At 35.6% G+C, this 72,089-nt stretch overlaps 2 protein-coding genes across 2 annotated transcripts in view; both read left to right on the top strand.

The window, feature by feature from the left end:
• Positions 1–7,413, top strand: part of LOC102802158 (bombesin receptor subtype-3-like) — a 7,940-nt gene extending 527 nt beyond the window's left edge. Inside the window, exons 2-4 of the mRNA XM_006820151.1 lie at positions 5,858–6,003; positions 6,242–6,342; positions 6,672–7,413. Coding sequence (XP_006820214.1) covers positions 5,858–6,003; positions 6,242–6,342; positions 6,672–7,413 — 989 coding nt within the window. The remainder of the gene's footprint in view (positions 1–5,857; positions 6,004–6,241; positions 6,343–6,671) is intronic.
• Positions 7,414–47,451: 40,038 nt separating this feature from the next.
• LOC102802282 (gastrin-releasing peptide receptor-like) lies at positions 47,452–58,198 on the top strand. The gene is made up of 4 exons (XM_006820152.2): positions 47,452–47,599; positions 56,643–56,788; positions 57,037–57,137; positions 57,457–58,198. The coding sequence occupies exons 1-4, from the start codon at positions 47,452–47,454 to the stop codon at positions 58,196–58,198; spliced, it is 1,137 nt and encodes a 378-aa protein (XP_006820215.2).
• Positions 58,199–72,089: the final 13,891 nt, after the last annotated feature.

The following is a 72,089-nucleotide window of genomic DNA, read 5'->3' as shown; positions in this document are numbered from 1 at the left end:
GGGTCTGTAGTTGTTATTTGGGATGTTATGTGCCGTTTGCTCATTCACGTTATATCAACGACGTATGTGCGCATATTTTAGGATAGTTACCGAAGACTGTATTACAGTATCATGCCCACACCTGCACCAGTCGTAACAGACAGATCGATGAGAGACAATTTGATACAAATCCCTTAACTGAGTACTATATAAAACAAATATTTGGAGCCCATGTAATTAGAGTTCTCGTGAAATACATAAAATAAAAGTCACATACATTATCCGCTCGCATGTATATATTTCTATTTGAGTTGTTCATAATTTAATGTTTTGTTCATTGTAATGCCCATAGCGATCTCTCTTGAATAGTTGTTTGGACATTTTACAGCTTTGACACTGCTCTGGCCAGGGGGCTGTGAAACTGTGCAACTGTTAATGTGTCTACGGGAGATTCCTTTTATTTATACGCACATTAGAAACTTGTTATTTGCTAGGCATGACACTCGAAGCTTTTGAACTGATATCCGGCACACATTTGGATATTTTATAGACAGTGACACTGCCAGCGTTTTCTCGTAAATTGGAAAAAGCATTTAATGTGAGCTCACAAAAGCAGTTGTTGTTGATATCTGTCACCACCATCTAAGAATGAGAAGTGCGCATGCGTTTTTATCCATATTAATAATGGTTGTCCATCGTTACATTGTATTTCATATAAAAGATCTAATATAGTTCGGTAATGTGATGATTAATAAAGTTAAGGTGATTTTTCAAAAGAAGCAGATGAAAAACTGTTCTGCATAGAGACGTATTCAACCTGTTCCACAGTTTGCCTCTTCCACCTTCCGTAATCCCAGTTTACCACATATTGCGTGTACAATTAAGTAATACTTCACGAGAGTTTATAAATGAGTACTGAAACGGTATTACGGTATTACCGTATATGAATAGTTTCGAGTGAATTGATTACGTCTGTAGGATGCGTGCTATGGCAGAGCTTGGAGGTAGTTTATTGACACAACCATACCTGGAGATTTGCAAACTTACTAGCATTTATGTGCTTCGTGTGTTCAGAGTAATATTTCTCGGTATTTTGCCTTTTTCCAGCATTTATCGAACTATTTCGTCGATAGTGTACTACGTATGGTCATTATGTAGTTTTTGTGGATATTGCGTTTGAAAACTTGACATGTACGCGAAACTAAGCTATTGTAGTCATTTAATGTTTAGTAGATATTTTCATTGAACCTAAATGTTATTTATCTATAATTTCAGAACACATGAACACAATCGACTATTTAATTTCTTTGTTTAGCAATGTAGAAAATAACGTGGAATCGGCGTTAAGGACGATTTCATCACGGTTACTAAAAGACCATGGTCTCATACACAATACAAGTTTTAATCGTCTCGTAATATTTGATTGGCGACAATACTTTTAAATAATTGCACATTAGATGTCGTTATCAATGACGTGCGGAAACTATTTGACCGTTTATATATTCATTGAATGTTACAGTTGACAATCGAAGAATGAATTAAGTCGTTTGAGATAATAATTGAAATTTTGTAACTGATATGCAACATTTTAAGTGTGTTAGTATTAACGCAGTTATCAGTGAAATTGAAAACATACTGCACGTATATTATCATTTCACCAATTTTAATCGACATAATTTTATCGTCGTTGGTGCTGATATTATTTTATTGTATAGACCACCTACGCTAGTAATGTTGAAGTAGATTTATAATTATCTATCTTACATTGCAAATTAAACATGCAAGCAAGAGAGAAATGTTTCCTATTTAGTAACCAGTTTAGGGTCCCTAGCAACAACTTGTTTCAAATTGTATATTATAATCCAGACAATATGCTTTATGCAGGGAAATTGTGTTTTCCGCACATGTAGACGTCTCTCTGGCGTGTGCATGGCTTTTAAAATTATAACGCAATTGTAGATTGCTGTTAATTTTCTGTGACAATAATTACGTGAATTGTGATCCCAATTCAGAATAATTATACAACTTCGCAAGCATGCTTACTAAGGATACAACGACATGCTCCAGTCATGTCTATTGTATTTATTGCTCGGTATTTTTTCAACTTATTCCGCGTATGTATACACACCTGTGTTGTATGCCTACGTATGCCTTCTATTGCTTCCATACTTGGGATTGGTAGTGAAACAATGTCTAATCATAATCCCGTAACAGTTACTCGTGGGTTGATGTCAGCAGAAACGAGAAATTACCTACTTTGGTGGTAAACGCGAGCTTGTGTGGCGATTCTGTCTGTTCGTGATACTTTCTCCATTTACAACCGATTATTCTAAGTGAATGAATAATAACTCTGATAATAAACACATATTCTGGTGGCGTTTGCAATGAAAACAAGTACGACGGAATATGACGTCAAACTACGTGATATGTATTTTTCAATCTGTATGATAGTCATTGCGAAGATACGCACGTTATTCAACTGATAAGATACATAATTGGACATGTGCCTACTTATGCTTTTAAAATAACCGACACGAATGGAGATATTCCCTCATCGTATGTTAATGTTAGACGTAGCCTTACAGGGAAACTGTACGTGACACGTTAAATTATTTGCTCGTATGCCGAACAGAATAAGATTTCCATATTTATGACAATTACACTTTCATGTCATTACTAGCAATGCAGCTATAGCGAGCAAGTTTCTTTATCGCCGTTTTTTTCCTTTTTAGTATATTTCTGTCTCCTCCGTCATGTAAATTGATAATTTCCTGATCTGAGACACGTTTTAAATAAATTTATAACTAGAAGAACATGACTACATCTTACCAGTAATCTAAGAATGACGAATCGACTTCGTTTTTAATAATAAAATAGGTATATTATAAATAATATACGAGACAGAAATGCAGCATTTTGCTGGGGAGTGTAAAACTACATACACATTTTTGTAAACATAGTTTCAGCAGTGGCTTTGCTTATCGCAAGTGAGAGGGCCATCCACAGAACTCACACTGGACAGGGGAGTTCTTTCACTGCTAGTATTGGGTAGACAAGACAATAGTACTGGAAATGAAATACACATACACCAACATATCGAATTACAGCTCCTGGCTTTAATACCTCTCAAAATAATCACAAGAAATAAAGCACAGAAAAATACAATGAATAAAGTCACTAAAATAGAGGATTGCTTAGGGAAGTGTACATTGTTGATAACTCACAGTTCCAGGACGTATTATTAGACGACAGTCAATGGCTTCTGCAACACAACAACGAATACATACAGGAGTATTGCTTGCAGAAAAACGCTGCGATTCTGGAGGGCACTGCTAAAAGCAGGAGATCACAGAACAGTTCACACAAGTCTCACAGAATGATGGTTGTAGCCAGTATCACTTGTCAAACAATATCGTAGCAGAACACACACAGAAAAGCAAGTTGAAATGACTGAAACCAAGTTGAAGAGATCGACCCAAACTGTCCTGAGTCTGTATATAGGCATGATTTAGTGTCACCACCTGGGTTTCCTCATAAGCCAATCAGAATGTGATCTTGCTAGCAGCTGTGTCACGTAGGCAACTCAGTAGATCTTAAACATCCGCACATCTGGTAGATACCAATTCTCTTTCCAGGTTGTAAATACCCTTTGTTATGCAAATTACAAGCACACCTGTTAGAACCCACTGCCCTTCAAGAGTTGAAAACAAGTATGACATGTCATTCACATTTTTATGACAGTTATCACATTGCACACCGTTTCTTCCCATGATTCCATGTACACTTCCATTAATGCAGGGTTTGAGATAATATGACAAAATTATGAAATAAAGGATGTTGACATGCTTACTGTTTGAAACTTATGTGTTGCTAAGCAAATAAACCTTAATTTCCGTGTGATCTCCCAAGCCTTTACAATTGCAGAGACATTTACAGAGACTGTGATATTGATAGATATTATGATGTTATCCCTTTAGACCACATACTTGACATTATGCCTATCTAAGTTGATGGACATGACCAGTGAGGTGTAAAATAGTACAAGTACATATATAAGTCAACCGGTTTTATTATAGATTGATCTACATTTCCAGTTGTCGGTTTCAGTAGAGTGATTTCTTCAATTCTGGAGTTGGTAAATGTAAGAAGAGTGTAACACTAAATTTATCGAATGCTATTAGTCATCTAATACCTAATTAGAATCGCAAGCATATATCACTTGTATGTTTCTAGCGTACTCGTAACTTAACTAAAATGAAGGCAGTTTTTCTATGCTAGAATAATTACTGCGTTTCTTCGTTTTTGAGTGCAACACTTTGTAAACAGTGAAGACTCAAATCAATACAAAAATGAGTATTAACTTAAATTTAATCAAAGACACTACAAAATAGGTCAGATTACTTCGACAAACATGGAAGATGAATGTACCATGCGACGTCGTATTCTACAACCACTATATCACATATCACAGATTATGTAGCCCTTTTAGCTGTATCAAATAAGTGTCCAACAAACTAGTTCTGATACCGCTGTTCATATACTCTGATGTACACTTATTGTTATTTTCGTTGACTTGCATCGAGTTACAAACACAGTGTATAAAATTCGTTTGAAACTTACTAGTGTATGTCCTGCTGCCCGCATTATGTAGCATAGGCAAGTTACTTTCTTCAAAATACATCATCGATAAACGTAATCAATATTTTTCTAGAATTTTGGCAATTTGAGACATTTTGTCTGGGAATAGTCCACCCTTATTATGTACATCGAACGTTCGAAATCTCAACAGACGTCACATCAAAGAAAATGCCGAAGTTGCCTGCTACTGTATTATTTAATGTCTTCGATTTAACAATCAATATTCCACGAGCGTGACATACATATTGTCACTTACATGCTATATAATCGTTTATTTAAACAGTTAAATTAAAAAGTAACGTATAATTTAATGTTTTCAAACTACTGCAGGACAGAAGTCGCCATTGTCCGCAAAATATGCGACCATAAGTTGTATCCGGTGTATATGTATAATGTCGGTATCGATGACAGCGATGACGAAATTGATTTTCAATTCTCTGAGTTAACACATCCATATGTGTATGTTCACACAACTAAATTACCGTATTGAAAATGTAAACTTAATGAGCAGGTCCATCCGTCTCTTATTCGTTATTATGCACATAATATAATATAATATCTGAAGCAGAACCACTCATGAACTCACAGCAATGTATGCAAGCCCAAAAGAACAGTAAAGTGTGGATTTTGAAAAATGATTGTCAATTGTGAAGTTAATGCAAAGATCCTGTTATGAATGTACCTGATTGGTTACCAAACCCTATACCCTAACAGTCTGGCCAATCAGAGAGCAGCTTCTTTGTGTTTTCGACGTACAAAATTCTGCCTTATTTATACACTTCAACTCAACACATTCATAAAACGTCTCATCCTCACGATAGTGAGTTTCCATATGCACCATCAGAGTTGTTAAAAAGGTTCAACAATAAGACGGAGAGTATTTTAACCGACAGCAATATTTAGTGTTTGTCATCAGAGCTTACAGTCCGTAGGGTCTACTTCCACTGTCATTAGTACTATTATTTATTTAGACATTCAATTCACCTCATGTTGAAATAGATAGGAAACGATATTTGAATGTAGAGAGGCAATGGCATCAGTATAGACTCATATATTAACGTTATCAGAGATACAATTTCGCATGAATCGATATGATGAAATACAAGATCAACGTGTAGTGAAACGTGCACTTATGAAATATAGATTGCATTGCAAATTTGAATAAACTATTGCAGCTTTTTTAACCAATGTTCATCGATGTAATGGTGCGAATGTGAACTCTAAGTAATATATGTTACAGGCAATGCATTGGTGACAGCGGTGGTGGCAGTAAATGAACACATGCGAAGTGTAACCAATATGTTCATTGCACAAATTGCTCTTGGTGACATCATAATGCTGCTTCTGGCCATGCCGTTTGACATCATCAGTAAACACGTGTATGAAGTAAGTTATTTAGTGAAACCTATTACAACAATATACGAGATATGAATACTGCGATTTTGAGATGCTGTACACACATTAGAACACTATTTTGTTATACATAGTGTAAGCATCAGTTCCCGCAGTAGATAAACCTCGGCTAGTGGTTTCTGCATCTCCACTGTGTATATCGTACACTGTTGTTGATACCCAGAAAACTATCGTTTAACCCAGACGTTTACCTAAATAATTGTGATTGCAGGATTGGAGTTTTGGTACTGTATTGTGTAGGAGTATGTCGTTTTGTAAGGACTATTCGTTAACTATCACTATAGTAACGCTGACAGTCATGAGTATTGATAGGTAAGTATTTAAAATAATTATGAAAATTTTCGTTGGTTAGATAATTGATATACATTATGCATTAATGCTCATAAGAATTACCACTATGCATCAATGGATCATCAAACAATATATGTAAATGTATGTAACCATGGTAATTGAAACAGTGGACATGATAATGGGAACGAATGAAATACTATTTTAAGGGAAAAACAGGTTTCGTGGCTCCTTCCGCCTCAACGAGATCTCGAGAGGGCAATTTTCGTTTAAGGATATTGAATGTGGAACTTCAAATCACTTTTGTGAATCATTGAAAATTTGTTCTAACTTTTTAAAATCGGTTTTTGCAGGTGTTTTATACTATCCCGTGAACTCAGAACATACAGCATTCGGACCATGAAGACGTTTTTCACTGTAGCAATCATCATTCAATTGCTCTCCGTGTCTGCTGCCATTCCAGCGTCCATTTTCAGTAGTGTGTGGCGTGAATCTACTCATACCCATTCAAATGACAGCGCCGCAAATGCGTCAATTCGTGTTTGTAAACTTAATGACGACCCGTCAAATTTGTTGCGGGTTTCTCTCTCGCGTATTCTCCTATTATATGTTCTACCACTAGTAATTATCAGTGTTTCGTTTAGGAAGCTCAACGCGTTTCTCAGATCAACGGAGGCCCAGGTGTTGCTATCTGCAAATAAAAAGATCGTGGCTGCCTGTAAGAGGGCACTCCACTTACTCATTACTCTGGTAGGATTATATACTGCTTTGCTACTCCCAACTGTCATAGACACAATAGTGTCATTTTTCATTAGAGGTGGTTCGTTATTTGACAATAAGTGGTATTCTCTGTACGAATTCCTCGTGGATACCACATTATATGCGATATGTGTATATAAACCGGTCGTTTATTCCATCATGAGCGCGAACTTTCGACATGGGTTTCGTGAGCTGACTTGCTGTTCATCGCACAACACAGGGAAAAACAGGATTGAGTCCAACGATGACGAGTCAACTTTGGACACCAATGAAATATGGTTCAACAGTGATGGCAGCGAAAGCAGTGTACAACACGATGTAGGGGACAGAGTGTAATCTCAGTTGGATTCTAAAATTGAATTCAAAATGGCGGATAAATAAATGTCATCAGAACGTGTTTTACTGTGTGTTGGGGGACTCACGTACTGAGATGGTATAACGTATAGTTTGGGTGCGATGCAGTAATATAAGTTTTTGGCATCTGATTTCAAACCTTGTTTCAGTAGCATACTTACCTGCAACCTCTTGTACGTACGTGTGCGAGCGAGCAGTTGTTTCATATTACTCAATACTTGAGGACCGGCACTTCACATAACCAAAATACACAGCACTCGGAGAAGATGTGAACTTATATCAGATTTATTGAAAATAAATATGCATGTCAACCATTAGAGACACAATGTATTAGGACTTATCGATGCGTAGTTCCGACCGGAAACATGTATGGTAGCATTGTAGCATCTTGTAGCATTGATTTTTAATATTCCTTAAAGTGCTTGTGAAATGCCCACCCACACGTTTCCGATCTTAGATCTCGCAGAAGTTAAAATGCCCTAGACTGAGTTTGAGACGCATTTTTTCACTTTAAAAAAATATATATATATACCAGATATATACAAAAGCTGACATGCCACGTTCAGCGATTGCATTCTCAGCAAAAGATGTGTACGCACTCCTACCTGTCATAATCTGTTATATGCAATTACAACTCTGGTTCCCCAATAACTCTGGGTAGGGTTCGAATGTGTGTACATCGATAATATCGCGGATAAAGACTCATTAGTAAAATATCCCATTAGTTCACACTAGTGCTTAGTAAGAATGATTGTCTATTTAATATTGTGTTATATATTAAATAAGGCCATCTCAAAGGTCAATAGTAAAAAGAAATATTACGCTCAGTGTAACTTAACGCACCTCTGTCATACATGTTGACTTCTCGGCTTATTAACAAGGCTATGTACACAGGACACTGTTATATATTCTTTGCATCCGTCCCAATAAAAGCTAGCTCACGGTCTTGAGATTTGAAGTACGGGAAGTTGTAAAGCAATGCTTGCCCCTAAACATTAATCAGTGAATTTAATCAATAAATGCAATTAACATGTTTAATGTCCATCGGAATAGACAACTCAACCAAGCAATCATATTTTGATATATCTTCTATCAGAAGTACTGTTTTAATGTCATTTTTTGTATTCCTTAGAAGTATTTCTTGTTCCAATTGCTTCAGCTGTAAGTTAACGAAAGTGTACAGATTATTCCCCAAGACCATTGTGAAAGGTCACGACGTGTAATTTAACTGCATGTACTTAAACGCTGTTAGGTAATTTCATTTTCAAAAACTTCTATGCATTTATTTACATTGAGATACATCAACGCCGATTGAAAAATACTGTTGTAAGTAGAAAGAACCGTCTGGTGTGTCCATTGCGCTCGGTGGCTTGCAAGCTATCTCCACGTAAAAAAAACGGACACAAATCTTCATGGTCATATGATAATTGATAATTTTGCTCTCATGTCGGCAGAACGTTTAGAGCATCGCATGTTCTCATATCATATCGATGTAATGCGCATTTTTGAAATTTTAATCTTCACATGATAAATGACATCGCATATTTGAATATTTACCGTCACTATTATTCCATGCATACATGATTGCTGGCCAGCAAAAAAAAAAAAAAAAAAAAACATTATAGAACTAGTCCATTCTTTGAGGCACACTGTAAATATAGAATACCATTGTTTGTAATCGTATCCAAGTAATAATCATTGAATATAAATGCTATAGAAGTGACAGCGGCGGCATTGCGTTCGGCGGATGGACGGTGGTGGTGATGCTGAACGGTAAGTGGTGAAGTATTTATGTATGTGTTGTTCGGATTTGAATGTGAACGTTATTTCAAACTATTTGATTAAGTTTGCTCCGGTTCTCGCTAGTTGGAAATAATATTATATCTGGTGGATTATGGTACAATGTATTGGTGTGCTATATATATATATATATTTAATATATAAATAATAAATTGACTTAATTTGTCACTTTGTAGAAATATAACGACGATGCTGTCAGTGACGCATGGTTCTACTCATTAACTTTACATTGTCACTACGGGAAATCAGTCAGGTGGAATAAGTCACATAGATTTGATACGCCGAGGACTTTAAATGAAACTCGTTAATTGTGAAGTCATTAAAAGTACTTTCATCGTTACATGTTATTGTATCTCACTGGGTCCTAGATGGCCCAATGATGTCGACTATTGTCGACGATGGATGTGTTCAGTGGGAAAACAATACAAAGCGTTAACCGTAAATCCCGCGATAGCTTGAGCAATTATGTGAATGTATTGACTAAGAGGAACCATGCAGTACTTGTTGAATATGGATTGTTAAATTGCAGATAGGTTTTCGTTCAAACTTAATAAAGATTTTAGAAGCCATATGATGGTGAAGCAAGTAAATGTGATGTATGTGTTTGTGTTGATTTGTAGGTGTATGGATTGCAAGCGAACGGCGTAAATAAGTACGGTACAAAAATACTGCCTTCAGTGTAGTTAAGCCATGAGCACACTAAAGACACACAAGTGATATACGTTTCCTTTTATGATTAGTTATAAAAAGACTGATAGCATTCGATAAAAGTCTCCTATGGCATTTATTTACTCGAGAATTGATGGAAATTACTCTATTGAAAACGGCAACTTGAAATGTAGATCAATCTGTCTTTATAAAATTAATGCCGTTGACTTATATATGGACTTGTGCTATTGTACACCCCTTTATTGTACATGCCTATCAACTTTAGATATGCATAATGTAACACATGTGGACTAAAACGTTAACATCATTGAATCAGTTCTCGAAGTCTTATTACATATACATATAATCCCTTCCAAACATATGACCTGAAATACAAAAAGAAATTACGATACATCAAACCCTTAATATAACAAGAAATATTTTCCACCATGTCGATTTATCTAACCAAACAAACTGTAAATGCAGAATAGAATAATTTTATAATAGAATGTATGGAGCATATTCGTTAATTTGCACTTGGGGAACATATCCAATCAATTAGTGTTGTCGACCATAAGTAGACACGTGTTCAAGAGTCTGTATTAATTGAACCTAAAACGACACGAATAAATTTAAATCATTAAATATGTACTGCACAGTTTAAAAAAGAAAATTGCTGATACCGACAATCTACGAAGATACCTGCTCTATGATTGCACCTAATTGTATATAAAGAATGTGCACGTGAATACACAATTATTACACACGTGATTGCACATCACAAGTATGCACGTGAAATGAGCTGAGCTACATCCCACACACTATGATAAACTGTGAATTAGATTTAATACATCACCACAATTTGCTACAGAGCATGACTGAAAGAAAAAAAACTCCCACTAAATTCGAAGAGACTGTAGTGATTTTATGAAATAAAAAAATGATTACCCCTAAATGGAAACACCAAAGTATAATTTACTTTGCAATATGCCAGTAGAAAAGGTCATGAAATTAAAGTTTATTGTGGGCGTATTGTGGGTGTAACAGGTAAATGATGAACATTCCGGGATAGATTTTTTAACAACAACTATGCATTATTATTTACGCTGTGAATATATGCTTACGTGTAAAATAAGATGACTAATCTCATCAGTGTAACAATGATTCTATCAATTTAAAAGTTACTGTTTCTTGTAGGGCTCATATAATGGTAAATTATCCCACATATTTGATTCATGATAAGTAAATTATGCATATATTTGATGGACACAACTAAACATGCGTCTCAATATATACATACGTATATGATTTAATTGTGACTATATTACATATTTGTTGCATCAACAAAAAATAACAAGACAGGCAACTGCGGTATTTTTCTTGGCATTCGAATTTGATTTTGAACATTAAACACTTTCTTTTTCAAGAAAAGTTACATCATATTAATATACAATCTACGAGGATGATCATTTATAGTTTCAAAAGATGAATTTCAAAACGATGCACACATAAATATGCTCGGCGCTTTGACTGATTTTTGACTAATAAGATTTTGACTAATTTGAATATTACACAAATTGGTTTACAGTTGCGAGTCACCTGAGGCTAAATTTTGCATGTAGATGAATTTCGGCAATATCTTGTTCGACAGAAAAAAAAATGATAATATGTCTATGTTAAATACATGGGATCTGCTAAATATGAACTTGACAGCAACTATTATAACCCAGCATTTATGTCAACGTTCTTGTAAATACTCTGACCACCGACTAGAATATTCATGTTTTAGACTTAGATTTTCTGTCGGGGTCATTTTATGTGCAATATATTATTCTTTTTACACTGGGCAAAATCGTTGGTATACGGCGGGTACATTAACGTATTCGCACGCGTATATTCCCGATATTCGTAGATATACGTTGGTCGGCGCACACGTACATTCAACGTACTAGTATGTACGGGGAATACGCAACGTATATTCACACATTCGGAACATACTGATACATAAATATACACAGCAGTATATTTACGCGGACCGGAAGTATACAGTGCGCACATTAACGTACACCTAATGCAGGACAATGCTGTCTAACGTATTCCTACGTATACGTAGTATATACGGACACGTGATAAACCACTGCACATAGTTAATACTGACGCAGATCGACGTATACGTAGCGTATACGGTCACGCAATAAACCAGTGCAGACAATTAACATCGGCGTAGATCTACGTATATTTTGCGTATACTCGGCATATTTAAAGCGCGTGCTATTGGCTGATTTTTCAGGAACATTTGCATACAGGTCACATATTTTAGGTCATGCTTCATTTCCGGTTAATCATTCACGTAGTAATTTGGTTCTTGGGCGCCGCACGTGCTTGTAATTTTTCTAGGTACTAGTATTTTGTATATAAATACAGAATCGATAGTATTACTTGTGACTGCTACCGCAACACATTTATTTATAAACACAATACAACAACCTAGCAATATCACAAGCTCCTGTTACAGTCATATACATGTAAAGATAAAGAAATTGTTATTGCCACACCCATGGCCATCCCAGTGATCAGACGTTTTTTTATGAACACAGGACCAGCAACGAGGCATTAACCCTTTCTTTATCTGTAAGTTACAAGTGACTGTTCTCCCGTGATTTGCATCAGACTAGATCGCATGCCACAGGAAATTAAACGTGGGAGGTGATTCACAATGACATATTTGGCCACTCGATGTTCAACACAGGTAGGATCAGGGCAACGTGAACAGTTCATAATCGGAAATAGCGTTTACAGTAGATCTACGGTCAACGATAACACATTGCAACTAATGCAATTTTGTGTCAATTAATATTGAGGAGTTGTTTTGGGGTAATTGCAAAGGTGGGAATAAAAGACATACATTTGTGATTCAAGTGATTTAGTATTTATTTGTAATAACAATACACACACTTACAAGTACACAAATCTTCTTCGACATACATAAATAAATCATATGGGGTTTTAATTCCAATTTAATTGAAGGTGCAAAATAAGTTCATTTCAAGTGGTTTAAATTTAGTGGACTTCTTTAACAGAAATAACGAAGTTCAACAATTAATGCATTTAAAGTCAAGTAATTTATAAATTCAATGAAACAAAAGAAATAAAATTCCAGTTATAAGCTAAAAATATTGAAAGGGTTTGGGTTTGGGTAGGAATCAGAAAATCACGCTGGTCATCAAAACTTAGGGCAATCACGTGGGGTTAGACAGGTACATGGTCGTCCTACTTATTTCTGGAGCATGCGGATCGGTTGCCTCCTTGCCACTCGGTTGTCTTAATCCAAAATCAAGTCGTTCAGTGCCATGACCTGAATGTCGGAGACCTCACAATGAACATTCATTTCCGATCTTCGTCGCCGTCTTCCTCATCTGACATCATAAGGTCGACAACTTTCGTCACCATCTCCCACATCTCGTGTTCTTCCTCTTTAACCTCTTTTGCCGACATTCCGTCAGCTGCAATGATACAAATGTTATTTATAACTAACACTATATTTATTATTACTGCTATTTAACAAGCTTGAATAAAACGAATTCAAAATTATAAAAACTATAAATTAACACTTACTCATCTCCTCCTTGGTTCTTTATTTGTTTTTCCAAGCTGTATAAAAACACTCGTCTTTCTCTGTCATTTTCTGGTAACAGTACCTAAATAGAATATGTAACAGTTTGAGATTTGTCAAGCAAATTTGAATAGGAAAAGGTGTTGTATTATAATGTTTGGTGATCTGGACAGTTTTTACTCGATATATTACCGACTCAACAGTGGGCAATGAGATTCAAACCTACCTCCCGCTCGAAATCAAAACGTGCTAATCATTGTAGTAATAACTTATGTATTTTATATTTAAAATTATAGGGGTGAAACATTTGTTAAGAAAACGCAAGCCAATCACCAAGAATAAAAAAGCTGTAGCTGGAACAAACGTTGACACATTCAAGAAAAAATAAAAAAAAATATAACTAAGACAGCGTGAAAAAAAATTAATTGCAATGGTCATATCCCGTGATTTCAAATGTTTGCCTCAAATATTATGCCACATAAAACTGTTGTTAAAATGCAAGTTGGTATGAAGTATTAGTGCTATATGACTACATCCACCCACACGCTTACATGAAGTCAGTAGAAGACAAAAGATTTTTTGGTTAGTGTGGGGAAACGTTGGTCAGCGTGGGGGGGGGGGGACAGAGGTGTTAATCCGAAAATTCATTGTCTGTTCTTGTTTGTGATTGGTTCAGGCAACGTTTCGAGGATCGCGTCGTAGCTCCTTCGTTGGTAGTGGGAGCGTGTAAATGGCGAGAGCCGGGTTACCACGAAAGTTGGGTTACGGCTATCGCCATTTATACACTACCATATTTTATTTAATAGACAAATAAAACAAGAGACTGTATGCAAGTCTAACGCCCACTTTACACTAGCCTGTATCGGTTAATTGCTGAACAGCCTGAGCCCTTTGTCAATTTGAGTAGAGCTCTTTGAAAACAATGAAGGATCAGACAAAAGCATGGAACAACGGACATCATATGGTATAACCAGGCCAACATGAATTGCTAGTAATTTGGGTGAAGAGGTCAATTAATTAGATCGGACATCAATTTTCGACTTTCGCACACTCACGTTTTTTCTGACACATAAAATAAAATTGCGTATATAGCGATTTACAGGCTGTAATCAAAATCGATCCACTGAATACAAGTTATAATAGTTACAATGAAATGGTATGAACTAAGTGTGAAAAATGTAACAGTGACTTTTCTATGCGTGTTTGAAATGACACAGCTAGACACGCTACATCGACTGAAAGTTAAACACAACTTACACAAATACTGCAGGGTCAATCAGGACACGCTGATTTTCAGAACTTCTAAAAGGGTTGATATCATTCTCTTGTGGTGACTTGGTGTCGGTTTTTTAAAATAGCACGCTTTTTTCTGTCTGTTTTGATGTAGCCACGACTTCCTTGCGCAAACGATTTACTGTTGTAACCATGGAGGTAGAAAAGAGAAGGAGTGGACGCTATTTAAGCCCATGTTAATCCTATAAACATCCTTTCTCTTTGCCCTGGTTAAACCACTTATCGTATTTAAAAGTCGTTTCATCTGCATGATGATAGCCGCTTATTTACACAAGAAAACGAGAGTAGAACTGAAAAATAAAAAATCCGTCTAAAAAAATCGAATGCGCAAACCATAAATAAAAGAATTGTGCATGCGCAGTGACCTTTATCGGACCACAAAGGTCATTTCACACTTGTAGGTACCGGAAATTTTGCAGACGGACGCTCCTAGTGCGAGTGATTACATCTTTCCTGGCATTCTCCATCGAAGAAGTCGACCAACTTTGAGCTGTGATATAAAAAAAATCCGCAAATTTCAGCAGTGAAATTTAAACATACATGGTAAGTTTATAACAAGATGTTTTGACATGGAAGTTTTCACGGGTGTGCAGAACTGTGCAGATGTTGAACATCGCGCATTTTGTTGCAATGGCTTGGGGCATTACGAACACTCATCGTACGTGTTTATTTATCTTTCGTTGTATTCTGGGGTAAACTTTCAAAACAGAATAAACCTCTTTAAGCTACAATTTGTATGTACGTGTACTGTGTGATTTTGAACATTCTTCTTATAGTGCATGTTTTGGGTACACATTTTGAACGTGTTTTCGTAGTTAGAGATCACTGAGTCAAGGTAGTTTGCTGTCATTTTTACCATTTATGTTTAACGTCTGATTTCCATGATAGTTTACACTGTAGTTATTTTTACTATGTTTTTTGCGAATCCATAACCAAATATATGGTCACTGTATTTTGCCAAAAAAAACTGGGACTTTTAAAGCCTGTGTAAAACAATATATCATGGGCCTTCTTTTCCTTAAAGACAATAGAGTTAGTCTAAATCTGAAATGAAACTATGCTATGTGGAAATATTCCTTCTTTTGCTTGACAAGGCATTGAAATTTATACTGTTAAATTTATAGATTTTAATTTTTTTCTGGATTTTCAGGTTATGGAGTACCATAAAGAAAGACTGAGGACGCACTACAGAATATGCAATGGTAACAATGCTATTCCATGCGATAAATATAGGTCACCGATAAAGAAAGATAGTGTATCAAAAAGTATTTCTCAATTACTTCACATTGATGTTGCCACAGAAGACCCGTATAGCTATCCGCCATTTATATGCAGAGCATGTCATGCAAAATTAAATCGCTGGAAGGAAACAATTCGTAGAAGAAAGAAGACTGATATGAAAATTGTACCTCATAATTTTATTCCACATTCAATAGAATTCACATTATGCAGTACACATGATGTGGCCAATGCTGATACAAACCACAAAAGTCGCACTATTCTAGCCATTGCATCAAAGCTCGGCAAAGAATATGGTTACAATATCACAACAGAATATGATAGGGTACGGTGCTGGAAAAACTGTAATGAAGACAGACTGATTTCAATACGCTTAGACATTTTAAATACTGGTGATTGGTCGGTAGAAGTACAGGGAAAATTGGTTAAAAATGCTCAAGTATTGAAAGAGATACCACGTTTCCTTAGTGAGGAGTCCTGCCACAGATTTGTGTTGCTCTGATGGGCTCAGTAACTTGTGTAGGAAACAATGGATTTAATGAATTGTGTCGGATGGCATCCTCAGAACAGTTGGCCGTATTTCGAAACAATCACGATGACATTCTGGCTTTCGAACAGGATGTAGGTTCATTCAAGACTATTCGTCATATGAATTGTGAATTACTAATAAAGCCAAACACTACATCGAGATGTCCAGTTTGTACATTGTATCGTGGCACGTTACATGCACTGTATTCTCAAAAAAAAGCAAAGTGGTGGTGAAGATGCCAAGGAAAAACATGTGACTAAAACCAGAAATGATAGAATGGGTAAGAAGCAGCTTGAAGAAAAGGCGAAAAATCTGCAAAAAGAAAAAACCCAAATGAAGAGAAAACTGTATAGGTTAGAGGACAAGCTGAGAAGTCTCATCGTAAAAACTGGGGAGAAATTAGATGAGGACACTGCCAAGTCTTTCTCTTCAATAATGGAAGATAATGATGATGAAGTTCATTCTAACTTTTCTCCAGGTAGTCCGCAATATATTTTCTGGGAGCAACAAAAAGAAGTCACAGCAAAACAAAGAAATCAACGAAGATGGCATCCTCTGGTCATTAAGTGGTGCATTGCACTACATTCCAAATGTGCTTCAGCATATCGTTTGCTGCGAGAGTCCAAGATACTTGTACTGCCACACCAGAACACTTTGCGGGATTACACCCAATTTACAACAACCACTGATGGAGTCAATGTAGATGTGATAGAACCTTTACAAAATGACAAAAAGATTGACATCATGCCAGAATTTAAAAAAAATGTTTCATTGGTGTTTGATGAGGTGAATATTAAAAGTGGTCTTGTTTATAACAAATCGTCCGGGAAACTCGTAGGCTTTTGCAACCTTTGAGGTATCAATGAAGAAATCTCAACGTACGTCGAAAATCTAAAAAAATGATACTGGTGATGATGAAACTGAAGATCCCCCATTGGCAACACATGTATTGGCTGTTATGGTGAGAGGTCTTTTTTCCACATTGCGTGAAGTATTTGCCTGGTTTCCCTGCTGTGGGTTTTCAAGCCAACAACTCTACTATGCTGTGTGGGAAGGAGTCGACATGTTAGAATTTGCAGGTTTTTCTGTCAGAGAATTTGTTGCTGATGGGGCTAGTCCCAACAGAAGATTTTACAAGCTTCATGGGAATGATGAAGATGACACTCTAACGCACTACACCGTCAATCCATTCGACAAAACCAGGAATATTTATTTTATCTGCGATGTACCTCATCTCATAAAAAACCCTCGCAACAACTGGGAGAACTCTGGATGGCACAGTAAAACCAGAAATTTGCATGTAAGTTTCATAATTGCAATTCATAAATATATTTTTTCAAGTGTATCAATTTCTGTGATGCTTGAGATGATTATTATATTTTATTCTTCTGCTCATGATAGACAATGAATAATTGCTAATTAAATAATGAGCCTTTGTGTTTTTAGTGTATCTTATCGTCGATTGGGACTAGACTCCCACATGTGCGTAGGTGACAACCCTCCCGCTTTAAGCTTTTATGTGCACTGTTTTATAATATTTATTGATGTTGCTTAGTAACATAAATGTAACCTTAAAATATATTGTATCTATCTTTTACAGTATCAGAAGCAAGCTATCACATGGCCGCAGTTAATAAGACTTGTTGAAAATGATGTTGGAATTGGCAGAGAAGCAGTACTTCGCAAACTCCCAAAAATTACCCATGAACACCTATACTTGACACCTTCGCTACGCATGCGTGTGAAACCAGCAGCACAGGTATAATGTTATTTAAATTAATTTCTCACTAGCATATCAACTACCAGAACTAAGATGGCTGTCTAATACTTAAATTGCAACATTCTTAAATAGCCTACCAGTATTACAATCAGATCAGGTTACAACATTCTGGCTAGAATGGTCCATGTTAACTGTTTCTACTTTGATACTTAAATGTTTAAATGTAATATTCAACTTTAATATTAATAATCAGTTAATTAGCTATTAAGGTGTTAGGAGTTTTGATTCAGCTATATGAAAATAAAGTATTTTACAATAGATTTAAATATGATACTGTTGAGCCATGCTTTTGTTGTAAAATTTAGGGGTAACAATTAACAATATTTTTTTCCATTTCTCAGTGGTTGGAGAAAGAGTTTTTGGCATTTCTTGATCAATGGGAAGCAGAGTGCCTTGCCACCCCTAACTTGACATTAAATAAGAAAAGAAAGGTGTGCCTAAACATTCAAACATCAGAAGGATACAGAATAACTGGTATGTATTATGTGTCTTGTCTCTGAGTATTCCCCTATCCTAATGAATAAACATTGCAATGCAACTATGTATCATATCATTTCATCGGGTCTTACTAATTTTCCTTCTTATTTTTCAGTGAACTCCTTTCTCAAACTTGGCAAAGAGTTATTAAACATTGATGGTGTGAAGTACTTCTTGACAGAGAAACTTTGTCAAGACCCTCTGGAAGAATACTTCAGTCGACAAAGGGGATGTGTTGGGAGGAATGATAACCCAACGTTTGATGAATTTGCGAAGAATGCTCTTTCCTTACAAGTTACTGGTGCATGCAGAGTTCTGGCTAGTGCACGAGGAAACTGTCAGAATCCAAATCAAGGCAATATTGCTGAACCATCTGATACTCCTCTTTCTCGGCGTCAAAAGTCAAAAAAAATAGATTTCTTTGCTGTATTGTAATATATACCAAATTTAACTCAATCAGCCTTGCAATTTTTTTTTGCCATACGTTATTGGTGTATTTTGTTATGATTGTTATAATTACAATAATTATATTAACACAATGTAGGAAGTTTCTCTTTTTAATTGTACTATGTAGTACTAAAAAAAAGCTAACTACATTTAATAGTTCTGTGTAGCACTTAACAAGCCACCTTATCACTACCCTAAGTCAAAAATATTAAGTGTCATAACATTTTAGTCTTATACACCAGGAGATGGTTATTTGTAAACATGAGGGACGTTGTAAAGACGTCCTCTGGGGGGGGGGGGTGAAATCGTCCATGTTTATGTTCAGTAATGTTATGGCACTTATTTTTTTACGTTGTGTAGTGATGCAGTTGGAACCCTTTTTTTTCTCTTCTATTAGTTTATATTGTATAATATCATTTTATACTACTTTTGTCAATATGTTTTATTTATATTTTCTCAGGGGTCTGTTATAAGAATAAAATATAAAATTAACTCTATTTTGGGGTGTGGGAGTGTATTTTCTGCCAGTTTTCCTGAAAGGAAAAAAAATTGTTCTAGTTATGCCAGAATGTTACATTGGTTATTGAAATTGTCACATGAATATAATACATGATGTATGTATGTGAACAATTTTTTTTCAACATTCTTGGTGCATAATGCATTTTTTGGACTAATTATAATCACCATACCATGTATATTGTACCCTAACTAGGGACAATTTAATATACAGGCTATAATACTGTAAATAAAGTTGACATTACACAGCAAGTACAAATGTATTATGTCTCGAATTTCAGTTTATTTCAATGAAACGTATTTACAAAGTACTTGAAAAAGGTACAGTATATTTTCCAACTGTATCCTACACAACTACAGGTTTATTTTTTTAGCTGTTTTCGTAAACCCTTTTCTCCTTTTTTTGAAACCTTCATATCTCGCTTTTTGCGTAGAAACATGTATACACTGACATACGAGCGACAACGAATATCCACGTAACATTCCAAAACACGCAAAAACAATGAATTTGACAATGTGTGGTCAAGATTCTGTACTAGTATTTGCCACCCACTAATAACAGACGGGGACTTTTGAACAGCTGTCAAAATTTCTGCTCTCAGAGAATCATTTCGATATTTTGGTGCTTTCTCAATATCAAGGTATTTCTTTGCAACCTGTTCAACTCTTCTAAAAAATAAATACACATTTTCATTGACATTAAACAAGCCACCTCTGTTAACCAAATCTATCCATTTTTTGGTGTACTCCAGAAATGCCATACTGCCATTGTTTTCACCACCACAAACCTTCCATGTTAGTAGAAATGACAGACATGCTTGTGCAGATTTATTTTTTGGAAATCTTTTGTAAAAGGACACCAGTTTGTGTGGTACAAACCCAGCAACATATCGTAACACTTGCTCCTCCTCTTGGCTCAGAGTACTTTCTGTGTTCCTTCCTAAATCGGTACAGTTTACTCTATTACATTTTGCTTCCATCAAAAGCTTTACAAGCTCCATAGCTATAAATTGGGCAACGAAAGTCTTGCATTTATTTGATACAACTAGGCTAGACCTTAGGAAGAACTTCTCAAATGTACTGTCAGATGAACACATGCTTTCAAGAGATTTAGTGGTTATCTCTTTCGGTGACAGTTCTCCAAAGTTGTTTGATAGTAGAAATAGAAAGTTCATGGGTACTAGGTGTTGCAGGTGTTGACATAATTATTTGAAGCACTGGTTGAATTTCTTCAGCAATCCGCTTGTTAAGCTTCATCTTTCTGCTCTTGCTGATGTTGTTGGCTGCAGTTTGTAGAAAAAATACACTTTTATTGATAGCTTCTGTTTCAGTAAAAGATGAAGTGCAGGTAACTGTTGGAAAAAAATGCATTATTAATTTAAGCACCTAGATTGTATTTGAAGACCACCCACTAATGTACATTTACAATAGTGTAAATATTCAGTAATTATATTTTGAAAGATGTGATGTCAAAAACAAAAAAATAACCATTTCCCTTTAAAATTAAACTTGAAACACAAGTTTACACATGTTGATCCTTTATGCCCCCAAAAACTGTATGAATCATGGCAGTAATTAATAGACCTCCATGACTGTATAAATAAATCTAATGCCCTCAGTGTTTAATGCTGTAACTCCCCATACCTGGCTTTTTCACTGAATGTTAATCTGCAGAAAATTAATAAAAGTAAAAACATAGCACACCTCTGAGTTTATGTACTTTTCTTTTGTGTTGCTGGACATTTCCAATGCTACTACTAGTACTACCAAGATTATCCCCGTTACTGACATTCTCGTTTAGACAATCAGTCTGGGCCACGCTTCCTGCATAGAGAAAATAATGTAAAATTAATAAGGAAGCACATCAAATACAAGTTTTGAACGAACACATGAAGATTGGCGATCAGATTTTTAAACAAAGAAATTAAATCCAGAACCGCAGTGAAAACAACGTCCCATGAAAATGCAGCCAAATGAGTACAACGACATTTTGAAATAAAACGTACCAGAAGTTGAGCACTGTGGGCATTTCCACAGGCCATCAGGAATAGTCTCGGCCGACAACCCTACACACTCGTAGTGGTACCATTCGATTTTACACTCGGTGCTATCACATGCAATCATCGAATCTGTTTCTGCACCATTGCATATGCAGAAAAACTCACAAGAAGTCATAAATTCTTCTTCCATCAGCGCTATATCGGATAAATATGGGGTTAAATCATCAAAGTCGTCAACTTCTGGGTAAACGGAACTCGTATTACACGCCATTGTTGTTGTCTGTTTGGGCATTCACAGTGCGTCGGGAACCTTCCGAATACAGCCGAAACCCGTAAGCCGATTAACGGTGACACTTGAGGGCGTGTTTGCCAACTAATTACAATGTGTACCGAGTAAACAAATCCAAAGCATCATGAAACCAACGAGAACAATAGCGTCCACTCTCCTTCTCTTTTCTACCCCCATGTTGTAACTAAAGATCGCATAATGTTGGTGATCCGAGATGATTGAAGACTGTGGGCGAGATCTATCAAAACTTCCGAATAAACTTTGACTTGGTGATGATGAGATAGGGATTGAGATCAGCCTGAACGCTGAACGTCAGACAATCGACAACTACGATGGAAATGGGACATCTTGTTCCTGGATTAATGCAACAATTACGTAACTGATTTCAAAAGGGCTCATCACTTCAGTCACGTTAGCGTATAGCATTTTGTTAGTAGGGGTGTGCGATTGCGAAATTCGACATTTCCAATTTCATCATGTTCGATTATTATTTTATTTCCACCAGTAATATAGATATTTGTTATTTTACTATTCTGTACGTACTAAAAACGTAGTGTTTGATTTGTTAGTGACGACGGTTCCAACTCAGCCCATAATGATAACGTCCAACCAGTATATTGCGCCCTCATTATTTTGGACAGTGTTTTATGGACTCCTGTTCGCGTAAAGAGTTGTGGGACACTCTACCACAAAGATGAAATGAATATATATATACCCGAACGAGAGACTGCACCATTGGAGTATATCTCACGTATACCATAGACTATGGAAAACGGAAAATTTCTAGTAAAATGTATTTAGGAATTCAAATGATAGTAAGAGACAAACATTTATTTAAATTTATAAATGAAACCTGATAACAAAATACAAGTTTACAGACAGATTCGGAAAAGGATCGTCGTGAAGTATAAATAGGCTTCTAAACAATATGAATTATTTCCTTGCAATTCTCGCTGCAGTAAACAGTAGATGTATGTGGCTATGAATATCACTGCAGTTATTCAATGTTGTATTTATGACAATAATTAAAGTTAAAATTAAGATTTTGTTGAATAAAGCATAGACCTTAGAAAACTTAGTAATAATTAACTGATGTCAATCGATGTCACGTGATGTGAATCCACTAAAACATGAATCGTCAGTCTAGTTTTCACAAACATTTACACAGTTCCTAATATGTTGCCAAGTACCACATAACAGGTTCAACCATAGATTGTCTATGGTTCAACGAAGACAATGAGAATTGTGTTCGCAAATCTGAAACGTCACTGCAAAGAGTACTAGCCAGAAATATCCATAGTTGTTTGAAATGAAAATTCGATGTTTAGCGTTGTTCACTGTATGTGTTCCGAGTCTATGTGGTGATATCACAGTCACTCTACTAGTAGAGTGACTGTGGTGATATAGATCGTATTCTGAAAATAACGCAACGTACGATGGTAAATGGAATAGAAATGAAACTCCGTAATCAAACGATCCCTAGAAATGACGATGACGGCAAATTCGACCAATTTTGTTACATGTGTCTCAGTGAGAATTCATTTCACTTTCTTGGTATGGACTTTGTGGCTATTCTTACCAAAATGCCGATCGGCCAACATTCACGTGTATGAGACAACAAGCCGGCCCCGAGAAACACGCACACGACCCGAATGGAAAGTATTTTAACACTCGCCAAAATATTCACACCTGTATTGTTCGCATTCATTCAGGCTTGCGAATGATATTACAATTAATCAACGTATACTCTATTGTGCAATTTCCTGTCTTGTGTTCGAATTCACCAGTATATAGTGAGACCAATGAAGACGTCACGTTAATATCAAAGCGATGGTACACTTCAGTCAGGAATTTTTTTTTAGAAATTAGTAACAACCGTTTCTAAATTGTACCTGTACATAGCCATTTCTCAATTATATGTACTCGGCAAAACAGGAGACGTTTTTAGATCGATTCAAGACGCCATGCAAGTCGACAGTTCCGGTAATTATTTATTATAAGTACTGGCGGCCGCGATCCCAAATAAAACCGGACAATTCCACGCGCACAGTATTCTCCACGTATGCGTAAATATACAGACTTCGTAAAACAACGTTAATTCTACTACGAGGATGCATGTAAAATACGTACGTATACGCTGCGTGCCACCCAAGGCGGGCATGTGTGAAAGAAACCATAAAAATACGTAGCGCATATGTACGTATATTCCACGATTTATATACGTAATCATATCTTCGTATACTAAACGTATACCGTGAATATACACAAAATGTATATCTGCGTATACAATCGTATATCAACGATTTTGCCCAGTGTTATTTCTCATTATGTTATACCTCTTTAGTGTGATCGTTAATAGACATGCGTTATACACGTGCAACAAGGTCAAACGGAGTCAAACTAATCCAGTGTGTCAAACCGCGTGAAGGGTTGCAGTCGCTACTTTATAAATGACTTTATAAAAAAAATGATTCTACCTGCTTTATTTTGCATTTCAAGTACAAAGTACAGCGAACGGCATCTTAACCTTATTAACTATTAATGTCCTAACATTACCGGAATATATTGAGTCTTTTTTGTGAAGAAGTTATATTAAAATACGTTATTAATACTTTTAATTGGCGTTCATATACATCAAAATGTCGTAAAATCCGTTTTTCCAATTAAGGGAAAACATTTTTAGTAGTTTCACGTGACGTAAACCCTTTTTTAATTACGAGAAAATGTTTGCAGTATCACAGCCTACCAAATGGCAAATGGTACGGCGGATATCAGTTTAAGTATCGAGCTTAGCAACTTATATGTTTCTAATGTGCGTATTAATTTAAATGATTTCTATAAATCGCCGAGAGATCCATTAGCAGCTGTACTGTCTGACAGCCTTCCGGGTAGAGCAGTGCGACACAAGTGAAATGTCTGCATACTCACGTTTTCTGTTAGGGACTTTACGTTGGTTATTGGTCGGGAGAGTCGGAGCATTGTGGAGGGTCACTCTTTTTCTAGTTCGGGGGTTTTATATATAATACAGTTGGTATCAGGAGCATTATAGGTGATCCATCTTTATTTAACTTGCATAGTCAGCCCACATGCTGAACATGTATTTTAATCTATTGAACTTGTTTTTCCCAGTGCGATTGTCGTTTAATGAGTTACGGTTGTACATTTTTATAGCGTTAGAAGTATATCTATTATTCAATTTTTTACCAGAAACTATATCGAATTCTTCTCAATGTGATTCATTGTAAAGGACCGAACACGGATGTAGCAAGTCTGCAATTATACAATTATTTCACACTCATTAAAATTAATATTAAATTCATCAATATATCTTATTGTAAGTAGACAAAATAAATTATTGAAATATTTCCTCAATTTTACCGTTCATTGAATGCACTATTGGATTCAGCAACGCTCAGCAATGGTCTGGAAAAAAAACAAAATGTCATCTTTTTTGACAACACCCCATAACTGATAAAAGGCCTTGTCTTGTCTTTAATGAAATTCAAGATTTCTTATGGGTTGCATTAATGTAAATGAAAGCAGTTGTCATTTTGTTCTATTGTTATTTTATTATTTGAGTTTCAATGCAACCCCTTGACTTGACAAAGCATAGCAATATATTAAGATAGAGATGCAGTTTACCTGACAGGTATTTTAATTAGTTAATAAGGAAACCAAGATGACCTCTCTTGTCCACAAAACTATATATTTTCGGAAAACTTATTGTATGAATTTTAATGTTTTGTTAGTATTTTATTTTTATGGACACTGTAGTTTGAAATATGCATAAAAATGTGATTTTTTTGGTCAAAAATGATTTAAAAAAAATAGATTCTAAACCATGCTTCTGTTTCCTGTCAAAATTGGTTTATGGGTACATCTGTTTACTATGAAGAAAGCGCCGTCTTGAAAACTGTCTACCAGTTGTCAATTTTGTAGGGCAGCAGCTCAAATTTCACAACTTCAAGTTTATGCATAAATTAACACCCAGGCCAGGTGTCTGTACGATTGCTGTAACACTATTCAACTAAAAACAATGCCCCGATGGCGTTTTGATGATAAACACATTGTCAATCATTTGTGAAAATTTCAAAACAAAAGGTCAAACCGTCTAGGAGCTATTTTTTTAAAGTTCTAGAATGTGCACTAAAAAGAAGCTGAGATAATTGCTAATTTGCATAACAATTCACTCAGTAAGAAGTTTGCTAATGCTCATAATTAAAATGGCTATTACAGTTTCAAATTTAAATGTATTATCGTTTTGTAAAAAGTTAAATACAGTGCATAATATGGAGATCCCGTCATTACTTTTTTTCACCATGTTTCTTTTTGATTATTTATGTAAAGCCTTGCTAAATCTTGCTAAGCATTCAAAAGAGAGAATGTTTGCACCGCAGGCTGTTATCTATATTTTAAATCGTTTTTTCAGTATGTTCCACTTTTCACAACAGTCTATAGCCAAGACCTTTTGGATAATAAAAAGCAAAAAAAAAAAACATTTCACTCTCAAGTGCCCACAAACCTGCATCTCTACCATAATCACGTTTTGGTATTACTGCATTTATATATATATCTTCATTTTTGGAAGCGCTGCTTTATTGCTTTTATTTCAATATCTGACCATATATCGTTGTCGTTGGTTGCCATATGACAGTTTAGAAGTTATCATCATCATCATTCTTAATGATTCAATCGATTGCTTAGTCACACTAGATGTTCCCTCATTTCCCTAAAATTAACCAGCATTGATTTGTTAAGCATGATTGACAAAAATATTTATTTATGGATGCAGGTGCAAATATTAGTGAAGGTGCGTCATAATTTTCAAACTTAACATTGGGAAGGATCGGAGATTTTTCGCTTCTGTAGTACGCGAAGAGCCACATAATTTTGATCACCTGCTTTCTCAATTATGTAATAATTGTAATAAAATTGATTTAGAATGAAACATGCGCTGGCTTTTTACATACATTATATTACAATATCGTGATAGAAAGTAAGTTGACTAAAGGTTCTATGGTCGCCTTCTAATGCATTTCATATTGACTGGCCTAGTTATTTAAATCATGCCAAATCTTTTATTTAGTTGAGATTTCTTCATGTGCGACAGCTTATAATGAAAGCTTATTTGAGAAATTCGAAGAACTACCTGATACGATACCCTGACTTATTTTCAGTCAGCCAAACAATTGTGAGTCTGTGAGATAATCACATTTAGGGTATTGACTCCAAAATTGATTCCGCGTCATAGAAAGTGAATGAAATATGGTATACATAAGATTTATTATTTCTGTGGAAATCATTTCCAGAATCAGTGTGAATTAGTGAATGAGTTTAGAACTAATATTTAGTTATTGACGAAAATATATAAATCATATTCATGAAATACGTAATAAGTCTCAGAAGTGTTGTGTTCTCTATTTATCAGTGTGACGTTCTAAACTATATAGAATATCTTGGACACATTAAACAACTTGTGACGAAGAGTATATATATATATATCCATTGTACTGTAACAATAACCTACTGTCGACATCCACATCAACAACAGATATAAACTGCTTGTCTCAGAAAACAATCATTCGATATGCACTAAACGTAATCTCTGTATTAAAGGTGACGTTTTACCTTTAACTCCCGACACTTATACGATATTAAACACGTTGTGTAACCCGCGACTAAGATATGAATCAGCTGTTGCTTTTTTATTTGGTTTATTTATATATCAAAGGTCAATGTTTCATCATTTATTTTGTATGATATTTTCTTTACTCCTGCGAAACTGGGCAATACACTCACTAATATTGTGTATGGCAATGTAATGAACATTGAAGGAGTAAATATTTTCAAAATATATTGGGTCGATGGTTTGACAGATAATTTATTAATTTAACAAATCCAGAAATTATTGTTAGTTATTGTGCTTTGCCTTAACTAATCTAGTATATGTAGCATTGTCGTGTATAACACATCACAGTGTCCTTACATCTACAATCTAAATCGTCGAAGCAAACACGTGTATTTTGTTATAAAACATTTGTATTTTCTATTAAAACATTTGTGTGCTAGTATTTTGGGGAAAGTGTTTTTGGAGTGGTTAAACAACATTTTAATGGGAATTAAATTGTAAATACACACAAATACAAATTAAAACACTGAGTGTTTTACGGGGACATGAATTTGTAATTAAAGTGTTTATTGATAGGATTGTTATGGAACAGTGCAACCAACGTTATGACAGCAGTACTATCAACAAGGGAACACCAGAAGATATCCTAAATAAGATTGAAAGTATAGTGGTATCAGAAAACTATAATGGAAAAGGGGAATAGTAGAGCCAACATCGGCATCTATGTACTACATAATCCTTTGCAATGGCAACGAATCATATAATTATGTGTGGGTTGGCACGGTAATTGTGTCAACTCAAATTCATGCATTTACATGACCAGAGATTTGCATGATGCATACATTTTTTGCCGACATCCCTCGGATTTATGATCTGAGTTACCAAACAAAACTATATAGCCTGGATCAATAGGAAATGCAGTTATATTCATTTATATTCGTTATTAAATTATGAACCAAAATCATGGATTAACAAATTATCTTACGTTTGTTTCTTTATAAAGTCAGGCAAATGATTTTCTGCGCACATTCAATCAATCTTGCTGTTTTCTCATGCCTTAAAATCGATTTCACTGGTCACATTCACATACTCATATCACAATATCTATTTACGAAATCCTCACAAAACTTCTAAATTACACGAATTCAAAAAATATCAGTGAACTGAAATAGAAGCTCTGAACATACACAATGTCTGTGTTATTATTCCGGTTGCGTGGATGTATATAGGATATTAGTTTACAGCATACATGGCACGATACTGTACGTATATCTATTGTCGAAGGTATATCATCTTTTATTGTAAAATAATACTGTATTGTCACAGCTCCAATACACGTTTTCCGTCGCATATACATATAGAAATAATATGCATGTTTCCATGCAAACATATCAGTTTCTTCAATCCTCGTGATGTTATCATGTAAAATGATATTCACAATACTATCAGACTCTGCAAAACAAATAGGTTCAGCCTAATTTAATCAGGAATATGACTTATAGCACATTATCAGGACAATCTCGCTTCGAAAGTTTAATTAACTCGATATTGGAATATCCGATGTTGCTAATATAATATCGTTATCAGCACATACCGAGTCATCAGAAAAGTACTTAACCTTGAATCTGAGAACAATAAACATATTGCGTTATCATACTTGATTCTAACTCAATGAGTAGTCACCATACCACATAGCATTAAAATTATTTGCAGTGATTGTATACTAATATGCAGTCACGTGAAAATATACATTTCTAGTAAATGTTTTTCCCATTGATGCAGTAAATGCATAGTGTTTTTTTTATTCAAAGATAAACGAACATCACATTGCTACCTGTAACTAATATATTTCACCTCGTTGCATATTAAAATATAATTAAATCTTGAATATGGATATTTATTATCGTTACATAAAGCCATGTTGTACTTTATAGAGTGTTATATGAAAATCGAACAAAACGACCACTAATGTATTTATCTCTAATTCATATATTTTATTCAATTCGTTGCACATAAAGTTTAGTTTATTAAAACATGGTTACAATGTCTTACGCAGAAATACAACAAGCCACTCTGGTATACTCACTGTACCCTATATTTTACAACGTTGAAAATAATGTCATGCTCCATTTGTTACCTCGAATGTTTTCGCACGTTGTCATCATTTCAACTAAGCCAAGCCCCATTAATCGTTACGGGGATTAAATACGAGACCAAATGACTCAATTATATATGTGTGTGAAGAATTTAGATGCACAGTTTTTTTGTAAACTGCGACACTAATGTGGGAACAATATAGTACACTAGCAAACAAAGATGGATAAACTACAGAAATCACATTGAAATAAAATGTAACACATGAAGCGTTAAATAATTGATGAATGTTTATGAGGTATATACTCATCAATTACAAATAACCAAGCATTATACAAGTGTTTGACATTAACGATACTGCAGCATTGTTAATCATCGATTAGGTAAATGCATATATCATATCTATTTTCTAATTACTGTATTGAGCTTACCATAGTGCATTTACCCACGTAACCAGACATTTAAATTGTCAGTTGCAATGTAAGTATTCTTTTCTTCCCAATAGTTAAACAAGATCAGAGTAACGCGTTATGAGATTACACACAGTCCCCCGCCCATGTGGTGCAATACTGTCTGCAGTATTGGCAGCTCACTTGAGAAGCATACATTATTCAGTATCGATCTTGGTTTTTATAATTCACATTGTGTACTTGTAGCATGCCAATGTCACAGTAACTATGTAGTTTGGAAAGTGTCCTTTAACATCTCAATATATTGCGATTGCCCTTGTGACGGTTATAGACATGTCCTTGGTTTGATTTCCATTTCCGGATTGTGGCCCGGATCAATGCAAGCAAACTGTATATACGTCAGTTAAAAGTTATGTGTCATGCGCCGGGTGATTGATACTGCAAAAAATGCTGTCGCTTACGACAAACGTTATTTCGGTCTGATTACTGCGAGCAACCTACTGGGCAATGTTTTTCAGAATCTGGAGTTAGGCTTGCCAAGCAAATAAGCACTGATTTTAATATTGGCTGAACAGATATTCAAAATGCCAATCATCTGACTCAAACATCATAGCCATACTAGCTCTAAGTATTTGTTGTTGACAGTTATAAAACCTTCTTGTCATTGGAAATGTAAAATTATGTTGACATTTTAAAAAAATATTGTTATAAAACTTCGCAATAAGCCAGAAGTATGTCCAATTTGATCAATTTGTTTCGGCAATAAAATCAGATGCGCGATAAATTAGTAGACGTGACGCTGGAAACATGTGATCGAAGAAACTTATATGCACATACCTAACAGTGTATTAAATACCGAACAACCAAACATCGTTAACGTATTTTATGTTTTACTGTATTGATGGAATTGTGTGAACACTACTGATGTGATTAATATTAAAATGAAAAAAAAATGTTCGGGTTTCCGTCATCTGGAAATTTTCGTATGGGTCGCCTATAACTAGCCAAATCTGGAAAGTGATATTTTAAAAACAGACAGCTGGGGGTAGTTTTACATTACACATATTTGGGAATTGCATTATCATGTCGGTTACAGTGGACATCTGCAATGAAGTTTTCAGCACAACAAGCTAAACAAGCATTTATGGCTATTATGTAAAATACTAGTAGAATTGGCCCTTTAAATTATTATTCATTCTTTAACACTTGTGATTCTATAATTTTACCTATTTTAACCCATGGTTTGGAGGTCGGGGGGGATTTAAAATATACGAGTGTCTGGAACGTATTCAATATCTTGCTTGCAGATATTTCCTCGGTTTTTGCAACGCGAGCATCTAACAATTGTGTACTGGGCGAATGTGGAAGATATACTATTTCTTTTACGCCGCAAAACGTCAAATATTGGGCTAAAATCATCAATATGCCAAGTAACAGATACCCACGTAAATGCTACAACATGTTATATAACATAGACAAATCGGGGGTGAGGATGAAACCTACCCGGGTGGCAGACATAAGGAAACTATTGTTACTTGTAAATTAGAACATGTTTGGTATTCGCAGAAAGTTGGCAATATTCAGGAATTTGTAAGCGTATTCTCATGACGTTTTAAGGAAATACCTACATTTTGAGTGGCTTACTGATATTTGTTTCTTAGACAAACTGGTTACATATCGGGAATTTAAGGTTACATTGCAAACGCAAAAATACTTAAAATCTGTTGGAATTTGTTCCCTTAGAGTAGCTCTTGCACAGTTTAGATGTTCTCCTCACTGTCTTCGCATTAAAAGAGTTCGTGGTGTAATTGAGAAAGACGAACGTATTTGCCCTCTTTGTGACTTAGATAAAATTGAAAATGAGTTTCACGTTCTCCTTTTTTGCCCATATTACCATGAATTGCAAACCTCATACTTACCCAATACTTTTTTATAATACCCCGTCTTTTGATAAATTTATAGAACTTGTTACTTCTCAAAATTCTGACATTTTTAAACCACTGGCTACATACATCTTTCATGCATTGAAACTAAAGAACGAGATGTGTATGTGTGCTTTGATTTTAATATTATTCTTGTACATGTAAAGTATTTTTATTTTTCGAATATTTTTCTTGTACATGTAAATACTTTTATGGGTCGATGGCCTTGAATTTGTAAATAAAGACCATTGTAAACCAAAATATTATTACAATATTTGCAAACTATTATTACATTTAGGACCAGGGTAGTTCTATTAAAGTAAGTTTATTTGTATGATTTTGTATTCTGTTGCATGATTGCCACATTCACGGATATAAAAGATAGGTAGGCGATGATTTTTCCCCAACTTCCTTGATACACATGGTCACTATACGAGCCGAGAAAACACAATTGTTCGGCATTAAAGTTCGGCATTAAAGAATTCAGCGTGTACACGGGGTATAAATGTTCATGAATTGTTTGTGGAAATATTTAGAGAGATATGAATAATGGAAATATATGCGATGAGAAAGAAACTTTCAATATTTGAAACCGATAATTTATGAATATTTGTAAATGATAATTCAAATAGAAATAACTGAAAATTAGAAGATATTCTGTGAGTAACGCCTCGGAAATTCTGATAATCACCAATAAATCTCAAGTCTAGTTTCTATTTAAGTAGAGAATAATATGTAGTAATATACTTATTAGAATCACGTACTGAATGTTAATTCGCATGATTTCATAATCCCTCATTAATGATGAAAATATACAAACTAAATCTATTAATTATGTAATCAGTGTTTGACACCACAAATCAAAGTATAAATTGTTAGTCGCATGCAACTTTAGTTTTGTACGACAGTTTTATATTGTAATTATACTTAAAACGTGATGAATACGTGATGTTTTTATTGAAGTTAAACGAACACCATACAGCTATGAATTTATCTAGTTTTTTACTAATAAATTTATTTCTGTTGCATGTTGAAATTTAATTAACCCTGGAATATATCTACTTGTTCATGTCAAAGAAATCCATCTCACATTATGCCATGCTGTGCTTCATTAAGTGGTACGAGGATTTGAACAAAACTTCATGTATCTCTAATAGATAAATTCTAATAATTCGCTGCAAATACAAGCACAATTTTATGTGAATCGTGCATGGTAGATTATTAAAATATAGTTACAATGGGCTACTTTGAATGCTCCTTTTTTTGTGGATTTTTGTATCAGCTGTAATATCGTTTGATAAAATTTATTGGGTTACTGGAAATATATTTTGGCAATACTGATAAATTATTAAACATCTGTAAATTACAAGCTAACGTTATTCTATAGTACGGCGAGTCTGTGAATTCCAACATGAAAAATTATGAGGTTATTACGAGGATACCTCAAAATATGCACGAAGACAGTACAGCGAGAGTAGCGATCGACGCGCAACGTCGAACTGTCTTAGTGCATACTTTGCGATATTCTCGTAATACCCTTATTATTATATGGAAATTCCCTGAAAATACCGCAGAATTACGGAAACCTGTAACTTATGGCGTTACGGTGACAGATGTATAATAATATATAGTATTTTGATGAAAGTGGATTTAAAACAAAGTTCCAATAATTGTAACCACTTTATTCAATTCTGGGCTTGATATGCTGTATAGCGCTATTACATCCGCCCAGTCGAGAGACTGCCAAAGTAACGAAACATATTATACCTTAGACTGAGCAGTTATCCATTAATCATTTGACCCAACGAGTATCAGGGTGTTGTCGTAATTACGAATGCAATTGCTTAAATAATTTAAAACACTTTAAAATAATACGGCGTAGTTATAGCTACTCAAAACGTTATATAAATTTAGAAACGAAAAATGTTTAATAGGATAAATTTGTCAGTCACCCCATATCAATCAGTCACCCGACAGATTAGTAAACAACATGTAAACATGTTGTGACGGAAAATGTATGCACGATGAATACAAGGGTGTTGGCCGTCACAGTACGTAGAGATGATGCAACCTGCTACCTCCTGTCAAGATGGTTCCTGTACTAGAAACTAGCATCTGACTGGGTAATCAGTCTTGTTAAACTTTTTTTAAGAATGGATCACCAGAATACCAAGCCAATTATAGGTGCACTACATTACTAAGTTATCTTGGTAAATTATTTACCTCAGTCTTAAATCCAAGATTATCAGAAGAAGATAGGTAAATGGGATGAACATTCGGGTTTCAGAGAAAGATTTTCAACATTGGATCATGTTTTTGTTCTTCACTCTATATAGTTGATCTGTACCATAAAAGTGAGAAGCAACGCGCAATTATCTTATGTCTGAATTGATAGGACTTCCTTAATGATCGTTACTGGCATATATATTATGTATGAAGATACAGAATCGTGTGTGACTAAATACTACTTTTATACTTTTACAACTGTAATATTGTGTCAGACAGGCAATTTATTTGAATGGTTTTATTTATTTTATATGTAAACTACTACGATGATTGAGCTATCAGGCAATTGAAATTCACATTAGAGTGATGAAAGTTTACCTAAAATTCTTTTATTATTGTTATATGCATATGACACAATACCACAGTGATACAGAAAGCTTTTAACACAGTAGTATATTATTGTCACACATACTAGGTTGTGTGGACCACAAAAATATATGGTTGTTGTTCTTTTAGCAATTATTTCTCTTTTGTGGAATAAACTTCCACTCTCCGATCGCCAGTCAATCAATATCATTATTTTTAAAAGAAGTCTAAAAACTTTTTAAAGTATTTCGAAAACTTGTTATTTTTTATAAAACATTTTTTTTTCAATGTGATTTGTATTCATGTTTTGTACAGCGGTGTGGGGAAGTGAACAACGATGTGAATCAAACATGGGGAGCCATATATCAATGTAAGGTACTGATTGATTTACAGCTTGAACTTTTTGACCAAACTTGGAGCCAGGGACCAAAGGAAATTCCAAACTATATTTTGATGTGAAACATTGAACAGATAAGAGATGAGAATGTGTGTCGAGTCAGTTAGTTTCACATATCCAGTGACTGGATTTTACGAATGGTAGCGATGAATTCTAGCTTCGCAACTATATCACTCGGTTTATTTTCCAGTTTCACTTCAACTTTGATGTTGAATGCTTGGTTTAACTATTGTAGTAGGTGGATCCTCTCAACCGCTTTCAGGGGTCACTCATTTTATTCATATATTGTAAGACCATGCATCGGTTAGCTGCTATACAGATACTTTATGGTTGCTGCCTAAATAATCCGTTCATATACCAGGGTTATCTTTGTGCTGATAAATGTACTGGGGTTATGCACAAGTTTGAATCGGAAAGAATAAATGGAAAAGGTGCAAAGAAGGCAATTTTGGCATTTGCCTCAGATAATAGTTTAGCCACCTTTGCAAACAACTCGTCTTGTTTAGACATGGGTTCAGGATCAAAGATTGTGATTTTATTGGGCTTCCGGGAATCCATACAAAATCAAAGACTTCCATTATGATGAGGATTCTTAAGCATAATTGATAAGCAATAAGCTGAATCGGGTCATTTAATTATTTTAATTATTCATCATATCGCGTGCCTTCTTACTCACAACACTACATGTTGCAAAGGGGGTATTGCATGCTCAGAACAAACGGGAACTTACATGGTCTGTTGTATGTCATGCCAAACAATGTTTGTCTTGTCTGTGAATGTGACCTTATATTATCTCATCACCTATTGCACTACTATGATATAAAAATCAGTAAGTTCAGGTCCAAGATGTACATCTTGAATGATTTCTTTCTCTTGCAAATGAACTGTACCTTCTATACCATGGTCAGCAGGTACAATTTCAATCAAGCTGTAGACATATGGGTGTGTTCAGTGTTGTCAGAACCGCACACTTCTTCAACAAGATACAGTTTGTATATACTTTGCAAGATTCGTTCCTTAACATGGAGTTTATCTTGATTTTACATGCTTGATACTGATCACGCGACTGAAGTATTTTGTAGGTGTCCACCAATCGATTTTGAAGGTCATTAACGTATTCATATGTAACCTTAACGTTTTCACCACCAGAATTTCCCGCCCAAATTTTTCTGCACTTTTTCTATTCTGTAATATTTCTGGAAATGAACAGTAATTTTAAAGCCAATAAACAAAATGTGAGTCAATTTTCAGTTTTTACTCAAAAATATGGCTATTTTTGATCAAAACTTCTGAAGGGAAGTGGGGAAAATAAAAAATTTGCGAATTTGAGATTAACATCTTCAGTGCAGTAGACCATGTTTAATGTGAAATGTTATACTCTACTTACCATTTGCTCCTACTGTATTATTGACGGTATACATAACTAACCTTTTCATTTGTTGTAATTAATACAAACTGTCCATGGACACCACAATAACATGAATTCTAGTACTGGCTGTGTACACTTCTTTTTTGTCCGGAACTGACCTCTAAACACTATGTATAACCTCGAGTCCATTAGGCTTCTGATTGGCACCATCTTGGACATCAGTCAAGGAATTTCCAAGCTGATCATCAGCCAAATGTCCCTCATAAATGACACCCGTGTTCACCATATGGTAAGTGCATAACCAGGAATTCACAATGGTTGCCTTCTGGGGTGGGGTTAAGGAATCGCCGTCAACCTTCTGTCCTTCAGGCAAATCACCTGTGTTTGATACACCAACTGTATGACATGGAATTCCACCCTAAGTACACTCTTAGGATGATCAATATTTGGTCCATCTGGCCGGTCCGGGTGTATGTGTTTGGAGACTAGTACCTTAATTGCCAGGAATTTTTCGATTTAGTGACAATTGTATCACAAAGAGTTGTACCTTCACTGTACATAAAATGCATGATAAACTTGCGGACATAAATTTTGTTTTATCCTTTCTCTCTCAACTTTAGCTGCCCGTGCGACCTACTCTTGCTCAATATTTGCGGCTTGTTCAAATATTTCTTTTTGTTTAGTTAGCTCTCTCATATTAACATGTCGCGACTAATTCAGTTTTTCCTTAGGCCAGTATGTTTATTGAGCTACAATCTCAATACTACACTTGTAACCCATATTATCTGACTCCCAGAAAGGTGGAGTGGAAATTACAGAGTGGTCGTAATTTCCCAAACCTGGTACACCATATAACCGATAAGAAAGAGATTTGTACACCAGTCTGAGATATATATGAACATAATAATTTAATATTTAACTGCTTCAGATCGCGCGAGAGTTTTAATACAAAATAATGAAAATAATCAGTGTTATTACCCTTGTCACGTTTATAGACATGTTTTTGATTTGATTTGATTTGATTGAATTGTTTATATGAATTCTGGCCCACAACATGTTTTCAATTTATCTCTTGAGAAATACACGTAAATGTTGAATACTTTAATTGGACGTGATTTGAATTTATGTGCTAACTGTAATATTGTTTGATAACCTCACTCGAAAGACATTTGGGCAATACTGATAAATATGGTTCACAACGCGATGTGGTTCTTTGGTGTAGTGCGGCACATTTGCATATTCCAAACTAGAAACGATTATGTGTATTTTTTTAAGATGGTTGTTTTGAAAAGACGTTCATGGCATAGAAGGTATAATCTCTGTAAAACGAAAGCGAAAGCTAACATTTCATTTCTTGTCGTATGTGTACGATACTCATATTAATATTGTTTTCTTTTTTTAAGTTAAATAGCCTGCATGTCAGTACATACACTCGTATTGTGTGCATACTTGGTTTTCTCGTAATATCCCTATGGTATTGAGAGTCAGTTAGGGGACTGACAAACTAACGAAACATAATTGAAACTCGAACGGCTATCCTTTAATGATTTGACTTAACGACTATCAGGGTCACAGTAGGTTTGGTTATGCTATTAGTTATAAAGCATTGCCGAAATTACGAATGCAATTGTTAAAGCAATTGATAACACTTTAAAGTAACCAGGCGCAGTTATAGCTACTCAAAATATTATACAAACATGGAAACGAGAAATATTTAATATGATAAATTTGATTGTTGGATAAATTCAATCATCCGGTTGATTAGTAAACGTGACACTGGTGATATGTTATCATGAAAAAATGTCCGTCATTTCAATAAAGTACGAACGTTAACGTATTTTATGAGTTTGTTACAGAGAACAATTAGTATTAATCGAATGTTGTGGATCTTGCTCATGTGGGAATATTACAACAGAACGATATCTTGTTTCTGTCATTGTGTGAATAATCGAATGAAACATGATAGAAATTGATTGTGAACACAAAATTAACATTAAATATTGCATTTTGTATGCGATCAAAAATAAATCTAGCATAAAAAAATTAAATATCACTGTTTCAACCTAAAATACATTTAAATTGTGTTAGATTAGGTACACAATTTCAATATATTATCAATCAGTTCTCAGCCATACTTGTGATGATTTTATTTTAAGGTATAAATATATATGATGCCATGGTTTCATATTCTCCAGTTAATTTACTATTATTATAACTCTTGGTGACGTGTTCTAGTCCTTGGTTTATTTCTGTAATCTTTTGTTAGTATGCAGAGTAGAATGTAAACCGATCAATAGAGTTTCTTGGGGGAGAAATGGGAATTAGGTAGATTTTTCCATGGTAGGTGGCATGCTTTGAATTATTCATCAAATGACAAAGGATGTACTACATCTTTTGTGTTTATGTAAATTAACACACGTCAAGCGCTGTGCACTGGTAATGAGAATATATGTATATGCTACAACATATTCGTCATACTTTACGTGCCTGGTGTAGGCCGTATTGCATTCAGATGTAAATTTTAATTCACTTTTAAAGTTTCTGTACTTTTTCATGACTTATTATTGCATATGGCTTGAAGATGACCATTAAAAACGTTCCTCGGAACCCCATGGTAATGTCACAAAAGAAGACTGGGTGCATTTGCTGGAGCGCATAGATTAATTTTCACAGACACATCATTCAAGAAAGGGACTGGTGTTAAAAAGTTGTATTGACACGATATACACTTACTACGTATACGGCTCGGTGTGATTTGTTGTTGTTGTTAATGTGTTAACACAATAAGTGGTGAATGCAGTCGTGTTATCTAGGGTCCCGGATACTTGTAAAGAACAATGACAAACAATCACTAGTCTCATATTTATCACATATTTTAACAGTAATTTTAATTGATAATATAATTAGATAATTAATTAGTGAGACGTTTGTGAAAATATAGAAGAATAAATACTTTATTCAAATTGAATGCATTTATCTGAAAAGGGTGTGAAAGTTCTTTACACAACTATAATGTTGTGTGGTATCTATTCCACCAATTCATGTAAATTCGTGTAAATTGCACACGTTCACCAATTCGAATAAGTAAAATATTATGACTATAATCCCTCTTGTGACTTACTCTCGATTGACTATTAATTCTGAATTCTGACACAAACACCATTGCAGCTTGCCTCTTGAGGAATATACACACATGTAATATATTGCAAGTAGACGGTCAGATGTGGATTTACTACTTTGAGGTCAATTCGCAATGTTAGAGGATTTGTAGTTGGACATAATAGTACGTAAGAGTGTTGAGTTTGATTAAGCATGCCTTTCAATAACAAGTTTGTAAATGTGACTTAACATGCAACAGACCTGACATACTAACAGTTAAACATTTGAGAACACATACCATAATATTTAACATGAAAGCATGGTGAAGCAATTACGTAATGTGGGACACAAGTAAGCAAAATCTAGTATTCATGGATATTGAATGTCAAATTTGAGCTGAATTATCATTCGTTTAAGAATAGCCTTGACTCAGAGGCATCAATAACGAAAAATGTATATTTCACATCTAGTTTCTAATTACATGGAGATTGAATTGAAGTAATTTATTTCTTGGAATTGCGTACTGAATGGTAACTCATTCGATAGAATTATTCTCTATGCTGGTTAAGCAGCAAACATCCCAACAGATTTAATGTTGTATGAAGTTGCGTAATCGATTTTGGCAAAACATGTCAAAAGAACTTACAGATCATTGAAAAGCTTGATATAAATTATTGCAACCATATTCTAGTTGTATTGTTTGGGGACACTACTGCGTTTTGCATTCGAGACGAAGTAATTATGTTTATGGAGTCAATTCGTAATGTCTTTCTACAGAACTAGTAAAGATCGATGCTTGTAGTAACGGCCTGTCATCGGAAAGACTGTGGATGTACCATCAGCTGTGCAAACAGAGGGTATTTTACACATTTTGCCCGGCTCGTGGAATTTCATTTTGACAGTGCGCGTAAAGAACATGGTGGCGATGTTGCTACAAAATTACATTATGCCGTTCTTGTAACTACAATTGTGCACCAGACAAGAAACGAACATTGCACCATTCTATTGCCAGCTCCCATACTTTTCGCAATGTCAATATTCGAATTGAGTAAAATGTTTATTTACATTATGCACTATTTATCATATTTTATATTACTATTATATTTCACATTTTTTGCAAGTTGGGCTTTTTATTTTATTTTGTTTTACTTTGGAATTGCGGGTTCGATAAATTGTAAATATGTTTACAAGAAAGTGAATCTTGCATTTTAAAATACCCTTTGATTCAGTAATCACTGTATGACACATTAAATTATCTGTCAATATGTCTATGCACATATTTTGTCTTTTGTTTTGTGATGTTGTACTTTTCAACATGACATTTGTAATAGGTTAGATGCATTATAAATTGTTAGTTGAGTTAATATTGCAACCGTTTATCGTTAGTAATTTATCATAATCATGACCATGATCTTTTATAATATGTATTATTCAATCAATTGTCAGGTTTTCAGCTCTACAAAAAAAAAACTGTCGTAAAAATATATCTGTTTCATAACGTGTTTGATTTATTTGTTAACAAACTGTTAATTTACTACATTCATGAGTTTATAGCCAACCCAATGTTATGTTGTGGACTGTTTTACACAGTATCGTACCAGCAAATTAGTATTAAGTTAAATTAGTTTACAATTATAGACAGTTACCAGAATAGTAATATTTTATCAGAATTGATCATTTATGGAATAAATTAATGATTCACACCGCTAGTGTGTCAATCACTTAAACACAAATAAAAGCTTCAATCTGATTAGTAACGTTAATTAGAAAGATCAGACTATACAATTAATTAATTGATATGTAAATATGTGTTTGATAAAGAAAGATGTGTTACTTTAATCATTCTATATCTACTTATTTTGGGAACTTTTATTTTTTGTTTTCTTCGTAATTTTGTTAATAAAATATAATTTACATTAGTCGTGATATATAAATGTAAGGAAGCACGCCTTGATTTGGTTATTTTACAATGTCTGAACTACCCATACAGTAAATAAAGTTCAGTTTCCATGACTGCATGGTAATGTTTTGTATTCAATGGTCAATGCACGACATTTGTCGCGATATTTGGTATTTTAAATTACTTAGATCACGATGAAAATAGAACGACACCATAGGGGTTGTTAGGTAATGACCTTTTTATCGTGCATGGTTTCATCAAAATGTATATGCTGTTGGCGATTAGAAATGACTTCGCATCATTTGTTGTCATTTTCTTTGACAATAGATGCGAGGACCAAAGGCATACACAAAGACTCAGCGTGCACTCGTGGTTGGTCATTTGTAGAACATTTCAGAGTTGATAAGGGCAAACGTGATACTGTGTACGATTTAAAAACAAAACAAATGAAACTGTTTTGATTATGTCTGAACATAACTTCATGTAATATAATTTAGTGACAGTTTTGAAAAAGAAAAGTGGTCCGATTTAAAATCATTGCACATGTAAATTATAAATGAACCCTACAAATTTTACAATATCTTTGCCCTGTCCAAATTAAGTCCTACTTTCACTGTATTTATGTGTGTAATAATAAATTTTAAAAACATGGTTATAGTTATAAAGAATGAACTAGTGATAGAATCCAAGATCGTATTTTCAGTGTTGAACAGTGGAAGAGTGTGAATGTGGACGTTGTTTATTATAATTTAAATGTTCTTAGTTTATATTCAAATGCTCTCAGACAAAAATTGCAGACATGATACCAAGTCTGCACATAACATGCTGTGCGGTGTGTTACTTTATAATTCCGTAATTCTCCCAAATGTATCATATGGTTTAGAGTCTTGGCTAATACTTACCGCACTTCCCTTGATCCAATTTATAAACAAGAACAACAACAACAACTGGTTCGCATTACAATGTTTAAAAACAGACTCACTCACAGCACACTTCCCGGGATTTCTTTACATTTACGGCCAACACAAGCTCCAGCTAGCAGGTTTATTCAGGATCTATAAACAATGATACCCCAGTGATCTAAGTAATTATTTCTCTTTTCCTGGCCATTCATACCATACTAGATTCTTGTCAAATGAAAACGTTGCCTGCCCACATAAAAGAACTACCTTTTGTCAATTAGCCCCAGATTACTCTGGAACCAAATTGTGGAATAGCCTCCCTAACCATATTAGAAATATTTCAAATTGCAATACTTTCAAGCAAATATTGAAAGCACATTTAGCCAACTCACATAGTTAGTTTTCTATTCGCATACAAGTAGTGAAAAACAACTACCATGTAAAACATTATTGTTAACCGAGTTTATTGTATTTATATTTGTATTTATTTTTATTTCTATTAGATTGTATTAATGTAATTTTATTTCTTAACAAACGCCCGCCAAAATGATTATTTAACAGACTAGACTAGCTTCACCTAAGCTATTTTCTGCTGCCCAACCATTACTGCTCATCTTATCTCACACTATGATTTGCCATACCTTACACAGCACATACGCACGAACTGCATTATATAATCGAAGCTCATTTTGTTTAAAATGAAATTACTATGAATGCTTTCTTGGTTTATAACAAAATACCAACACTCGCGTAAGACATAATAATTGATCTTGTTACGAGGAACATATTTCCGAAGTAAAAAAATAAGTGATATCTACAGTGAATTAATCTTCTAGTCTCGAGTTTTGCAAGGTGTTTAATTTCATTTAAGTGTCGGAAGTTAAAGTCGGAACGTCACTTAATGATGTGGTGTATGCCTTGTGAATATCAAGTAGTTTATTCGCCTTAGACCAACAGTTTATATCCGTTGGTGATGTGAGTGAGACAGACTTACATAGTTACATGCCTTTTAATGGATACCCTCTATTATACGTATCAAAATCAGTTAGTAAATCGATGCAAAAATTGTGCCACTCTTTCATATATGTATTTTTTACCAAAAAAGTTAAGACTCTCAACACCATATACGACAAATGAACATGAACTGTAATAAAATATCTATGTTTATTTTTATCTATATTATTATTTCTAATATTACTACCTTACTTAGTCCTTGCCAAACAACAAAATATTACGCAAAATATTAAAGTTATAAAAAACAAGTGTGGAGATTATGCTCCATAGCTCATCAAATGAACTGTCACCTACAAATGATTTATATTCTAGTCTTAGGTTACGCAACGTGTTTAATGTCGTATTAGCTGTATTCAGTTAATACCCGTTGGTGACGTGAGTATATCAGTCTCACATAGTTAAATTACATTGAAAGTACTCTCTACATCTTGTATCTTATTACTGTCTATGCCCTTAGTAAATACGACGGTTTGTGATCAATACATTGCAACGTGTAGACTAATTGGCAACGGCAAAAATCGATGCGGCGATTCAGAGTCTAGGTTATGTATGTACTGCACACTTGTCTTTGTAGCTAATGCGTATTTTATAACATTTTATCCTCGTTGATCGCTACCTAAAAAGTGAATTATATAACACGACATCGTAATTGACTTTCTGTAGAAGACTGTGTAAGCATTTTGCCGTGTGTTTATTTTGTATAAAGACCGGTTTCACACAACGGATATAGTCCAATCTCCTATCAAAAAACATTTTAACAAACGCGTTTTCCGATTATTTGCAATTTAAAGATTACCCAACGACTAATTTATAAGCTAAGTTTATATTGTGTTGCAGCGTAGTGTAGTGTAGTGTAGTGTAGTGTAGTGTAGTGTAGTGTAGTGTAGTGTAGTGTAGTGTAGTGTAGTGTAGTGTAGTGTAGTGCAGTGTAGTGTAGTGTAGTGTAGTGTTGTGTAGTGTAGTGTATAACGTAACAAAACAACAATTTCCATCAGTAAACAGTGAACATGATCGCACTAGAATAATTTGGAAACCAACAATGCCGAGTACATCTGATGATTAACATTTTATCGAATGGTTTCAAGAATCCATAATAGTGTAATCATTGAATATTGAAACAAAGGTAAAATTAACCTATAAAGGCAGAAATTATGGATAATGATTGCATGTTTACTCTGGACTCTAAACTCTTCATTTGCATTCCCAATTTCTCTGTAATCAAATGAGAACGTTATATTCTATGTATGTCCCATCTTCAAATAGCTGTTGAAAACTGACAAATAAATTGAGAAAGTATAGTTATATAGTTGTTTTCAAGAATTATTTATTCTCCTCATGAATATCGTCTAGTACTGTATATCTCATTTATTTACTTTGATGTTCATTATGCACATGTTTAACTGTGTATATATTTATATCTGAACTGTAACAGCGGGGGGATCACGATATATATGCGGCATGAACTCAGCCCGAATTGTTTGAAATATGAACATAAAACGCGTTTTAAGAGCAGCGTAGTCTACATTCTACCATTTATCATATCACCCAATATTGTATATGTTTTCTTATGTACTGAGTTACTCTTAGAGTATACTGATTAAATTAATTTAATATGGCGACGTTTACGCTAGTCTGTAATAGAAAATAATGCAGATGAAAACAGTTTTTCTATAACACATTTACAACGACCTAACGAATGAATTCGCCGTAGTGGCCAGCGGTGACTCCATAATCGGCTAAGCGACGCTAAATGCAATTTATGTCTGCGGGGAGTTGATAGTATAAATGTAATTATCTCATAAAATCGTTATGATTCGTCTTTTATCAATAATAATTCACTGTATCGTATCGTTGCTCAAATCGTTCAAATATAGCTTTCATTATTAGTTGACACCATTTCAACCAAGCAGACGTTCCCACTCAATAGGATTATTGATGTGATTGCAAATAGCCAGTTTAGTCGATAACAAGACGGGTTTAAAGGCGGACGTCGTACTCAAGTAAGTGCAAGCACCTTGCGTAACGATCTGCTGGCAAACATCTACTTCAAGTCAGGACATGGTTTTAATTAAGATAAATGATTTATTTAAACGTAATACAAATTACGTAATTCAAATTGCAAGGCGTATAGTGTTTACACGTATGTAATACATATATCGACTGTGTTATTAGTTTGAAACTGTCGGTATGTAATTTGCAAAATAGTTGTACCATTATTCATGAGAAAATGGACAATTGAATCACCAACCTAGTTTTAAGATAGTGATATTTTTATGATAATTCTAAACTGCTCATTTCGGGTTGACGATCTTTTTTAGATTTAATGAATAAATTACCGGAAATAGAACTGAACATTGTGCCATAAAACCTAATTGTTCATTTCGTGAGAAAAAGTAATTGCTGTTGTTTTTCTAGAAATATGTTTTATCAGAATCATTACTTGATTGCTGATTTCATTGAAACACGTGTTCTATGTCAAATACATTAACATATTTTTTTCTTTTTTTTATGTGAATGTTTATTTCTGACTATTATTAAAGTTGACACTTTGTCTGAAATCATATCTTGAGCACCTTCGTTCAATGCAGGAAAAAAACAAAACGTAAATTCTGTAACGTTTTCGGTCACGGGCACTGATCTCCCCGTACCATGTGTTATGCATTACGCCGCTAATAGACAACACAGAACAAACACAATGCAATACGACGAGGCATAATGAAAACTTGTTAGATGGGGAGTGCCAGATAATTTTCGACAGCGAACTTAAAGTAGGGTTAGCTAATCTGGTAAATAGATTTCCCTGAAAGGTCGCAGATCGTTCTCTTAAATGGATGACATACATGATAACCCCAATTTATAGATAACATTTGAATGAACTGCGCATGAGCATTACACAAGCTTCTACAGAGCTATATCCGGATTGTCACTACAAAGTGGAATTTCAGAACCATGAAGATTATCTTCTAGTTTTTTTATATAAGGCTGGAAATGAGGTATCAATTGGCACAGTAATGTCTGATAAATGTGTGCAGACAATAGTGATGTAATGTAAAAATGTCCTACGGGCGGCCATATTCGATCGAATCATTTATATATTACATCATAATAAGTGCTGAAAAACATCACTGGGAAAGTCGAAGTATCAAGGTATTATTTGATATGATAGCACTTTGGTTGTACGACAAAAAGTAAGCGATCTGTCCTCATACAGATCCTATTTGAAAGCAAACGAATTGTCGAGATGGTTACTAAATAGCAAGACAAACTTACGTGCTTAGACTTATTAGTGCAACTAATTGAGTATGTGAAATACATAATAGGTATTTGTCTAGATTGTTTATTATTGCGTTAGTCAATATCCAAGATCAAACATTTCCAAAGATCCATTGAAATCTGTCATACCAGGGTTTGATTGAAATAGACTCGGGACCTTGGGTTGGATTTGTATCGCACATATGAATATCAATATTATTGAACATTATATTTTAATATTTAATACTAGATGAACAATTTGGTATAGTAACTATTTTGGATCTGACTAAATTTCTCTATGTCTAATTTATTACATAAACGTTCCTCATTTGAAAAACACACATTTTATCGTAACGAAAATTATGATTTTTTTTTTGTCAACCGGAACTCTCGTCTTCCGTGATCAACGCGACTTTTGAAACGTTCACCACGTTTCCCCTTATGAGCACTGATACTCAAACTCGAGACAAACGTGATTAATAGAGAAATACTACCAAGTCGAGATTTGTATCAGATTATAGTGTTGATGAGTTGGGTTCCATTAATAATGAATGACGTAAAAGAAGGTTCCCTCATTCTTCCTGGGCGACATCCCTACCGAAATAATGGAACATCCAGTTTGGTGGGGCATGTGATGTGCATCTCGAACATTGATTATTCGACTTTAGTCGGCAGTATACTATATCATCGTCATCACTCACAGTAATATATCCACGTATACCTTTAGTGCAACCACAAAACCCACTCAACCCCCGCCACAGCTAACTTAATCTTGATATTTACGTTGATATACTTGGAACTAGGTTATCATGGCAGAACTGGATCCCGATATGTACCCGATTATGGACGATATGTGGCGTACTGCTATTAAAGCCGAAAAACACGACGACCCACCGAGTGCAAAGACAGTCTCGATTGTATTGCTGTATTTAGTAGTACTACTATTTGGCATTGCAGGTAAGCTGTACACGCAACTCAATATGTTTTTTTTTAAATTTTATATGTTACATATATTATAATAAAAATAATGTTACGATTAAAATTCTAAATACCGGGTTGGTCTGTTTTGAAACTAAAGAAATGCCATGGCCTGGAAGACACTCACGCTGCAAATTCTGGTTGTTGAATTGTTAACTGCTCGAATAGAGCGTTCTTGTTTGTCTATCGTATTGTATCGTATGGTATCGCTAATGGTTTTATATGTTGTAGAAGCTTTGAATGTGTGGCAACGTGTAAAACAATATAATATAACGCCACACCGTTGCATTACAGTGAAGCTGCGAAACGTTGATGTCGGGTCTGTAGTACAGCTGTTATTGGGGATGTAATATATTTGTCATTCACTCATTCACGTTATATCAACGACGTATGTGCGCACATAGGATCTATACCAAAGACTGTATTATACATGGAAGTATCATGTACACACCTGCACCAGTTGTAACAGACAAATCGATGCGAGGCAATTTGATACAAATGCGCTTAACTGGGTACTATATACAACTATATACAATACACTCCGCAAATTAAATTACGAAAATAATTGGAGCCACTGTAATTAGAGTTCCCATAAAATACATAAAATAAAATAAAATAAAATAAAAATCACATACATTCTCCGCTCGCATGTATATATTTCTATTTCGGTTTTTCATAATAATGATTTGTTCATGGTAAAGCCACAATCATCTTTCTTGCATAGTTGTTTGGGCATTTTACAGTTTTCACACACATAACTGTGCTGCCCTGTGGCTGTGAAACTGTGCAACTGTTAATGTGTCTACGGGAGATTTAGGAGAATCCTTTTCTTTATACGCACATTAGGAACTTGTCATTTTCTAGGCATGATACTCGGAGCTTTTGAAATGATATCCGGCACACCTTTTGATATTTTATAGACAGTGACACTGCCAGCGTTTTCTCGTAAATTGGAAAAAGCATTTAATGTAAGCTCACAAAAGCAGTTGCTGTTGACGTCTGTCACCACCATCTAAGAATGAGAAGTGCGCATGCGTTTTTATCCATATTAATGGTTGTCCATCGTTGCATTGTATTTCATATAAAAAATATAATGTATTTCGGTAATGTGATGATTAATAAAGTTAAGATGATGTTTCAAAAGAAGCAGATGGAAAACTGTTCTGCTTAGAGACGTATTCAACCTTTTACACAGTTTGCCTCTTCCAGCTGCCGTAATCCCAGTTTATCCCATATTACGCGTAAAATTAACTAAAGATTCATGTTAGTGTATAAATAACTACTGAAACGGTAATATGGTATATGAATATGATATTAAATTACCAGATTGAACATTGTTTTACACTTTAAAAATGTCTTTAGTTCAAGGGTTACTAGGCTTAGGAGGTGAGGTACAACCAAAAGCCACGTTTCTAACATGTGACATGTTAACAATATGAAAAAATAGATTGAAATGCTGATTTGTACAAGATCTGAAAGTATTAATGTGTTACTGAAGCATTGTTTGAGACTCTCTCAGCCGTGTCTCAGACCACTGAAAGAACAGTGAAAGAGTGGTAACGGTATTTGGGTCTGTAGGATGCGTGCTATGGCAGTGCTTGGAGGTAGTTTATTGACTCAAGCACAACCGAAGATTTGCAAACGTACTAGCATTTATCTGCTTGTTGTGTTAATTTTTTCCAGCATTTATCGAGTCATTTCATCGATAGTGTACTACGTATGGGCATAACGTAATTTTTGTGGATATTGCGTTTGAAAACATATTTACGCGAAATTGAGCTATTGTTATCCTTTAATGTTTAGTAGATATTTTCTATGAGCCTAAAATGTATTTATTTATAATTTCAGAACACATGAACATAATCGACTATTGAAATTCTTTGTTTAGCAATGTGGAAAATAACATGGAATCGGCGTTAACCACGATTTCATCAGCACTGTTACAAAAAGACGATGATCTCAGACACAACACAAGTATTAGCCGTCAACATTTCCTTCTTCGCAAACCCCATTTTCAACCGCATCTGGGTCCCCATTATGATTCCCCAGGTACAATTTTATCGTCGAGATCAATAAATTCTCCAGAAGACCTTTTCCTATTTTATTACAGATGAATCGGCCCCGTTATTTGTTGAAATAGCAATAGTTATTGCGTTAGAAACGTCTCGGTTTGCTAGGCTCAAAAGCAAACATGGCACGCATCCCACCAACGTAAAGACCTGCTAGTCTGTTATTTTTGTGGTCTGACACCGGGAGCAGTAAATGCATTCGTGTGTAAAATATAGCTGTTAGTAAACAGAATTAACATAACAAAGATGCAATGCCACTTTATAGAACCTTATTTCCAATTTGTAATCATTATTTAATTTATTCACAGATGTCTGTACTGTGTCATACAAAAGCTCACTTCCCCCACGTGGGAAAATATACGAAGACATAGAGACTAATAAATACAAATATATTGCACAATTGAGAAGTGGTTACTAAATTAACACGAGGTTACAGTTACAACTCTTATCGTCTCGTAATATTTGATTGGCGAAAATATTTTTTTAATAATTGCACATTAGATGTCGTTAACAATGACGTGCGGAGACTCTATTTGTACGTTTATATATGCATTGAAAGTTACAATTGACAATCGAAAAATGAATTAAGTGGTTTGGGATAATAATTGAAATTGTGTAACTGATGTGCAACATTTTAAGTGTTATATGTGTATAGTATTAATGCAGTTATCAGTGAAATTGAAAACATACTGCACGTATAATACAATTTCACCAATTGTAATCGATTATTGTATAGACCAGTTACCAGGTTAGGAACACTCTAGAAACAAAAAACTTGTTTTAAATTGTATATAATAACCCAAAAAAATATGCTTTATGCAGGGATCGACCATATTGTGTTTTCAGCTCGTGTCGACGTCTCCCTGGTGCGTGCATGGCTTCTAAAATGAAAACGTAATTTTAGAATGCTGTTGTTTTTTCATTTACAAACGATTTTTCTGAGTGAATTAATACTAAACACATCTTCTGGTGGCGCTTTCTACAAAACCAACTACGTGATATGTATTTTTGTTTCAATCTGTATAATTGTCATTGCAAAGATACATACGTTGTTCAAGTGATAAGATACATAATTGGACATGTGCCTACTTATGCTTTTAAAAACAGACCTTTAGGAAGATATTCCCTCATCGTATGTTAATGTTAGACGTAGCCTTACAGTGAAACTGTACGTGACACGTTAAATAATATGCTCGTATGCTGAACAGAATAAGATTTCCATACTTAGAACAAATTACACTTTCATGTCATTACGAGCAATGTTGTCATAACAAGCGAGTTCATTTACCGCCGTTTTTGCCATTTTAGTATATTTCTGACTTCTACGCCTTTTTGTAAACATAGTTTTCAGCTTACTGTTTGAAGCTATGTATTGCTAAGCAAATGAACCCCAATTCCCACGTGATCTAGCGAGACAGAGACATTTACTGAATATGTGATATTGATAGATTCGATGATGTTAACGCTTTTGACCACATGCTTGACTTTATGCCCACCTAAAGTTGATAGGCATGACTAGTGAGGTGTAAAATCGCACAAGTACATATATAAGTCAAACCGGTTTAATTATAGATTGATCTACATTTCCCGTTGCCGCTTTCAGTGATTTCCATCAATTCTGGAGTAGACAAATATCAGAAGAGTTAGACATTATATTAATCGAATGCTATTACTCATCTAATACCCAATCAGAACCGCAGCATATATCACTTGTATGTTTCAAGTGTACTCGTAACTTAACCATAATGAAGGCAGTTTTCTTTGCTAGATTAATTACTGTGTTTCTTCGTACGTGTGTGCAACACTTTGTGAACACGCTTACAAATCAATGAAAACTTAACTTCAATTTAACCAAAGGCACTAGAAAATAGGGCAGAAAACTACAACAAACATGAAAGTATAATGAGATAACGTTCCATGGAAAGTCATATTCTATTATGCAAGCGTCCACAACCACCATATCACAGATTATGTAGCCCATTTTTGAAAACTTGCAGCATCAAATAAGTTTCGAACAAACTAGTTCTGGTACCGCTGTTCATATACTCTGATGTACACTTATTATTGTTATTTTCGTTGACTTGCATCGAGTTACAAACACAGTGTATAAAATTCGTTTGAAACTTACTAGTGTGTGTCCTGCTGCCCGCATTATGTAGCATAGGCAAGTTACTTGTTTTAAAATACGCCTATCGATAAACGTAATCAATATTTTTCTAGAATTTTGTAAATTTTGTCTTGAAATAGTCGACACTTATTATGCACATCGAACGTTCGAAATCTCAAGAGATGTTACATCAAAGAAAATACCGCAGTTGCCTGCTACTGTATTATCCAATGTCTTCGATTTAACAATTAATATTCCACGAGCGTGACATGCATATTGCCACTTACATGCTATATTTTCTTTTTATTTACACAGTTAAAATAATTGCTATCGTATTAGTTAAATGTTTGTAAATTACCCTCGCCCTTGTTTGACAAAGGTCGCCATAGTCCACAAAATATTCGACAATAAGTTGTATCCGACGTATATGTATAATGTCGGTATCGATTACAGCGTCATTAACAAGATTGATTTTCAATTCTCTGAGATAACATATCCATATGTGTGTGTTCACACAACTGATTTACCGTATTGAAAATGTAAACTTAATGAGCAGATCCATCCGTCACTTATTCGTTACTATGCACTATGTAATAAATGGAGAACGTTTTGTTCTTATATAAAATCAAATATATGTAAACTCCAATTTATTGTATTAAAATTTAACACATACGGGACACAATGCAATGTAATGGAAAGTCTATGTACGTAAAGAAATATTTTCTAGAAATTCGTTTTCTGTTTGGAATATATATCTGAAACAGAACCACTCATAAACTCACAGCTCTGTATGTCAGCATAAAGCATAAATTTAATGCTAATGTCTTTTTGAAGTCAATGCAAAGATACTTGCAGGATTGTATCTGATTGGTTACCGAACCCTAGCCCCTAACATTCTGGCTAATCAGAGAACAGCTTCTTTGTGTTTTCGACATACCAAAGTCATATACACATCAATCGAATAAAGTTTACTACATGGCAGGGCATTCTTAGGAAGAATAATGACATGTGATTTGTTTAATATAAACAACACAAATACATTTATAAAACACCTCGTGCACAGGATAGTGAGTGTCACACGCAACGTAATATTACCGTAATTGGTATAGTACAGGTGCGATGGTTCAAATACCAAAATGGCAACAGCAACAGAAAGACTTCCCTGGCGGCGATGATAACATGCGAACACGGAGCCAACAAATGAGGTTTCAACTGGTACTGGTATTATTATACTCAGCAAACATCAAGTACAATAACGCGGTAAAACTCCACTACTCCAATAACTAGATACTTAAACTCCAATACAATTAAACGAGATCTCCGATCTGAACTCAGTGCTGAAAAACTCCCCTATATACACCCACACTGTCTATAAATAGACCATTACACCAGCATACATAATGAATCTGGAATTTACTATAAATTTCTAGAATGTTCCATTACCTTCTATTGCCTCCTACAGTGTTCTATTACCTATTCAACCTGTTTCTAAACAAAATCTAGAATATTCCACCCAGACACAGTACGGTTCTAGAACATTCTCAGTGACACGGGAGTGGTAAATAAGTCGTATGCGACATGCCTCCCCTCTCAAGAATATTATACCATATAATATTACATGACTAGCAACAACGTCAATAATACGAATACGAAAATAATTTCAAATAAAACAACAATACAATATATCATATCGAACTGAATAAAGCTTTGAGTACATAAATTCGAAAATCACATACAGTAGAATATAATAAAATATGAAATATAGTCATAAACGAATAACATTCTACTCTACTGTTCAAAAGTTCCTCAGTCCATCAATCTACTCAGGTAGTCCGCTACCACATTGTCCCGTCCAGGAATATCCTCAACACGATAATCATATCTTTGCAGAGTCATCGCCCATCTCATCACTCGGTCATTTGCAAACTTGGCTTTATCCAGGTAAGACAATGGTTTATGATCCGTCTGAAAATGAACTCCACACTGGCTAAATATAGGCGAAATTTATTTGCCTCCTGGAACTGAACGATCCCGATACACACAATATAGCAAGCCTCCATATACCTGGAACTCGGTTGTATGGTGCCCTCTCACTTCTGGTTCTCTCTTATTATAATACTTCTTCAACGATGTGTCTGCTTGCTGCATCTCGATTAATTTGTCTTTTGTTACATGTGCTCCAGTCTTTACATCACACACTTTGAGCGGCTTCACCCTACCAGATTTCTTCGCTTGTGCTCTGGTTGTTACTGCTCCAGTCACATTCCACACTGACCGGGTCATCTGGTGGTCTTGCTCCAGGCACATTCCCAACAATTAACTCATAGATTGGGTCCTGCACACATAATGCTTCAACCGTGCCTCTCAAATATGGCGTATAAATTTCCACCATGGCGACTGGAACCCTTTTTATAGTACGATCAACCATCAATATATGACCCATTTTTTTGTATACTGGTCATCTGGTACCAAGCTCACCTTGACTATAATGCCATTACACCCAGTGTCTCTCAACATGGTCACAACTGTGTCACCAACCTTCTCTTGACCCACAGGCAAAGTCCTGTCCTCCACAACACCACTCTGTTCCATATGTGCACCATTCACAACCTTTAACTGCTCCCCCGATGCTAACAACAAATGGTCCTTCTCAATAATTTTAGGCACATCACTATTAATTTGAACAGCACAGCTAGCACTGATATTAGACTCCTTTTTAACCACTGCAGCTGCACCAGTATTAGTGCTGGGTTTGACACTCTTTCATTCTTGACCCTTGTGTTGCCCACTACGGCAGAACTTAGCCACATGTCCTATGGCACCACACTGAAGGCACTGTTCACCTTTGTCATGGTTGACATCAGTAACGCGGGATGGACATTGTGCTGCTTGATGACCAACACCCTGACATACATAACACCGGATACTACTACCCTGTCGACCATGTGCCACTAGGTACTGCTTTGGTATTACTGCCAACTCATCTAAATTCTTGGGTGCTCTTTCTTTAAGATAAACTGCAAGATCTCTTGTACAGGCACCAATAAACTGCTCCTTCACCATAAAGTCGGTAACACCATCATATGTTGCTGCAGTGCCTGACAACTCAACCCATTTAGCAAAATAATTCTTAAGCCGCACAATTACCTGGTCAGGACTCTCAGAACTTTCAGGTTTAATTTCACGGAATCGCTTCCTGTACCCATCCTCTGTGAAATCGTATCTTGTCAACAGCGCCACCTTCACACGATCATAGTCAACTGCATCAGTGTCGGACATCCTGGAATATACTTCCAGTGCTCTACCAGTCAACAGCGCACTCAATGTTGTGGCCCATCCATCTCTATGCCAACTCGCATTCGTTACAAACCTCTCAAACCGCAATAAATAACTATCAAGTTCGTCCTTACCATCAACAAATGCAGGCAACTTTGGTGACTGTGCATCACTGACCACATTTCGTTGACCGCCAAAATCAGCCTGTTGGAACTCCGGCATTGCTGCTTGCAGCTCTAATTTCCTCAACTCAAATTCTCTTTCCTTTTCTCGCTGTTCTGCTTCCATTCGCAATTTCTCTCTTTCGCCTACTTTCGCCTACTTCCGCTTTTTCCTCAATCTCCATTTTCCTTACCTCTGCTTCCCTTTCCTTTTCTCGCTGTTCTGCTTCCGCTTCCAGCCGTAACTTTTCCTTTCTTTCCTCAATCTCCATTTTCCTCATCTCTGCTTCTATTTCAATTTTTGCCTTTCTCTCTTCCCTCGTCGCTTGTCTGTCAGCCCGCTGAGAACTCAGTTGCTCCAAAATAAATTTCCTTTTGTCTTCTCCAGTCATTCCCAGTTCATCCGCCCATTCCATCAACTCTTGTTTCGACATATCTTTCATCTCGCTCGCCATGTTGTCTTCTATATGTCTTCACTGTTCCCGGACAAGCCCCCAGATGTCACACGCAACGTAATATTACCGTAATTGGTATACTACAGGTGTGATGGTTCAAATACCAAAATGGCAACAGCAACAGAAAGACTTCCCTGGCGGCGATGATAACATGCGAACACGGAGCCAACAAATAAGGTTTCAACTGGTACTGGTATTATTATACTCAGCAAACATCAAGTACAATAACGCGGTAAAACTCCACTACTCCAATAACTAGATACTTAAACTCCAATACAATTCAACGAGATCTCCGATCTGAACACAGTGCTGAAAAACTTCCCTATATATACCCATTACACCACCATACATAATGAGCCTGGAATTTACTATAAATTTCTAGAATGTTCCATTACCTTCTATTGCCTCCTACAGTGTTCTATTACCTATTCAACCAGTTTCTAAACAAAATCTAGAATATTCCACCCAGACACAGTACGGTTCTAGAACATTCTCAGTGACACGGGAATGGTAAATAAGTCGTATGCGACAGTGAATTTTCATATGCGCCATCAGAGTTGTTAAAAAGGTTAAGTCAACAATAAGACAGAGAGTATTTTAACCGACAGCAATCTTTAGTGTATGTCATCAGAGCTTACATTCCATAGGGACTACTTTCACTGTCATTGGTACTATTATTTACTTAGACATTCAATTCACCTCATGTAGAAATAGATAGGAAACGACATTTGAATGAAAAGAGGCAATGGCATCAGTATAGACTCATATATTAACATTATCAGAGATACAATTTCGCATGAATCTATATAATACAATACATGATTAACAAGTAGTGAACGTGCACTCATCAAATATAGATGGCATTGCAAATTTTTATAAACTATTGCAGCTTCTTTAATTAATGTTCATCGATGTAATGGTGCGAATGTGAACTCTTAGTAATATATGTTACAGGCAATGCATTGGTGACAGCGGTGGTGGCAGTGAATGAACACATGCGAAGTGTAACCAATATGTTCATTGCACAAATTGCTCTTGGTGACATCATCATGCTGCTCCTGGCCATGCCGTTTGACATCATCAGTAAACACGTGTATGAAGTAAGTTATTTAATGTAACCTATTACAACAATATACGAGATATGAATACTGTGATAATGAGATATTGTACACACATTAGAACACGATGTTTTATACATAGTATGTGTGTTCCAAGCAACAGTTCAGGCAGTAAATAAACTTCGGCTAGTAGTTTCGGCATCTGCACTGCGTATATCATACACTGTTGTTGATACCAAAAGAACTACTAAAACCCAGAACTTAACGTATGTATGTATATGTGGTTATAGGATTGGAGTTTTGGTACTGTATTTTGTAGGAGTATGTCGTTTTTTAAGGACTATTCTCTAACTATCACTATATTAACGCTGACAGTCATGAGTATTGATAGGTAAGTATTTAGGATAATCATGAAAATTGTTCCTCGGTTAGATAATTGATAAACATTATGCATTCTCGCTCATAAGAGTTACCACTGTGCATCTATAGATCATTCAAAAATATATGTAAATGTATGTAACCATGGTAATTGAAACAATTGACATGATAATTGGAACGAATGGAATACTATTTGAAGGGAAAAACTGGTCGCGTGTCTCTTTCCGCCTCAACGAGATCTCGGTGGCAGTTAATGTCTAAGGATATTGAATGTAGAACTTCAAATTATCTATGTAAATCATCGAAAATTTGTTTTAAAAATATTTTTGTAGGTGTTTTATACTATCCCGTGAACTCAGAACATACAGCATTCGGACCATGAAGAAGTTCTTCACTGTAGCAACCATCATTCAATTGCTCTCCGTGTCTGCTGCAATCCCAGCGACCATTTTCAGCGGTGTGTGGCGTGAATCTACTCATACCCATTCAAATGTCAGCGCCGCCAATGCGTCATTTCGTGTTTGTAACCTCAATGACGGCTCGTCAAATTTGTTGCGGGTTTCTCTCTCGCGTGTTCTCCTGTTATATGTTCTACCATTAATAATTATCAGTGTTTCGTTTACGAAGATCAACGCGTTTCTTAGATCGACAGAGGCCCAGGTGTTGCTATCTACAAATAAAAAGATCGTGTCTGCCTGTAAGAGGGCGCTAGATTTACTTCTTACTCTGGTGGGATTATATACTGCTCTGCTACTCCCCACCGTCATAGACACAATAGCGTCATTTTTCATTAAACGCGTTTCGTTATATGACAATAAGTGGTATTCTCTTTACGAATTCCTCGTGGATACCACATTGTATGCGATAGGTGTATATAAACCGGTCGTTTATTCCATCATGAGCGCAAACTTTCGACGTGGTTTCCGTGAGCTGACTTGCTGTTCATCGCATAGCTCAGGAAAAAGCAGGATAGTGTCCAACGATGACACATCAACTTTGGACACCAATGAAATATGGTTCAACAGTGATGGCAGCGAAAGCAGCGTACAACATGATGTTGGGGACAGAGTGTAATCTCAGTTGGATTCTAAAATTGATTTTAAAATGGAGGATAGATAAATTTGGCCGGAATGTATCATACTGTGTGTCGAGGGACTCACGTACTGAGATTGTATAACGTATAGACGAATCCGAGAAGCAGATGAATTACCCCTTCGCCGTAGGCGGCGCGCTCACGGCCGCCATTACCGCGGGGCAGCGTGAATCGATAATCAAGTGGAAATTTTTCGTCAGTGTAATGTTGTTTTGATCAAAATTTTATACCATAATTTTAACTAGTGTTATAGTTTCAATGTTTTTATGGTCATGGGAGGGTCAGAAAAAAAACTGTAAGTTTCTAGGATGCACGAACAGCGATAAAAAACTTTAAAAAATGGAAACAAACTACGTGCCAAATCCATTCACCAAAGACACATGTTGAGTGCGAATGCAGGCAACCCCCGGGAGGGGGGTACTTGCAAAAATACTGAAAGAGGTGTGTAGCTGGTTGTTTGAAACACCTATCCCTTATCAGAAAGAAATAAACTCAAATTGCCTACCCCTTTTCAGACAAACTGTGGATATTTGACATCCCTTTCCAGACAGTACGCATAAATGGTAAATAGCGAATCAGAGGATTTATATCCGTTTCAGGTTTATTTATTCCGGGAAATGGGGGTGGGTGGTCAGCTATTTTTATTTACCTAGATGGACTCCCGGGGATATAAAAAAAGTTGACGACCGAAATGAAGTTACAGAAAGAAAAAATCAGCTTAATTTTCCTGATTTTTGGATCACTCAAGCTCTAGAGACAGTCTTTGGAAAATATGGTCCTTTTTTCAGACAGAAATAATGACAAAAAGATACAGACAGGGTAAAATAACATACCCCTTTTCAGACAGAAGTGGTAAATTTGGGACCCATTTTGGCGGCACATATACATATAGCACTTTAATGTGAGTAACCCCCCTCCCCGGGAGGCAACCTTACCAAATGCACCGGTCTCCAAACGAAAAAAAAAACAGAGTCTGCCAAGCTTCTGATGAAATGGAAGCAGATTATACAAAAGAAAGAACGATTTATAGCAGTAAAACGAATGTTTAGTAATGGAAACTTAGTCGCATCTAGTGATACAAATGAAAAGCTCCCGTTTCACAAAAATGTAAACAAAGCCAATTCACATCATTTGTGTTGTACTCGTAATAGCAGTATGAGATTTGAAGCATAATGCAACACAGGGAGTATCTTACGAAAATATGTGGAGGCAGCTTCTTGTTATTCTCGTTTGTTTGTAAACAAACTTGTTAATGTAAATGTGATTCGTGATGTTGCATTCAATGTGATTACGACTGAAAGATTTGAAGTAACACTGTGTTGGACCCTTCATGTTCAAGAAGAAATTGATTTCAATATGAAGAATGGAAAAAGGGGAAAATAAATTTGTAATTTTCCACGTTTTGAATTTATTTCAATAGTTCCCCAAAAGTGGATCACTTGCAATAATGCAACAGTTAGATTTTGATTTCTCATTGTAAATTTGCAAGTCAACTGTTTGATAAAATGCACAGGCTCTTTTGTTTACATTCATATCAAAGCTTGATATAAATAATATGAATGTGAACAAATGAGTCTGTGCATTTTCACAAACTGGTAGTTTACTTTGTACATGATATCGGTAGACAGTATTAAATACACCAGTAAAATACATGTACAATGTAAAGCACCATGTTGAGTTCTCATGCTTTCACCGCGTTAAGATCATAAGTTAAGGTATAGATGCATGTTCGTGGGCACTAGGAGTGAATTTTTTTTTTTTTTTTGCTTTTGTTACCCAGACAGTCTTGGCTAGATAGTGTTGAAATTTCGGAGCATTGTCAATGCTGGAACATGCCCAAAAATGGATTTTAAAATATAGGGAATCGAGGCACGCGTATGTGATTAAAAGTCTCGAAAGTTTGTTTACGTTGCTCTTTGATTGACAAGTCACTGTTGATGTTATATGCAAATGAGTTGCTGGCCTCAGTTATGGTGCGGCGATGTGTAACTTCCTGTCCGCGACCCTGTTTAACTTACCGCAAGCGCTACCAACTAGTCTTGCAAACTACAAAAAAAAAGACAATACGTAGACGCTTCCTGCATGCAAGCGGAATACAAAAAACATACAGTTGTAAATGATAAGTAAGCTTTTTCACCCTTATCTCGCAACATGTCGACAACTTCTAGCCTGGCAGCTTCCAGTGGAGTACTGTTAAATATCTGTTTTTTACATTTGTCGTTTCGCTGTAACGATCAACGTGCTGATAGCATTGCGATGTAGTAGTGGATAAACACCATTCAGACCATTGATGTGCTGTCATCGATAACTAACTTTTCAGTGGCAAAATACACAAACGTGAAATGCTCGGTTACTTAAAAATAAAAAATACCCCGAAAATTACAGAAACATCGACAACGAGATGCTGTTTTTAAACACCACGGAAAAATCACGCACTCTGCGATGCCATCTTGGTTACCTTAAACGGACACCCCCTTGTCAGCTAGCATGCATCTGTAGCGATGTCGCAAAGTACGTTGTACGGCCGTGCTCGGCGACCTCTGGTACTATGGCACTCTATGAATGAGGTATTTCCAGAGGTCAGGGTTCGTTTTAATTTTTATCGACCCATCGCGTCTGCTCGTAGTTGAATGAAACCTGTTTCGATTTACAATAGTTGTCTTTCATTTCGACTTTTTCTCACCGGCGATTGAGTACAAAAACTGTGAATAGCCGTTGTGTAGCAAAATATTACGGCCCATTTCAACCTGGCCGTCTAACTTCGCATGATCCATTTCACTGGAGATCGTGAAAAACTGCGTCATACAGAGGATTTGTTAAAGGTTTGAGGAAAGGTAAATTTAGACTCAACCCACCCAATGGGGATCGCTATGTTTGTATAACTGTATGAATATCTCATCGGCTTTACGTAATCCATTGTGCCCCTCCCTAAGTGGAAAAGATAAGACGACGCCATGACAGTTTCCACGCAAGGTTTTGACTCCGCGGACAATTTTACATCCGTTTCCCTAGTATTCTAAATATTTTTATTTTATTTTTTTATCTGACCATTGAACATCGGCAAGCGTCGGTGTATGATGGATTTTGGCATGTCGTCGTGATGCAATAGCCATTTTTGTGGCAGAATAACGTCACTTTCATAAAACGGCCATTATCTCCGTTCGTGTTTTCTGGTTGGTTAGAGAGATTGAAAATTAATTAGCTCCCACAGTTTTTGTCAGTTTGTCTTGACATTTTCACACTATTTTGACAACGTCTCTACGAACAAAAGGACGTCTGGGCTTATTTTTAAAGCTTTGCATTCTCGGACAATGACATTCGAAGTGTGAAATACTGACCGGGATTGACTATATGGCACACATCTTGCTTGACAACTTTGTAATATGAAAACAAAACATACTAAATATACGCCTGGACGCCCATTTGTTAATAAATAACTGATAAACGTTGTGTGAAAGTTTCACTCAAAATAAACAAGAATTGTGGGAGCTATTTAGATTTGAACTTCCATGGTAAACTGAAAAACGCAAGTGGAGATAATGGCTAATTTGCATAACCATTCACTCAGTAAGAAGTTTGCTAATGCTCATAATTAAAATGGCTGTAACAGTTCCAAATTTAAACCTATTATAGTTTTGTAAAAAGTTAAATATAGTGCATAATATGGAGATCCCGTCATTACTTTTTTCACCATGTTTATTTTTGATTATTTATGTACAGCCTTGCTAAATCTTGCTAAGCATTCAAAAGTAAGAATGTTTGTACCAGTTTTCTATATTTTAAAATCGACTTTTGAGTATGTTCCACTATTCACAATGCTGTGAAATTTTAACAGTCTATAGCCAAGACTGTTTGGATAATAAAAAGCAAAAAGAAAAGAAAATTCACTCTCAAGTGCCCACGAACCTGCATCTATACCTTAAGATCATAAATGTATTATTGTAAAGTTGAGTCTATAATTGTGAAATTGGACAAAATCAATGCATTGAAGTTTGTGCTAAATGTTCACTAGAACAGTCGTACTGGTACCTTCAGGGCTTGTTAACGAGATGCACAACAGCATCTCAGCGCACGTGCATTGATGTTGCCAAATTTTACCCTTCAATTTAAGTGACAGTGCTTTAACATGCCTTCCTTGATCAAAGCAGCCTTTGTGCTTACCAAATTAGTTAATTTGTTACTACAAGTAAACTTTGAATAGTTCTCACAGTTTTTTATCATTTTTTTTATTTATTTCTTATTAATGGAAATAATAACATGTTGAGTTGCATGCTGAGTCAGTGTTTATAATTACTGTACATGATGTCAATACCTTGCCCCTTAATGTATTTTTCAGGGCTCAGATTGAAACTTTTGTATAGCGGTTTTTAGCTAATTTATCACAAGTTATCAACATGGTGTGCTTTTATATTTCAGCGCATGGTAAATCTAGTGAAACATCAGCAATCGCATAGTCATTATAACCCCAAACAAGAAACTTGCACCTTGTTCTTCCTGAGCAAAACATTGCAATTTCCACCTGGGTATAGTAAATACTGGCTGCGGTTGTTGCTGCATTACCTGTGAAGCGTGGGTGAACATGGTTGCGAATCCATTTTGCGGGATCGGTGTTCAGTTTCTTTAGGACGCTTGCAGCTGCACTACTTGTGATACGTAGCTTTCTCTGAGATGTCCAAAGGGCAGAGTTTCAGTTTTCATTTATTTTTTCTACATCAGCATTTATTATTAACATTCAAATGCCTAAATATTTTGTATAGTTATGAAATTGCTTGTGCTGTCATTAATTTGTTTTTGCGTATCTGTTAACTGACTTAATTAGCTGATTATTAGCGAATTGCTTTGTTATGTCTGTCATCGTTTAGGCCTATTTGAAGTTTTGGACGGAACTTGGCTCAGTGATTTGGAACTAATTACGATATAACCGTCGCGATTCTGACAGTTGGTATCCATAGTTATTAATGTAGTGAACGATTAATCAAAAGATATGACGTATTCAGTACTTAGTGTGATTGGCTTTATGATTGAAGGTTACGCCTTAGAGTCTTTTTACTGTTTTGTAATTGGTTAGAGATTTGAAAATGAATAAAGAGAGTTTGAGTTGGTCTTGGGGAGCACAGCACGATAGACGCAGTCCTGGAGAGCCTTGGGGCGAGTCTAAGCACAGTCTTGGGCTAGTCTTGGGTCAGCCTTGTGATAGTCTTGGGGATTTTTTCCCCAGGGTGCTGTGTCTGATAAAGTGCTCGATTGACCGACTAAGACGAGAGCTGAAACGTATTTCGTTGTGTGTGTCTTATTTGACTGTAAAGCTTAAGTGACTTTCCTGATCCCGTACCTCAAGGGGACGAGATAGAGAGACGAGACGAGTTTCCCCCCTGACAAGTGTGGAGAACCCCGAGAGTACAAGATTTTACCCCGTGATACGTGAGTGGAGATCCCGGGCAGGTGTTTAACACACATTGACATCCTGTGAAGGAAAGTGAAATGGCGAAGGTGTGTCTTTCTTGCGAACTGAACTAACTGGCTCGATGGCAGAGATGAAACCGCGCTTGACGACTAACACCGTTAACAGTATGGCACCGATGTACAACGCAGAAGAGATGAAGACTTCTGAACCCCCTCGGAAGGACGAATATCGTATAGGACTGTATAATTAAGAATTGAGCGACATTAAAGACAGGAAGAAGAGAAAGAACGACCCGGAATAACGCGACAAGAGAAGAGACGCTTATAGACTTTGATTAGAACTTTAGCTATCTGTGTATTGCTTAGAGAACCGCTCGTTGGACACTGTAACTGACACTGTATAACTCAAGACGTTGAACTCTTTTCCAGAATCCTAACCCTATTGTTCAGTAATGTAATGTATTGCTTGCTTTTCCTATCGTTTTTCCTTACCGTTTTTTTTTTTTGTGGTGTTGAATTGTATGTGTGTAAGCACCCAGATCTTTGTTTCGAAGTGATATTTAGTGACGTTCGAGGTCCTTTATAACGATTTAAGCGCGCCTCAGTGGACAAGTATTTGCAACACAGTGTTTTGAGTTTTGTGAAGTTTTATGGTGTTTATGAGTAAGGATTATGATGGGAAAAGTAATGCCCCAATGAGTTTTTCAGAGTTTTGAGATTTGTCGATGTACAGAGATATCGACTTTTTAAGAGTTGTTTTTGTTTATGTGTTGTTTCCGGAATACTTCTGACGCTTTTTGAGTTGATAGCACCTTTGTAACGTTTCTTTTATATCTTTTCGAGATGGGAGTGTGGTGCGCTTATATACATATTGTTTGATAACGCAAACTTTTGTTCATGATTGACAGGATTATATGTAACTTAGTAGTTTCTATCGTTTCGCTTTTCCCGCCTTTTTGCCAGAGGAGTAATGTGTTATAATAGCTTTGTCTTTGCATTCTGTTTCCACGCCGTATGACTTTTGTTTAGATTAACGACTTGTGAGTTCAGTTGAAGTTTATAAGCGTATATGACAAGAGTTTGATTAATAGCTTGTTTATTCACTGTTTATTAGTTACCGCTTTGCAATGCTTTAACCAAGAGCCGCATCCCTGGTAATCACGTGATCATGCTGTCGACTGCAGCGATTGGCTGATCGCTTGGTTACGCCGCCACGCCTTAGTTTTTTTTACCTTTTGATATAGAGTTTGTAACCTTAGTAACGGAGACAGTGCAGCGAAACGTTACCTCAGTGAACCGTTTTGAGAAAAGCGGGCCTATTGGTAGCCTTTCCCTTGTTTTTGATTTATAACCGTTGATATTTGAGACTTTATAACCATTGTATTTAGACGTTATAATCATTGTACTTAATTAGTGTGTTTTACTCTTTTTGATTTATACCTTTTCTTAGTATTGTATTTAATCCTATGACGATGAGTAGAGGACGGTATCTTTGATTTATGAACGTGTTATGCCAGGAGGCATAATCTCAGTTTGGGTGAAGGGATGTGTCATGAATTTGTTTTTGCGTATCTGTTAACCGACTTAATTAGCTGATTATTAGCGATTTGCTGTGTTATGTCTGTCATCGTTTAGGCCTATTTGAAGTTTTGGACGGAACTTGGCTCAGTGATTTGGAACTAATTACGATATAACCGTCGCGATTCTGACAGTTGGTATCCATAGTTATTAATGTAGTGAACGATTAATCAAAAGATATGACGTATTCAGTACTTAGTGTGATTGGCTTTATGATTGAAGGTTACGCCTTAGAGTCTTTTTACTGCTTTGTAATTGGTTAGAGTTTTGAAAATGAATAAAGAGAGTTTGAGTTGGTCTTGGGGAGCACAGCACGATAGACGCAGTCCTGGAGAGCCTTGGGGCGAGTCTAAGCACAGTCTTGGGCTATTCTTGGGTCAGCCTTGTGATAGTCTTGGGGATTTTTTCCCCAGGGCGCTGTGTCTGATAGAGTGCTCGATTGACCGACTAAGACGAGAGCTGAAACATATTTCGTTGTGTGTGTCTTATTTGACTGTAAAGCTTAAGTGACTTTCCCGATCCCGTACCTCAAGGGGACGAGATAGAGACACGAGACGAGTTTCCTCCCTGACATGTGTGGAGAACCCAGAGAGTACAAGATTTTCCCCCTGATAGTGCTGCCATGTTATTTTACGAGTGTTCATCAGTGTAGTTACAATGATCTTCTTGGCAATCAATGTCCATCATTTTCTACAAAGAATGACTATCCACTAACCCTAGTAAGTCTCTACAACAAAAATTAAATCGTACCATATGAACAACCTACGATTCTGTACGTCGACCGTGTTGGTAGGGGACTGCCCAGTTACTAACGAGAATAATTCTCCTACGTCTGTTCTCCATTGATCGTTTTGGAAAACAGCTTAACTCTGTACGTGCAAGTAGCGATTTGGACACACACAAACGAAACAAAATCATGTTTTGCAACAATTTCTACACAAAGTCTGAATTTCCAGCTTTGGCCAGTCTCTAGTGCCGAGTACAGTCCTGTAGGTTGGCCTCCTTCCGTTGATCATTCGGCCCCACATGATAGCCAGTCTCTAACATCGTCTTTCCAAATATCCAAGAAAATAATCGTTGGAAATACGTATTAAATATTTGTAGGTGAGTTTGTAGTGGTGGCAATAGTACGAGTTCGCATGTAATTAATAAATATTATTATTATTTTTACGTAATTTGTTATGGAACTCCATGACTGTGAGTGGTATATGCCCCCCAGTAATGGCGACGGCGTATGAGGGCGCACTTTCGAGAAGCGCTCGTCGGATTACTCTATAGTTTGGGTGCGATGCAGTAATATCAGTTGTTGGCATCTGATTTCAAACCTTGTTTCAATAACATACTTCCCTACACTGTCTTGTGGATGTACATGCGCGAGCTGTTGTTTAGTATTGCCCAATACTCGACGATCGGCACTTAACATAACCAAACTATACAGCACTCGGAGAATACGTGAACTCATACCAGACACAATTTATTAGGACTTATCGATGCGTAGTTCCGACCGGAAACAAGTATGGCTTGTATATATATATGAAAGTATGTTGTTACTGAAACTGGAATACTTATACCTGTTCTTGATAATTATGTGGTCTTTTTCGCAACCACTGTTGATGATGGGCAATATGCCGCTTCACGCCACTTGCGCTTGCAGTTGCCAATTGCACAGGAATTAATAAATGGTGCAAAATAACTATTTGCTATATTTACCACGTATTTATTTTCCTATTGAGGATGTGTGTTATATTTTATAACATTATAACCATTACATTACGTCAAAACCATTTCTTAGTAATCAGCGTATGCAGTTTGTTTTGATTTTGAAGTCACAATAGAACATATTTCTGGCTATGACGTTCACATGAAATATTGTTACGTTCACCCGGCATATTATGACGTTTATCGTGCCATGACGTCAGTGATATTTTGCGTAAAGGAACAATATTCGTCATGGTCATATGATAATTAATAATTTTGCTCTCCCGTCAACAGAACGTTTAGAAAATCACATGTTCTTATATAATATCGATGTATTGCGCATTTTTGAAATTTTAATATTCACGTTGAACATGATAGAAGATATCGCATATTGTAATACTTGTCGGCATTATTATTCTATGCATATATGATTGCTGGCCAGCAAAAGAAAAACAAAAAACAAGTCTATTTTTCGAGGCACACTGTAAATATAGAACACCGTTTTTTGTAATCGTATCATGTCAAGTAATAAGCATTGAATATAAATGCTATAGAAGTGACAGGGGCGGCATTGCGTTCGGCGGAAGAACGGTTGTGGTGATGCTGAACGGAAAGTTGTGAAGTATTTATGTATGTGTTGTTCGGATTTGAATGTGGACGTTATTTCAAACTATTTGATTAAGTTTGCTGCAGTTCTCGTTAGTCGGATATTTGGTGATGATATTAGAGCTGACGGTTTATAGTACAATGTGTTGGTGTGCTATATTGTCAGCATCCGTTATTTCATGTTTTTGTCATATTACCTCAAACCCTGCAAATGGAAGTGTGCATGGAATCATGGGAAGAAACGGTGTTCATTGTGATAACTGTCATAAAGGTGATTGACAGGTCATACTTATTTTTGACTCTGGAATGACAGTGGGTTCTAACAGGTGTGCTTTTAATTTACATAACAACGAGTGTTTACAACTTTGGAACGAGAATCGGAATATACCAGGTGTGATGTTATTTGAGTAACAATAGATGTTTTTGATCTACTGAGTTGCCTCCGTGACGCACCTGCTAGCAATATTACATTCTGATTGGCTCATGTGGAAACCAAAGTGGTGGCACTGCCTATAAATTGAACGGACTTAGGACAGTTTGGGGTCGTTCATTTCAACTTGGTGTCAGTCTTTTCAACTTGATTTCCTGGGTGTTCTGCTACGGTACGATATTACAGGCTACAACCATCATTTAGTGAGACTTGTATGAACTGCTCTGCAATCTCCTGCTACAGCGGTACCCTCCAGAATACCAACGTTTCTCTGCAAGCAAGACTCCTGTATTTCTCCGTTGTTGTGTTGCAGAAGCCATTGAATGTCGTCCAATATTACATCCTGGAACTGTGAGTTATCACCAATGCACACTTCCCTAAGCAATCCCCTATTTTAGTGAATTTATTCATTATATTTTTCTGGGCTTTATTTCTTATAATTATTTTGAGAGGTATTAAAGCCAGGAGCTTTAACTCGATATTTTGGTGTATGTGAATTTCATTTCCAGTGCTATTGTCTTGTCTACCCCATACTAGCAGTGCAAGAACCCCCCTGTCCAGTGTGAGTTATGTGTGTGTAGCCCTCTCAATTGCGATAAGCAGGCTTTACTATGTGACATATACATTTTTTTATATATAAATAATAAATTTGCTCCATTTATCACATTGTGGGAATACAACGACGATGCTGTCAGTGACGCATGGTTCTACACATTAATTTTACATTGTCACTAGGGAACTCAATCGGGTACTGGTTGCATGTCATTTTATCTCACTGGGTCCTAGGTGGCCCAATGCTGTTGACTATTGTCGAAGATGGGAGAACAATACAAAGCGTTTACCGTAAATACTGTGATAGCTTGAGCAATTATGTGAATATATTGACGAAGAGGAATCGTGCAGTACTTGTTGAATATGGATTGTTAAATTGCAGATAGGTTTTCATTCAAACTTAAGATTTTAGAAGCCATATGATGGTGAAGCAAGTAAATCTGATGTATGTGTTTGTGTTGATTTGTAGCTGTATTGATTGCAATCGAACGGCGTAAATAGGTATGGCACAAAAATACTGCCTTCAGTGTAGTTAAGACATGAGCACACTGGGGACAGACAAGTGATATACGTTTCCTTTTATGATTAGTTAAAAAAAAGACTGATAGCATTCGACAAAAGTCTCCTGTGACATTTATCTACTCTAGAATTGATGGAAATTACTCTACTGAAAACGGCAACTCGATATGTAGATCAATCTGTCTCTATATAATTAATGCGGTCGACTTATATATGTACTTGTGCTATTGTACACCCCTTTGGTCATGCCTATCAACTTTAGGCATAATGTCAAACTTGAAGAAAGAACTAAGTCTTATTACATATACATCTAATCCCACCCAAACATATGATCTGAAATGCAAAAATAAATTACGATACATGAAACCCTTAATATTTTCCACCATGTCGATTTCTCTAACCAAACAAACTGTAAAGGCAGAATAGTATAATTTTATAATAGAATGCATGGAGCATAGTCGTTAATATGCAATTGGGAAAACATATCCAATCAATTAGTGTTGTCGACCATAAGTAGACACGTGATAAATGAATCTGTATTACATGAACTAAAACGAAACGAATAACTTTAGATCATTAAATATGTACTGCACAGTTTATAAAAAAAAATGTTACCGACGATCTACGATAATACCTGATTGTATATACGGAATGTGCACGTAAATACACAATTATTACACACGTGATTGCACATCACAAGTATTCACATGGAATGAGCTGAGCTGCATCACGTATACTATGAGAAACTTTGAATTAGATGTAACACATCAAAATTTGCCACAGAGCATGACGGAAAGAAAAACTTCAACTAAACTCGACGATATCGTCGTGATTTTATCAAATAAAAAAGTGATTACCCCCGAAATGGAAATACCAACGTATAATTTACTTTGCAATATGCGAGTACAACAAGTTAAAGTTTAATGTGGGCGTATAGTGGGTGTAGTTAACACCAATCACATGTAATGATGAACGATCCGGCATAAGAGATTTTTTAACAATAACTATGCATTATTATTCACGCTGTGAATGTATGTATAGGAGTTAAATGAGATGACTGATCTCATCAATGTAATAATGATTCTAGCAATTTGAAAATTACTGTTTCTTGTAGGGCTCATATAATGGTAAATTATCCCACATATTTGATTCATGATAACTGAAATTATGCATATATTTGATGGACACAAATAAACATGCGACTCAATATATACATACTTATATTGATTAAGGTAGAGATGCAGTTTACCTGACAGGTTTTTTAATTGGTTAATTAGAAAACCAAGATGACCTCCCTTGTCCACAAAACTATATTTTCGGAAAGCTTATTGTATGAATTATAAAGTTTTGTTAGTATTTTATTTTTATGGACACTGTAGTTTGAAATATGCACAAAAATGTGCTTTTTTGGTCAAAAGTGATTTTAAAAAAAATAGCTTCTAAACCATGCTTCTGTTTCCTGTCAAAATTGGTTTATATGTACATCTGTTTACTATGAAGAAAACGCCGTCTTGAAAACTGTCTACCAGTTGTCAACTTTGTAGGGCAGCAGCTCAAATTTCACTACTTCAAGTTTATGCATAAATTAACACCCAGGCTAGTTGTCTGTACGATTGCTGTAACACTATTCAACTAAATACAATGTCCCGACGGCGTTTTGAAGATAGACACATTGTCAATCATTTGTGAAAATTTCAAAACAAAAGATCAAAGTGTCTACGAGCTATTTTTTTTAAGTTCTGGAATGTGCACTAAAAAGAAGCTGAGAGAATTGCTAATTTGCATAACAATTCACTCAGTAAGAAGTTTGCTAATGCTCATAATTAAAATGGCTGTTACAGTTTCAAATTTAAATGTATTATCGTTTTGTAAAAAGTTAAATACAGTGCATAATATGGAGATCCCGTCATTTCTTTTTTTCCCACCATGTTTTTTTTTATTATTTATGTACAGCCTTGGTAAATCTTGCTAAGCATTCAAAAGAGATAATTTTGCACCAGTTATCTATATTTTAAAATCGTTTTTTGAGTATGTTCCACTGTTCACAATTCTACAAAATTTCAACAGTCCATAGCCAAAGCTTTTTGGATAATAAAAAGCAAAAAAAAAATTCACTCCCAAGTGCCCACGAACCTGCATCTCTACCTTAATTGTAACTATAATACATATTTGTTGCATCAACAGTAAAATAACAAAACAGGCAACTGCGGTATTTTTCTTGGAATTCGAATTTGATTTTGAACATTAGACACTTTTCATTTCAAGAAATGTTACATCATACATGTACACAATCCACGAGCATGATCAGTAATTGTTTCAATGGATGAATTTCAAAACGATGCACACATACATATGCTCGGCGCTTTGACTATTTTGTGACTAATAAGATTTTGACTAATTTGAATATTACACAAATTAGTTTACAGTTGCGAGTCACCTGAGGCTAAATGTTGCATGTATATAATTTTCGGCAATATCTTGTTCGACAGAAAAAAAAGTTTTAATAATATGTCTATGTTAAATACAAGGGATCTCCTAAACTTGAAATTGACCGCAACAATTAAAACACAGCATTTATGTCAACTTTCTTGTAAATTGAAATGAAATTCAAGGGACAGTATTGTATATGAAATAATTCAGTCCATGTTATCGTTGTATTTTCCGTCAGGTTTCTTTTGAGTTGCATCAATGTAAATAAATGCAGCTGTCATTTTGTTCCATTGTTATTTTATTTTTTGAGTTTCAATGCAATCCCTTGACTTGACAAAACAAAGCATTATATTAATCACGTTTTGGCGTTGCTGTATCTATATATCTTCATTTTTTGAAACCGCTGGTTTATTGCCTTTATTGCAATTAAATTGTAAATACACACAAATACACCATTTTCAAATTAAAACACTGAGTGTTTTACGGGGACATAAATGTGTCATTCAATTGTTTATTGATAGGATTTTTATGGAATAGTGCAACCAATGCTATGACAGCAGTACTATCAACAAGGGAAAACAATCTATAGTCTGATATTCAAACTCGGGACTCGTAAGTCATCATTATGGTATATATGCCATGAGATGGCCGTGATA

This window comes from Saccoglossus kowalevskii, chromosome 18 (genome assembly GCF_978046115.1).
Source record: "Saccoglossus kowalevskii chromosome 18, keSacKowa6.1, whole genome shotgun sequence".
Classification (NCBI taxonomy): domain Eukaryota; kingdom Metazoa; phylum Hemichordata; class Enteropneusta; family Harrimaniidae; genus Saccoglossus; species Saccoglossus kowalevskii.
The sequence above is the reverse complement of the archived record's forward strand: the minus strand, read 5'-3'. Positions and strand labels throughout refer to the sequence as shown.

What these genes read in the sequence shown, in the direction of transcription:
- LOC102802282 (XM_006820152.2), top strand. Translation starts at nt 47,452, where the DNA reads ATGGCAGAACTGGATCCCGATATGTACCCGATTATGGACGATATGTGG. An exon ending in ACTACTATTTGGCATTGCAG is followed by an intron (nt 47,600 to 56,642) that starts GTAAGCTGTACA and finishes TATATGTTACAG; the next exon opens with GCAATGCATTGGTGACAGCG. An exon ending in ACAGTCATGAGTATTGATAG is followed by an intron (nt 57,138 to 57,456) that starts GTAAGTATTTAG and finishes ATATTTTTGTAG; the next exon opens with GTGTTTTATACTATCCCGTG.